Here is a 69,597-nt window from a genome sequence, read left to right as displayed (position 1 = left end):
GGGGAAAGGCCATACTTCGTGTCCACCTTCCGGTGGCCCGTAGTGGCCGTGTGCATTTTGAACTTCCGAATGTCTCAGGATGCCTCCCTGAAGCAAGATGCCACCAGAGGCAACTCTGGCTGGTTTGACAGTAGCAAGTGCCTCTTGCAAACTGTCATCAGGAATCTGGCCTGCTGAGTTTTGTTTCTCTGGGGAAAGGCCATAGTTCATGTCCAGGTTCCGGTGCCCAGTGTGGCCTGGTGCCTCTTAAAATTCCGAACATCTCAGGATGCCTCCCAGAAGCAAGGTGCAAGCAGAGGCAAATGTGGCTGGTGGAACAGTGCCAAGCACCTCCTGCAAACGGACATCAGGAACCTGGCCTGCTGAGTTTTGTTTCTCTGGGGAAAGGCCATAGTTCGTGTCCACCTTCCGGTGGCCCTTAGTGGCCGTGTGCATTTTCAACTTCCGAATGTCTCTGGATGCCTCCCTGAAGCAAGATGCCGCCACAGGCAACTGTGGCTGGTTTGACAGTAGCAAGTGCCCCCCACAAACTGACCTCAGGAATCTGGCCTGGTGAGTTTTGTTTCTCCAAGAAAAGGTATCCTTCCTGTCCAGGGTCTGGTGACTCGGAGAGGCCTGGTGCCTGCTGAAATTCCGAACCTCCCAATATAGCAGCCAGAAGCAAGGTGCCACCACTGGCAACCATGGCTGGTTGGACAGTGCCAAGTGCCTCCTGCAAACTGACAACAGGAACCTGGCCTGGTGTGTTTTGTTTCTCAGGGGAACGGCCATAGTTCCTGGCCAGCTTCCGGTGGACCATAGCTGCAGGGTGCTTCTTAAAATTCCGAACATCTCAGGATAGCTGTCAGAAGCAAGGCACCACCAGAGGTAAGTGTGGCTGGTTGGACAGGGCCAAGTGCCTCTTGCAAACTGACATCAGGAACCTGGCCTGGTGAGTTTTGTTTCTCTGGGGAAAGGCCAAGGTTCCTGGCCAGGATCCAGTCTCCCACAGTGGCCGGCTGTGTGCTGAAATTCCCAAAGCCTCCATATACCTCCTAGAAGCAAGGCACCACCAGAGGCAAGTGTGGCTGGTGGAACAGTGCCAAGCGCCTCCTGCAAACGGACATCAGGAACCTGGCCTGCTGAGTTTTGTTTCTCTGGGGAAAGGCCATACTTCGTGTCCACCTTCCGGTGGCCCGTAGTGGCCGTGTGCATTTTGAACTTCCGAATGTCTCAGGATGCCTCCCTGAAGCAAGATGCCACCAGAGGCAACTCTGGCTGGTTTGACAGTAGCAAGTGCCTCTTGCAAACTGTCATCAGGAATCTGGCCTGCTGAGTTTTGTTTCTCTGGGGAAAGGCCATAGTTCATGTCCAGGTTCCGGTGCCCAGTGTGGCCTGGTGCCTCTTAAAATTCCGAACATCTCAGGATGCCTCCCAGAAGCAAGGTGCAAGCAGAGGCAAATGTGGCTGGTGGAACAGTGCCAAGCACCTCCTGCAAACGGACATCAGGAACCTGGCCTGCTGAGTTTTGTTTCTCTGGGGAAAGGCCATAGTTCGTGTCCAGCTTCCGGTGGCCCTTAGTGGCCGTGTGCATTTTCAACTTCCGAATGTCTCTGGATGCCTCCCTGAAGCAAGATGCCGCCACAGGCAACTGTGGCTGGTTTGACAGTAGCAAGTGCCCCCCACAAACTGACCTCAGGAATCTGGCCTGGTGAGTTTTGTTTCTCCAAGAAAAGGTATCCTTCCTGTCCAGGGTCTGGTGACTCGGAGAGGCCTGGTGCCTGCTGAAATTCCGAACCTCCCAATATAGCAGCCAGAAGCAAGGTGCCACCACTGGCAACCATGGCTGGTTGGACAGTGCCAAGTGCCTCCTGCAAACTGACAACAGGAACCTGGCCTGGTGTGTTTTGTTTCTCAGGGGAACGGCCATAGTTCCTGGCCAGCTTCCGGTGGACCATAGCTGCAGGGTGCTTCTTAAAATTCCGAACATCTCAGGATAGCTGTCAGAAGCAAGGCACCACCAGAGGTAAGTGTGGCTGGTTGGACAGGGCCAAGTGCCTCTTGCAAACTGACATCAGGAACCTGGCCTGGTGAGTTTTGTTTCTCTGGGGAAAGGCCATACTTCATGTTCAGATTCCGGTGGCCCGTCGTAGCTGTGTGCATTTTGAACTTCCGAATGTCTCAGGATTCCTCCCTGAAGCAAGTTGCCACCAGCAGTAAATGTGGTTGGTTTGAGAGTGCTAGGTGCCTCCTGCAAACGGACATCAGGAACCTGGCCTGCTGAGTTTTGTTCCTCAGAGGGAACGCCATGGTTCATGTCCAGGTTCCGGCGGCCCACAGTGGCCGGCTGTGTGCTGAAATTCCCAAAGTCTCCAGATACCTCCCAGAAGCAAGGTGCAAGCAGAGGCAAATGTGGCTGGTGGAACAGCGCCAAGCGCCTCCTGCAAACGCACATCAGGAACCTGGCCTGCTGAGTTTTGTTTCTGAGAGGGAAGGCCATACTTCATGTCCAGGTCCCGGTGGCCCAGTGTGGCCGGGTGCCTCTTGAAATTCCGAACATCTCATGATGCCTCCCAGAAGCAAGGTGCTGCCAGAGGAAAATGTGGCTGGATTGAGAGTACCAGGTGCCTCCTGCAAACGGACATCAGGAACCTGGCCTGCTGACGTTTGTTTCTCAGGGGAAAGGCCATGGTTCCTGGCCAGTTTCCGGTCTCCCACAGTGGCCGGCTGTGTGCTGAAATTCCCAAAGCCTCCATATACCTCCCAGAAGCAAGGTGCCAACACAGTCAAGTGTGGCTTGTTTGACAATGCCAAGTGCCTCCTGCAAACGGACATCAGGAACTTGGCCTGGTGAGTTTTGTGTCTTATAAGAAATGCCATCGTTCGTGTCCAGGGCCTGCTGGCACGCAATGGCCGGCTGCATTCTGAAATTCCGAATGTCCCAGGATGCCTCCCTGAAGCAAGGTGCCATCAGAGGCAAGTGTGGCGTGTTTGACAGTGCGATATGCCACCCGCAAACTGACATCAGGAACCTGGCCTCGTGAGTTTTATTTCTCTGGGGAAAGGCCATGGTTCCTGGCCAGGTTCCGGTCTCCTACAGTGGCCGGCTGTGTGCTGAAATTCCCAAAGTCTCCAGATACCTCCCAGAAGCAAGGTGCAAGCAGAGGCAAATGTGGCTGGTGGAACAGTGCCAAGCACCTCCTGCAAACGGACATCAGGAACCTGGCCTGCTGAGTTTTGTTTCTGAGAGAAAAGGCCATACTTCATGTCCAGGTTCCGGTGGCCCAGTGTGGCCGGGTGCCTCTTGAAATTCCGAACATCTCAGGATGCCTCCCAGAAGCAAGGTGCCACCAGAGGCAACTATGGCTGGTTTGACAGTAGCAAGTGCCTCCCACAAACTGACCTCAGGAACCTGGCCTCGTGAGTTTTATTTCTCAGGGGAAAGGCCATGGTTCCTGGCCAGGTTCCGGTCTCATACAGTGGCCGGCTGTGTGCTGAAATTCCCAAAGTCTCCAGATACCTCCCAGAAGCAAGGTGCAAGCAGAGGCAAATGTGGCTGGTGGAACAGTGCCAAGCGCCTCCTGCAAACGGACATCAGGAACCTGGCCTGGTGAGTTTTGTTTCTCAGAGGAATGGCCGTAGTTCCTAGCCAGCTTCCGGTGGACCATAGCTGCAGGGTGCTTCTTAAAATTCCGAACATCTCAGGATAGCTGTCAGAAGCAAGGCACCACCAGAGGCAAGTGTGGCTGGTTGGACAGGGCCAAGTGCCTCTTGCAACCTGACATCAGGAACTTGGCCTGCTGAGTTTTGTTTCTCTGGGGAAAGGCCATGGTTCCTGGCCAGGTTCTGGCTTCCCACAGTGGCCGGCTGTGTGCTGAAATTCCCAAAGCCTCCAGATACCTCCCAGAAGCAAGGTGCAAGCAGAGGCAAATGTGGCTGGTGGAACAGTGCCAAGCACCTCCTGCAAACGGACATCAGGAACCTGGCATGCTGAGTTTTGTTTCTGAGAGAAAAGGCCATACTTCATGTCCAGGTTCCGGTGGCCCAGTGTGGCCGGGTGCCTCTTGAAATTCCGAACATCTCAGGATGCCTCCCAGAAGCAAGGTGCCACCAGAGGCAACTATGGCTGGTTTGACAGTAGCAAGTGCCTCCCACAAACTGACCTCAGGAACCTGGCCTCGTGAGTTTTATTTCTCAGGGGAAAGGCCATGGTTCCTGGCCAGGTTCCGGTCTCATACAGTGGCCGGCTGTGTGCTGAAATTCCCGAAGTCTCCAGATACCTCCCAGAAGCAAGGTGCAAGCAGAGGCAAGTGTGGCTGGTTGGACAGGGCCAAGTGCCTCTTGCAAACTGACATCAGGAACTTGGCCTTCTGAGTTTTGTTTCTCTGGGGAAAGGCCATACTTCATGTCAAGATTCCGGTGGCCCGTAGTAGCCGTGTGCATTTTGAACTTCCGAATGTCTCAGGATGCCTCCCTGAAGCAAGGTGCCACCAGAGGCAAGTGAGGCTGGTTTGAGAGTGCCAGGTGCCTCCCGCAAACTGACATCACGAACCAGGCCTCGTGAGTTTTATTTCTCTGGAGAAAGGCCATGGTTCCTGGGCAGGTTTTCGTCTCCCACAGTGGCCGGCTGTGTGCTGAAATTCCCAAAGCCTCCATATAGCTCCCAGAAGCAAGGTGCAAGAACAGGCAAGTGTGGCTGGTTGAACAGTGCCAAGCGCCTCCTGCCAACGGATATCAGGAACCTGGCCTGCTGAGTTTTGTTTCTCTGGGGAAAGGCCATACTTCGTGTCCACCTTCCGGTGGCCCGTAGTGTGCATTTTGAACTTTGGAATGTCTCAGGACACCTCCCTGAAGCAAGATGCCACCAGAGGCAACTATGGGTGGTTTGGCAATAGCAAGTGCCTCCTGCAAACCGACATCAGGAACCTGGCCTGCGGAGTTTTGTTTCTGAGATAAAAGGCCATGGTTCATGTCCAGGTTCCGGTGGCCCGCAGTGTGGCCGTGTGCCTCTTGAAATTCCGAACATCTGAGGATGCCTCCCTGAAGCAAGGTGCCACCAGGGGCAAATGTGGCTGGTTTGAGAGTACCAGGTGCCTCCTGCAAACTGACATCAGGAACCTGGCCTCGTGAGTTTTGTTTCTCTGGTGAAAGGCCATGGTTCCTGGAGAGGTTCCGGCCTCCCCCAGTGGCCAGCTGTGTGCTGAAATTCCCAAAGCCTCCATATACCTCCCAGAAGCAAGGTGCCATCAGAGGCAAGTGTGGCTTGTTTGACAGTGCCAAGTGCCTCCTGCAAACGGACATCAGGAACTTGGCCTGGTGAGTTTTGTGTCTTATAAGAAAGGCCATCGTTCGTGTCCAGGGCCTGCTGGCACGCAATGGCCGGCTGCATTCTGAAATTTCGAATGTCCCAGGATGCCTCCAAGACGCAAGGTGAAAGCACAGGCAACTGTGGCTTGTTTGATAGTGCCAAGTGCCTCCTGCAAATTGAATCAGGAACTTGGCCTGGTGAGTTTTGTGTCTCATAGGAAAGGCCATGGTTCGTGTCCTGGTTCCCGTGGTCCGGGGCGGCAAGCTGCCTGCCGAAATTCCGCACGTCTGAGGATGCCTTGAGGAAGCAAGATGCCACCAGAGGCAACTATGGGTGGTTTGAGAGTGTCATATGCCTCCTGCAAATGGACATCAGGAACCTGGCCTGCTGAGTTTTGTTTCTCTGGGGAAAGGCCATGGTCCCTGGCCAGGTTCCGGTGCCCAGTGTGGCCTGGTGCCTCTTAAAATTCCGAACATCTCAGGATGCCTCCCAGAAGCAAGGTGCCGCCAGAGGCAGGTGAGGCTGGTTTGAGAGTACCAGGTGCCTCCTGCAAACGGACTTCAGGAACATGGCCTGCTGAGTTTTGTTTCTCTGGGGAAAGGCCATAGTTCGTGTCCAGCTTCCGGTGGCCCTTAGTGGCCGTGTGTATTTTCAACTTCCGAATGTCTCTGGATGCCTCCCTGAAGCAAGATGCCGCCACAGGCAACTATGGCTGGTTTGACAGTAGCAAGTGCCTCCCACAAACTGACCTCAGGAATCTGGCCTGGTGAGTTTTGTTTCTCCAAGAAAAGGTATCCTTCCTGTCCAGGGTCTGGTGACTCGGAGAGGCCTGGTGCCTGCTGAAATTCCTCTCCTCCCAATATAGCAGCCAGAAGCAAGGTGCCACCACTGGCAACCATGGCTGGTTGGACAGTGCCAAGTGCCGCCTACAAACTGACAACAGGAACCTGGCCTGGTGTGTTTTGTTTCTCAGGGGAACGGCCATAGTTCCTGGCCAGCTTCCGGTGGACCATAGCTGCAGGGTGCTTCTTAAAATTCCGAACATCTCAGGATAGCTGTCAGAAGCAAGGCACCACCAGAGGCAAGTGTGGCTGGTTGGACAGGGCCAAGTGCCTCTTGCAAACTGACATCAGGAACCTGGCCTGGTGAGTTTTGTTTCTCTGGGGATAGGCCATACTTCATGTCCAGATTCCGGTGGCCCATAGTAGCCGTGCGCATTTTGAACTTCCGAATGTCTCCGGATTCCTCCCTGAAGCAAGGTGCCACCGGCAGTAAATGTGGCTGGTTTGAGAGTGCCAGGTGCCTCCTGCAAACGGACATCAGGAACCTGGCCTGCTGAGTTTTGTTTCTCTGGGGAAAGGCCATAGTTCATGTCCAGGTTCCGGTGCCCAGTGTGGCCTGGTGCCTCTTAAAATTCCGAACATCTCAGGATGCCTCCCAGAAGCAAGGTGCCGCCAGAGGCAAATGTGGCTGGTGGAACAGTGCCAAGCACCTCCTGCAAACGGACATCAGGAACCTGGCCTGCTGAGTTTTATTTCTCTGGGGAAAGACCATTGTTCCTGGCCAGGGTCCGGTCTCCCACAGTGGCCGGCTGTGTGCTGAAATTCCCAAAGCCTCCAGATACCTCCCAGAAGCAAGGTGCAAGCAGAGGCAGGTGTGGCTGGTTGAACAGTGCCAAGCGCCTCCTGCAAACGGACATCAGGAACCTGGCCTGCTGAGTTTTGTTTCTCTGGGGAAATGCCATACTTCGTGTCCACCTTCTGGTGGCCCGTAGTGGCCGTGTGCATTTTGAACTTCCGAATGTCTCAGGATGCCTCCCTGAAGCAAGATGCCACCAGAGGCAACTCTGGCTGGTTTGAGAGTAGCAAGTGCCTCTTGCAAACTGTCATCAGGAATCTGGCCTGCTGACTTTTTTTTCTCTGGGGAAAGGCCACAGTTCATGTCCAGGTTCCTGTGCCCAGTGTGGCCTGGTGCCTCTTAAAATTCTGAACATCTCAGGATGCCTCCCAGAAGCAAGGTGCCGCCAGAGGCAAGTGAGGCTGGTTTGAGAGTACCAGGTGCTTCCTGCAAACGGACATCAGGAACCTGGCCTGGTGAGTTTTGTTTCTCTGGGGAAAGGCCATGGTTCCTGGCCAGGTTCTGGCTTCCCACATTGGCCGGCTGTGTGCTGAAATTCCCAAAGTCTCCAGATACCTCCCAGAAGCAAGGTGCAAGCAGAGGCAAATGTGGCTGGTGGAACAGCGCCAAGCACCTCCTGCAAACGGACATCAGGAACCTGGCCTGCTGAGTTTTGTTTCTGAGAGGGAAGGCCATGGTTCATGTCCAGGTTCCGGTGGCCCAGTGTGGCCGGGTGCCTCTTGAAATTCCGAACATCTCAGGATGCCTCCCAGAAGCAAGGTGCCACCAGAGGAAAATGTGGCTGTTTTGAGAGTACCAGGTGCCTCCTGCAAAGTGACATCTGGAACCTGGCCTGCTGAGTTTTGTTTCTCTGGGGCAAGGCCATGGTTCCTGGCCAGGTTCCGGTCTCCCACAGTGGCCGGCTGTGTGCTGAAATTCCCAAAGCCTCCATATAAATCCCAGAAGCAAGGTGCCAGCAGAGGCAAGTGTGGCTAGTTGAACAGTGCCAATCGCCTCCTGCAAACGGACATCAGGAACCTGGCCTGCTGAGTTTTGTTTCTGAGAGAAAAGGCCATGGTTCATCTCCAGGTTCCGGTGGCCCACAGTGGCCGGCTGTGTGCTGAAATTCCCAATGTCTCCAGATACCTCCCAGAAGTAACGTGCAAGCAGAGGCAAATGTGGCTCGTGGAACAGTGCCAAGCACCTCCTGCAAACGGACATCAGGAACCTGGCCTGCTGAGTTTTGTTTCTGAGAGAAAAGGCCATGGTTCATGGCCAGGTTCCGGTGGCCCAGTGTGGCCGCGTGCCTCTTGAAATTCTGAACATCTCAGGATGCCTCCCAGAAGCAAGGTGCCGCCAGAGGCAAATGTGGCTGGTTTGAGAGTGCTAGGTGCCTCCTGCAAACGGACATCAGGAACCTGGCCTGCTGACGTTTGTTTCTCTGGGGAAAGGCCATGGTTCCTGGCCAGGTTCCGGTCTCCCACAGTGGCCGGCTCTGTGCTGAAATTCCCAAAGCCTCCATATACCTCCCAGAAGCAAGGTGCAAGCAGAGGCAACTGTGGCTGGTTTGAGAGTGCCAAGTGCCTCCTGCAAAATGACCTCAGGAAAATGGCCTGGTGAGTTTTGTGTCTTATAAGAAAGGCCATCGTTCATGTCCAGGGCCTGCTGGCACGCAATGGCCGGCTGCATTCTGAAATTCCGAATGTCCCAGGATGCCTCCGTGACGCAAGGTGCCAGCAGAGGCAACTGTGGCGTGTTTGACAGTGCCAAGTGCCTCCTGCAAATTGAATCAGGAACTTGGCCTGGTGAGTTTTGTGTCTCATAGGAAAGGCCATGGTTCGTGTCCTGGTTCCCGTGGTCCGGGGCGGCAAGCTGCCTGCAGAAATTCCGCACGTCTGAGGATGCCTTGAGCAAGCAAGATGCCACCAGCAGTAAATGTGGCTGATTTGAGAGTACAAGGTGCTTCCTGCAAACGGACATCAGGAACCTGGCCTGCTGAGTTTTGTTTCTCTGGGGAAAGGCCATGGTTCCTGGAGAGGTTCCGGTCTCCCACAGTGGCCGGCTGTGTGCTGAAATTCCCAAAGCCTCCAGATACCTCCCAGAAGCAAGGTGCAAGAACAGGCAAGTGTGGCTGGTTGAACAGTGCTAAGCGCCTCCTGCAAACGGACATCAGGAACCTGGCGTGCTGAGTTTTGTTTCTCTGGGGAAAGGCCATACTTCGTGTCCACCTTATGGTGGCCCGTAGTGGCCGTGTGCATTTTGAACTTCCGAATGTCTCAGGATGCCTCCCTGAAGCAAGATGCCACCAGAGGCAACTCTGGCTGGTTTGACAGTAGCAAGTGCCTCTTGCAAACTGTCATCAGGAATCTGGCCTGCTGACTTTTTTTTCTCTGGAGAAAGGCCATAGTTCATGTCCAGGTTCCGGTGCCCAGTGTGGCCTGGTGCCTCTTAAAATTCCGAACATCTCAGGATGCCTCCCAGAAGCAAGGTGCCGCCAGAGGCAAGTGAGGCTGGTTTGAGAGTACCAGGTGCCTCCTGCAAACGGACTTCAGGAACCTGGCCTGCTGAGTTTTGTTTCTCTCGGGAAAGGCCATAGTTCGTGTCCAGCTTCCGGTGGCCCTTAGTGGCCGTGTGTATTTTCAACTTCCGAATGTCTCAGGATGCCTCCCTGAAGCAAGATGCCGCCACAGGCAACTATGGCTGGTTTGACAGTAGCAAGTGCCCCCCACAAACTGACCTCAGGAATCTGGCCTGGTGAGTTTTGTTTCTCCAAGGAAAGGTATCCTTCCTGTCCAGGGTCTGGTGACTCGGAGAGGCCTGGTGCCTGCTGAAATTCCTAACCTCCCAATATAGCAGCCAGAAGCAAGGTGCCACCACTGGCAACCATGGCTGGTTGGACAGTGCCAAGTGCCGCCTACAAACTGACAACAGGAACCTGGCCTGGTGTGTTTTGTTTCTCAGGGGAACGGCCATAGTTCCTGGCCAGCTTCCGGTGGACCATAGCTGCAGGGTGCTTCTTAAAATTCCGAACATCTCAGGATAGCTGTCAGAAGCAAGGCACCACCAGAGGCAAGTGTGGCTGGTTGGACAGGGCCAAGTGCCTCTTGCAAACTGACATCAGGAACCTGGCCTGGTGAGTTTTGTTTCTCTGGGGATAGGCCATACTTCATGTCCAGATTCCGGTGGCCCGTAGTAGCCGTGCGCATTTTGAACTTCTGAATGTCTCCGGATTCCTCCCTGAAGCAAGGTGCCACCGGCAGTAAATGTGGCTGGTTTGAGAGTGCCAGGTGCCTCCTGCAAACGGACATCAGGAACCTGGCCTGCTGAGTTTTGTTTCTCTGGGGAAAGGCCATAGTTCATGTCCAGGTTCCGGTGCCCAGTGTGGCCTGGTGCCTCTTAAAATTCCGAACATCTCAGGATGCCTCCCAGAAGCAAGGTGCCGCCAGAGGCAAATGTGGCTGGTGGAACAGTGCCAAGCACCTCCTGCAAACGGACATCAGGAACCTGGCCTGCTGAGTTTTATTTCTCTGGGGAAAGGCCATTGTTCCTGGCCAGGTTCCGGTCTCCCACAGTGGCCGGCTGTGTGCTGAAATTCCCAAAGCCTCCAGATACCTCCCAGAAGCAAGGTGCAAGCAGAGGCAGGTGTGGCTGGTTGAACAGTGCCAAGCGCCTCCTGCAAACGGACATCAGGAACCTGGCCTGCTGAGTTTTGTTTCTCTGGGGAAAGGCCATACTTCGTGTCCACCTTCTGGTGGCCCGTAGTGGCCGTGTGCATTTTGAACTTCCGAATGTCTCAGGATGCCTCCCTGAAGCAAGATGCCACCAGAGGCAACTATGGCTGGTTTGAGAGTAGCAAGTGCCTCTTGCAAACTGTCATCAGGAATCTGGCCTGCTGACTTTTTTTTCTCTGGGGAAAGGCCACAGTTCATGTCCAGGTTCCGATGCCCAGTGTGGCCTGGTGCCTCTTAAAATTCTGAACATCTCAGGATGCCTCCCAGAAGCAAGGTGCCGCCAGAGGCAAGTGAGGCTGGTTTGAGAGTACCAGGTGCTTCCTGCAAACGGACATCAGGAACCTGGCCTGGTGAGTTTTGTTTCTCTGGGGAAAGGCCATGGTTCCTGGCCAGGTTCTGGCTTCCCACATTGGCCGGCTGTGTGCTGAAATTCCCAAAGTTTCCAGATACCTCCCAGAAGCAAGGTGCAAGCAGAGGCAAATGTGGCTGGTGGAACAGCGCCAAGGGCCTCCTGCAAACGGACATCAGGAACCTGGCCTGCTGAGTTTTGTTTCTGAGAGAAAAGGCCATGGTTCATGGCCAGGTTCCGGTGGCCCAGTGTGGCCGCGTGCCTCTTGAAATTCTGAACATCTCAGGATGCCTCCCAGAAGCAAGGTGCCGCCAGAGGCAAATGTGGCTGGTTTGAGAGTGCTAGGTGCCTCCTGCAAACGGACATCAGGAACCTGGCCTGCTGATGTTTGTTTCTCTGGGGAAAGGCCATGGTTCCTGGCCAGGTTCCGGTCTCCCACAGTGGCCGGCTCTGTGCTGAAATTCCCAAAGCCTCCATATACCTCCCAGAAGCAAGGTGCAAGCAGAGGCAACTGTGGCTGGTTTGAGAGTGCCAAGTGCCTCCTGCAAAATGACCTCAGGAAAATGGCCTGGTGAGTTTTGTGTCTTATAAGAAAGGCCATCGTTCATGTCCAGGGCCTGCTGGCACGCAATGGCCGGCTGCATTCTGAAATTCTGAATGTCCCAGGATGCCTCCGTGACGCAAGGTGCCAGCAGAGGCAAGTGTGGCTTGGTTGACAGTGCCAAGTGCCTCCTGCAAATTGAATCAGGAACTTGGCTGCCGGGGTCGGCTGTTGCTTGTCTCTGCCCCAGCACGGGAAAAAGTGGTTCTGGGTAGGCCGCGCTCTCGAAGAAGGAGTCTGGACTCTTGCTTTAGGTCTTCAGTCGAGTTTATTATTTCTTATCTACAAAGATTTTCTGTCTGTCCAGCCGAGGTCTGATCAGCAAGACAGCCAAAGGCACTCTCTCCCGCCCACGAGGCGGTTGTCTCTTTTATAATGAAAATTACGTATTAGATATTTACCTTTACTTCCCAATACTTTCTGCCCTTGTTGGCAAGTGTACTCTTTCTATGAACCAATCCACACATGCCAACATCATCCTGAACATGGATGCCAAGGAGAAGAAAGAAGAAGGACAGGGCACGCCCAAATTCCTCCATCTTGGGACTCCTGATCCATGTACAGAATTCTAGACCCCCCTGTACAATACATAAAACCCCCCTGTACAGTGCATTCTAACTTAAGTTCTAACAAGTGAATAACATCCCCTCACCATTCAGACATGAAATTCTCTCATCTCCTCACCCTCAGGTGTCATTTCTTTAAAAGGATCAAAGTCAAGCCACCAGGTACTTTTGGCAACATTCCAGGGCCTCCAAGCCCCCCAAGGGTTGTCTCGGTAGCTCTGGACATCCGGAGTGATGTACTGAGCTCCCACACTTGGCCTGGTGAGTTTTGTGTCTCATAGGAAAGGCCATGGTTCCTGTCCCGGTTCTCGTGGTCCGGGGCGGCAAGCTGCCTGCAGAAATACCGCACGTCTGAGGATGCCTTGAGGAAGCAAGATGCCACCACCGGCAAATGTGGCCGAATTGAGAGTGCCATATGCCTCCTGCAAACGGACATCAGGAACCTGGCCTGCTGATTTTTGTTTCTCTGGGGAAAGGCCAAGGTTCCTGGCCAGGATCCAGTCTCCCACAGTGGCCGGCTGTGTGCTGAAATTCCCAAAGCCTCCATATACCTCCTAGAAGCAAGGCACCACCAGAGGCAAGTGTGGCTGGTGGAACAGTGCCAAGCGCCTCCTGCAAACGGACATCAGGAACCTGGCCTGCTGAGTTTTGTTTCTGAGAGAAAAGGCCATATTTCGTGTCCACCTTCCGGTGGCCCGTAGTGGCCGTGTGCATTTTGAACTTCCGAATGTCTCAGGATGCCTCCCTGAAGCAAGATGCCACCAGAGGCAACTCTGGCTGGTTTGACAGTAGCAAGTGCCTCTTGCAAACTGTCATCAGGAATCTGGCCTGCTGAGTTTTGTTTCTCTGGGGAAAGGCCATAGTTCATGTCCAGGTTCCGGTGCCCAGTGTGGCCTGGTGCCTCTTAAAATTCCGAACATCTCAGGATGCCTCCCAGAAGCAAGGTGCAAGCAGAGGCAAATGTGGCTGGTGGAACAGTGCCAAGCACCTCCTGCAAACGGACATCAGGAACCTGGCCTGCTGAGTTTTGTTTCTCTGGGGAAAGGCCATAGTTCGTGTCCACCTTCCGGTGGCCCTTAGTGGCCGTGTGCATTTTCAACTTCCGAATGTCTCTGGATGCCTCCCTGAAGCAAGATGCCGCCACAGGCAACTGTGGCTGGTTTGACAGTAGCAAGTGCCCCCCACAAACTGACCTCAGGAATCTGGCCTGGTGAGTTTTGTTTCTCCAAGAAAAGGTATCCTTCCTGTCCAGGGTCTGGTGACTCGGAGAGGCCTGGTGCCTGCTGAAATTCCGAACCTCCCAATATAGCAGCCAGAAGCAAGGTGCCACCACTGGCAACCATGGCTGGTTGGACAGTGCCAAGTGCCTCCTGCAAACTGACAACAGGAACCTGGCCTGGTGTGTTTTGTTTCTCAGGGGAACGGCCATAGTTCCTGGCCAGCTTCCGGTGGACCATAGCTGCAGGGTGCTTCTTAAAATTCCGAACATCTCAGGATAGCTGTCAGAAGCAAGGCACCACCAGAGGTAAGTGTGGCTGGTTGGACAGGGCCAAGTGCCTCTTGCAAACTGACATCAGGAACCTGGCCTGGTGAGTTTTGTTTCTCTGGGGAAAGGCCAAGGTTCCTGGCCAGGATCCAGTCTCCCACAGTGGCCGGCTGTGTGCTGAAATTCCCAAAGCCTCCATATACCTCCTAGAAGCAAGGCACCACCAGAGGCAAGTGTGGCTGGTGGAACAGTGCCAAGCGCCTCCTGCAAACGGACATCAGGAACCTGGCCTGCTGAGTTTTGTTTCTCTGGGGAAAGGCCATACTTCGTGTCCACCTTCCGGTGGCCCGTAGTGGCCGTGTGCATTTTGAACTTCGGAATGTCTCAGGATGCCTCCCTGAAGCAAGATGCCACCAGAGGCAACTCTGGCTGTTTTGACAGTAGCAAGTGCCTCTTGCAAACTGTCATCAGGAATCTGGCCTGCTGAGTTTTGTTTCTCTGGGGAAAGGCCATAGTTCATGTCCAGGTTCCGGTGCCCAGTGTGGCCTGGTGCCTCTTAAAATTCTGAACATCTCAGGATGCCTCCCAGAAGCAAGGTGCAAGCAGAGGCAAATGTGGCTGGTGGAACAGTGCCAAGCACCTCCTGCAAACGGACATCAGGAACCTGGCCTGCTGAGTTTTGTTTCTCTGGGGAAAGGCCATAGTTCGTGTCCACCTTCCGGTGGCCCTTAGTGGCCGTGTGCATTTTCAACTTCCGAATGTCTCTGGATGCCTCCCTGAAGCAAGATGCCGCCACAGGCAACTGTGGCTGGTTTGACAGTAGCAAGTGCCCCCCACAAACTGACCTCCGGAATCTGGCCTGGTGAGTTTTGTTTCTCCAAGAAAAGGTATCCTTCCTGTCCAGGGTCTGGTGACTCGGAGAGGCCTGGTGCCTGCTGAAATTCCGAACCTCCCAATATAGCAGCCAGAAGCAAGGTGCCACCACTGGCAACCATGGCTGGTTGGACATTGCCAAGTGCCTCCTGCAAACTGACAACAGGAACCTGGCCTGGTGTGTTTTGTTTCTCAGGGGAACGGCCATAGTTCCTGGCCAGCTTCCGGTGGACCATAGCTGCAGGGTGCTTCTTAAAATTCCGAACATCTCAGGATAGCTGTCAGAAGCAAGGCACCACCAGAGGTAAGTGTGGCTGGTTGGACAGGGCCAAGTGCCTCTTGCAAACTGACATCAGGAACCTGGCCTGGTGAGTTTTGTTTCTCTGGGGAAAGGCCATACTTCATGTCCAGATTCCGGTGGCCCGTCGTAGCTGTGTGCATTTTGAACTTCCGAATGTCTCAGGATTCCTCCCTGAAGCAAGTTGCCACCAGCAGTAAATGTGGTTGGTTTGAGAGTGCTAGGTGCCTCCTGCAAACGGACATCAGGAACCTGGCCTGCTGAGTTTTGTTTCTCAGAGGGAACGCCATGGTTCATGTCCAGGTTCCGGCGGCCCACAGTGGCCGGCTGTGTGCTGAAATTCCCAAAGTCTCCAGATACCTCCCAGAAGCAAGGTGCAAGCAGAGGCAAATGTGGCTGGTGGAACAGCGCCAAGCGCCTCCTGCAAACGCACATCAGGAACCTGGCCTGCTGAGTTTTGTTTCTGAGAGGGAAGGCCATACTTCATGTCCAGGTCCCGGTGGCCCAGTGTGGCCGGGTGCCTCTTGAAATTCCGAACATCTCAGGATGCCTCCCAGAAGCAAGGTGCTGCCAGAGGAAAATGTGGCTGGATTGAGAGTACCAGGTGCCTCCTGCAAACGGACATCAGGAACCTGGCCTGCTGACGTTTGTTTCTCAGGGGAAAGGCCATGGTTCCTGGCCAGTTTCCGGTCTCCCACAGTGGCCGGCTGTGTGCTGAAATTCCCAAAGCCTCCATATACCTCCCAGAAGCAAGGTGCCAACACAGTCAAGTGTGGCTTGTTTGACAATGCCAAGTGCCTCCTGCAAACGGACATCAGGAACTTGGCCTGGTGAGTTTTGTGTCTTATAAGAAATGCCATCGTTCGTGTCCAGGGCCTGCTGGCACGCAATGGCCGGCTGCATTCTGAAATTCCGAATGTCCCAGGATGCCTCCCTGAAGCAAGGTGCCATCAGAGGCAAGTGTGGCGTGTTTGACAGTGCGATATGCCTCCCGCAAACTGACATCAGGAACCTGGCCTCGTGAGTTTTATTTCTCTGGGGAAAGGCCATGGTTCCTGGCCAGGTTCCGGTCTCCTACAGTGGCCGGCTGTGTGCTGAAATTCCCAAAGTCTCCAGATACCTCCCAGAAGCAAGGTGCAAGCAGAGGCAAATGTGGCTGGTGGAACAGTGCCAAGCACCTCCTGCAAACGGACATCAGGAACCTGGCCTGCTGAGTTTTGTTTCTGAGAGAAAAGGCCATACTTCATGTCCAGGTTCCGGTGGCCCAGTGTGGCCGGGTGCCTCTTGAAATTCCGAACATCTCAGGATGCCTCCCAGAAGCAAGGTGCCACCAGAGGCAACTATGGCTGGTTTGACAGTAGCAAGTGCCTCCCACAAACTGACCTCAGGAACCTGGCCTCGTGAGTTTTATTTCTCAGGGGAAAGGCCATGGTTCCTGGCCAGGTTCCGGTCTCATACAGTGGCCGGCTGTGTGCTGAAATTCCCAAAGTCTCCAGATACCTCCCAGAAGCAAGGTGCAAGCAGAGGCAAATGTGGCTGGTGGAACAGTGCCAAGCGCCTCCTGCAAACGGACATCAGGAACCTGGCCTGGTGAGTTTTGTTTCTCAGAGGAATGGCCGTAGTTCCTAGCCAGCTTCCGGTGGACCATAGCTGCAGGGTGCTTCTTAAAATTCCGAACATCTCAGGATAGCTGTCAGAAGCAAGGCACCACCAGAGGCAAGTGTGGCTGGTTGGACAGGGCCAAGTGCCTCTTGCAACCTGACATCAGGAACTTGGCCTGCTGAGTTTTGTTTCTCTGGGGAAAGGCCATGGTTCCTGGCCAGGTTCTGGCTTCCCACAGTGGCCGGCTGTGTGCTGAAATTCCCAAAGCCTCCAGATACCTCCCAGAAGCAAGGTGCAAGCAGAGGCAAATGTGGCTGGTGGAACAGTGCCAAGCACCTCCTGCAAACGGACATCAGGAACCTGGCATGCTGAGTTTTGTTTCTGAGAGAAAAGGCCATACTTCATGTCCAGGTTCCGGTGGCCCAGTGTGGCCGGGTGCCTCTTGAAATTCCGAACATCTCAGGATGCCTCCCAGAAGCAAGGTGCCACCAGAGGCAACTATGGCTGGTTTGACAGTAGCAAGTGCCTCCCACAAACTGACCTCAGGAACCTGGCCTCGTGAGTTTTATTTCTCAGGGGAAAGGCCATGGTTCCTGGCCAGGTTCCGGTCTCATACAGTGGCCGGCTGTGTGCTGAAATTCCCGAAGTCTCCAGATACCTCCCAGAAGCAAGGTGCAAGCAGAGGCAAGTGTGGCTGGTTGGACAGGGCCAAGTGCCTCTTGCAAACTGACATCAGGAACTTGGCCTTCTGAGTTTTGTTTCTCTGGGGAAAGGCCATACTTCATGTCAAGATTCCGGTGGCCCGTAGTAGCCGTGTGCATTTTGAACTTCCGAATGTCTCAGGATGCCTCCCTGAAGCAAGGTGCCACCAGAGGCAAGTGAGGCTGGTTTGAGAGTGCCAGGTGCCTCCCGCAAACTGACATCACGAACCAGGCCTCGTGAGTTTTATTTCTCTGGAGAAAGGCCATGGTTCCTGGGCAGGTTTTCGTCTCCCACAGTGGCCGGCTGTGTGCTGAAATTCCCAAAGCCTCCATATAGCTCCCAGAAGCAAGGTGCAAGAACAGGCAAGTGTGGCTGGTTGAACAGTGCCAAGCGCCTCCTGCCAACGGATATCAGGAACCTGGCCTGCTGAGTTTTGTTTCTCTGGGGAAAGGCCATAGTTCGTGTCCACCTTCCGGTGGCCCGTAGTGTGCATTTTGAACTTTGGAATGTCTCAGGACACCTCCCTGAAGCAAGATGCCACCAGAGGCAACTATGGGTGGTTTGGCAATAGCAAGTGCCTCCTGCAAACCGACATCAGGAACCTGGCCTGCGGAGTTTTGTTTCTGAGATAAAAGGCCATGGTTCATGTCCAGGTTCCGGTGGCCCGCAGTGTGGCCGTGTGCCTCTTGAAATTCCGAACATCTGAGGATGCCTCCCTGAAGCAAGGTGCCACCAGGGGCAAATGTGGCTGGTTTGAGAGTACCAGGTGCCTCCTGCAAACTGACATCAGGAACCTGGCCTCGTGAGTTTTGTTTCTCTGGTGAAAGGCCATGGTTCCTGGAGAGGTTCCGGCCTCCCCCAGTGGCCAGCTGTGTGCTGAAATTCCCAAAGCCTCCATATACCTCCCAGAAGCAAGGTGCCATCAGAGGCAAGTGTGGCTTGTTTGACAGTGCCAAGTGCCTCCTGCAAACGGACATCAGGAACTTGGCCTGGTGAGTTTTGTGTCTTATAAGAAAGGCCATCGTTCGTGTCCAGGGCCTGCTGGCACGCAATGGCCGGCTGCATTCTGAAATTTCGAATGTCCCAGGATGCCTCCAAGACGCAAGGTGAAAGCACAGGCAACTGTGGCTTGTTTGATAGTGCCAAGTGCCTCCTGCAAATTGAATCAGGAACTTGGCCTGGTGAGTTTTGTGTCTCATAGGAAAGGCCATGGTTCGTGTCCTGGTTCCCGTGGTCCGGGGCGGCAAGCTGCCTGCCGAAATTCCGCACGTCTGAGGATGCCTTGAGGAAGCAAGATGCCACCAGAGGCAACTATGGGTGGTTTGAGAGTGTCATATGCCTCCTGCAAATGGACATCAGGAACCTGGCCTGCTGAGTTTTGTTTCTCTGGGGAAAGGCCATGGTCCCTGGCCAGGTTCCGGTGCCCAGTGTGGCCTGGTGCCTCTTAAAATTCCGAACATCTCAGGATGCCTCCCAGAAGCAAGGTGCCGCCAGAGGCAGGTGAGGCTGGTTTGAGAGTACCAGGTGCCTCCTGCAAACGGACTTCAGGAACCTGGCCTGCTGAGTTTTGTTTCTCTGGGGAAAGGCCATAGTTCGTGTCCAGCTTCCGGTGGCCCTTAGTGGCCGTGTGTATTTTCAACTTCCGAATGTCTCTGGATGCCTCCCTGAAGCAAGATGCCGCCACAGGCAACTATGGCTGGTTTGACAGTAGCAAGTGCCTCCCACAAACTGACCTCAGGAATCTGGCCTGGTGAGTTTTGTTTCTCCAAGAAAAGGTATCCTTCCTGTCCAGGGTCTGGTGACTCGGAGAGGCCTGGTGCCTGCTGAAATTCCTCTCCTCCCAATATAGCAGCCAGAAGCAAGGTGCCACCACTGGCAACCATGGCTGGTTGGACAGTGCCAAGTGCCGCCTACAAACTGACAACAGGAACCTGGCCTGGTGTGTTTTGTTTCTCAGGGGAACGGCCATAGTTCCTGGCCAGCTTCCGGTGGACCATAGCTGCAGGGTGCTTCTTAAAATTCCGAACATCTCAGGATAGCTGTCAGAAGCAAGGCACCACCAGAGGCAAGTGTGGCTGGTTGGACAGGGCCAAGTGCCTCTTGCAAACTGACATCAGGAACCTGGCCTGGTGAGTTTTGTTTCTCTGGGGATAGGCCATACTTCATGTCCAGATTCCGGTGGCCCATAGTAGCCGTGCGCATTTTGAACTTCCGAATGTCTCCGGATTCCTCCCTGAAGCAAGGTGCCACCGGCAGTAAATGTGGCTGGTTTGAGAGTGCCAGGTGCCTCCTGCAAACGGACATCAGGAACCTGGCCTGCTGAGTTTTGTTTCTCTGGGGAAAGGCCATAGTTCATGTCCAGGTTCCGGTGCCCAGTGTGGCCTGGTGCCTCTTAAAATTCCGAACATCTCAGGATGCCTCCCAGAAGCAAGGTGCCGCCAGAGGCAAATGTGGCTGGTGGAACAGTGCCAAGCACCTCCTGCAAACGGACATCAGGAACCTGGCCTGCTGAGTTTTATTTCTCTGGGGAAAGACCATTGTTCCTGGCCAGGGTCCGGTCTCCCACAGTGGCCGGCTGTGTGCTGAAATTCCCAAAGCCTCCAGATACCTCCCAGAAGCAAGGTGCAAGCAGAGGCAGGTGTGGCTGGTTGAACAGTGCCAAGCGCCTCCTGCAAACGGACATCAGGAACCTGGCCTGCTGAGTTTTGTTTCTCTGGGGAAATGCCATACTTCGTGTCCACCTTCTGGTGGCCCGTAGTGGCCGTGTGCATTTTGAACTTCCGAATGTCTCAGGATGCCTCCCTGAAGCAAGATGCCACCAGAGGCAACTCTGGCTGGTTTGAGAGTAGCAAGTGCCTCTTGCAAACTGTCATCAGGAATCTGGCCTGCTGACTTTTTTTTCTCTGGGGAAAGGCCACAGTTCATGTCCAGGTTCCTGTGCCCAGTGTGGCCTGGTGCCTCTTAAAATTCTGAACATCTCAGGATGCCTCCCAGAAGCAAGGTGCCGCCAGAGGCAAGTGAGGCTGGTTTGAGAGTACCAGGTGCTTCCTGCAAACGGACATCAGGAACCTGGCCTGGTGAGTTTTGTTTCTCTGGGGAAAGGCCATGGTTCCTGGCCAGGTTCTGGCTTCCCACATTGGCCGGCTGTGTGCTGAAATTCCCAAAGTCTCCAGATACCTCCCAGAAGCAAGGTGCAAGCAGAGGCAAATGTGGCTGGTGGAACAGCGCCAAGCACCTCCTGCAAACGGACATCAGGAACCTGGCCTGCTGAGTTTTGTTTCTGAGAGGGAAGGCCATGGTTCATGTCCAGGTTCCGGTGGCCCAGTGTGGCCGGGTGCCTCTTGAAATTCCGAACATCTCAGGATGCCTCCCAGAAGCAAGGTGCCACCAGAGGAAAATGTGGCTGTTTTGAGAGTACCAGGTGCCTCCTGCAAAGTGACATCTGGAACCTGGCCTGCTGAGTTTTGTTTCTCTGGGGCAAGGCCATGGTTCCTGGCCAGGTTCCGGTCTCCCACAGTGGCCGGCTGTGTGCTGAAATTCCCAAAGCCTCCATATAAATCCCAGAAGCAAGGTGCCAGCAGAGGCAAGTGTGGCTAGTTGAACAGTGCCAATCGCCTCCTGCAAACGGACATCAGGAACCTGGCCTGCTGAGTTTTGTTTCTGAGAGAAAAGGCCATGGTTCATCTCCAGGTTCCGGTGGCCCACAGTGGCCGGCTGTGTGCTGAAATTCCCAATGTCTCCAGATACCTCCCAGAAGTAACGTGCAAGCAGAGGCAAATGTGGCTCGTGGAACAGTGCCAAGCACCTCCTGCAAACGGACATCAGGAACCTGGCCTGCTGAGTTTTGTTTCTGAGAGAAAAGGCCATGGTTCATGGCCAGGTTCCGGTGGCCCAGTGTGGCCGCGTGCCTCTTGAAATTCTGAACATCTCAGGATGCCTCCCAGAAGCAAGGTGCCGCCAGAGGCAAATGTGGCTGGTTTGAGAGTGCTAGGTGCCTCCTGCAAACGGACATCAGGAACCTGGCCTGCTGACGTTTGTTTCTCTGGGGAAAGGCCATGGTTCCTGGCCAGGTTCCGGTCTCCCACAGTGGCCGGCTCTGTGCTGAAATTCCCAAAGCCTCCATATACCTCCCAGAAGCAAGGTGCAAGCAGAGGCAACTGTGGCTGGTTTGAGAGTGCCAAGTGCCTCCTGCAAAATGACCTCAGGAAAATGGCCTGGTGAGTTTTGTGTCTTATAAGAAAGGCCATCGTTCATGTCCAGGGCCTGCTGGCACGCAATGGCCGGCTGCATTCTGAAATTCCGAATGTCCCAGGATGCCTCCGTGACGCAAGGTGCCAGCAGAGGCAACTGTGGCGTGTTTGACAGTGCCAAGTGCCTCCTGCAAATTGAATCAGGAACTTGGCCTGGTGAGTTTTGTGTCTCATAGGAAAGGCCATGGTTCGTGTCCTGGTTCCCGTGGTCCGGGGCGGCAAGCTGCCTGCAGAAATTCCGCACGTCTGAGGATGCCTTGAGCAAGCAAGATGCCACCAGCAGTAAATGTGGCTGATTTGAGAGTACAAGGTGCTTCCTGCAAACGGACATCAGGAACCTGGCCTGCTGAGTTTTGTTTCTCTGGGGAAAGGCCATGGTTCCTGGAGAGGTTCCGGTCTCCCACAGTGGCCGGCTGTGTGCTGAAATTCCCAAAGCCTCCAGATACCTCCCAGAAGCAAGGTGCAAGCAGAGGCAAGTGTGGCTGGTTGAACAGTGCTAAGCGCCTCCTGCAAACGGACATCAGGAACCTGGCGTGCTGAGTTTTGTTTCTCTGGGGAAAGGCCATACTTCGTGTCCACCTTATGGTGGCCCGTAGTGGCCGTGTGCATTTTGAACTTCCGAATGTCTCAGGATGCCTCCCTGAAGCAAGATGCCACCAGAGGCAACTCTGGCTGGTTTGACAGTAGCAAGTGCCTCTTGCAAACTGTCATCAGGAATCTGGCCTGCTGACTTTTTTTTCTCTGGAGAAAGGCCATAGTTCATGTCCAGGTTCCGGTGCCCAGTGTGGCCTGGTGCCTCTTAAAATTCCGAACATCTCAGGATGCCTCCCAGAAGCAAGGTGCCGCCAGAGGCAAGTGAGGCTGGTTTGAGAGTACCAGGTGCCTCCTGCAAACGGACTTCAGGAACCTGGCCTGCTGAGTTTTGTTTCTCTCGGGAAAGGCCATAGTTCGTGTCCAGCTTCCGGTGGCCCTTAGTGGCCGTGTGTATTTTCAACTTCCGAATGTCTCAGGATGCCTCCCTGAAGCAAGATGCCGCCACAGGCAACTATGGCTGGTTTGACAGTAGCAAGTGCCCCCCACAAACTGACCTCAGGAATCTGGCCTGGTGAGTTTTGTTTCTCCAAGGAAAGGTATCCTTCCTGTCCAGGGTCTGGTGACTCGGAGAGGCCTGGTGCCTGCTGAAATTCCTAACCTCCCAATATAGCAGCCAGAAGCAAGGTGCCACCACTGGCAACCATGGCTGGTTGGACAGTGCCAAGTGCCGCCTACAAACTGACAACAGGAACCTGGCCTGGTGTGTTTTGTTTCTCAGGGGAACGGCCATAGTTCCTGGCCAGCTTCCGGTGGACCATAGCTGCAGGGTGCTTCTTAAAATTCCGAACATCTCAGGATAGCTGTCAGAAGCAAGGCACCACCAGAGGCAAGTGTGGCTGGTTGGACAGGGCCAAGTGCCTCTTGCAAACTGACATCAGGAACCTGGCCTGGTGAGTTTTGTTTCTCTGGGGATAGGCCATACTTCATGTCCAGATTCCGGTGGCCCGTAGTAGCCGTGCGCATTTTGAACTTCTGAATGTCTCCGGATTCCTCCCTGAAGCAAGGTGCCACCGGCAGTAAATGTGGCTGGTTTGAGAGTGCCAGGTGCCTCCTGCAAACGGACATCAGGAACCTGGCCTGCTGAGTTTTGTTTCTCTGGGGAAAGGCCATAGTTCATGTCCAGGTTCCGGTGCCCAGTGTGGCCTGGTGCCTCTTAAAATTCCGAACATCTCAGGATGCCTCCCAGAAGCAAGGTGCCGCCAGAGGCAAATGTGGCTGGTGGAACAGTGCCAAGCACCTCCTGCAAACGGACATCAGGAACCTGGCCTGCTGAGTTTTATTTCTCTGGGGAAAGGCCATTGTTCCTGGCCAGGTTCCGGTCTCCCACAGTGGCCGGCTGTGTGCTGAAATTCCCAAAGCCTCCAGATACCTCCCAGAAGCAAGGTGCAAGCAGAGGCAGGTGTGGCTGGTTGAACAGTGCCAAGCGCCTCCTGCAAACGGACATCAGGAACCTGGCCTGCTGAGTTTTGTTTCTCTGGGGAAAGGCCATACTTCGTGTCCACCTTCTGGTGGCCCGTAGTGGCCGTGTGCATTTTGAACTTCCGAATGTCTCAGGATGCCTCCCTGAAGCAAGATGCCACCAGAGGCAACTATGGCTGGTTTGAGAGTAGCAAGTGCCTCTTGCAAACTGTCATCAGGAATCTGGCCTGCTGACTTTTTTTTCTCTGGGGAAAGGCCACAGTTCATGTCCAGGTTCCGATGCCCAGTGTGGCCTGGTGCCTCTTAAAATTCTGAACATCTCAGGATGCCTCCCAGAAGCAAGGTGCCGCCAGAGGCAAGTGAGGCTGGTTTGAGAGTACCAGGTGCTTCCTGCAAACGGACATCAGGAACCTGGCCTGGTGAGTTTTGTTTCTCTGGGGAAAGGCCATGGTTCCTGGCCAGGTTCTGGCTTCCCACATTGGCCGGCTGTGTGCTGAAATTCCCAAAGTTTCCAGATACCTCCCAGAAGCAAGGTGCAAGCAGAGGCAAATGTGGCTGGTGGAACAGCGCCAAGGGCCTCCTGCAAACGGACATCAGGAACCTGGCCTGCTGAGTTTTGTTTCTGAGAGAAAAGGCCATGGTTCATGGCCAGGTTCCGGTGGCCCAGTGTGGCCGCGTGCCTCTTGAAATTCTGAACATCTCAGGATGCCTCCCAGAAGCAAGGTGCCGCCAGAGGCAAATGTGGCTGGTTTGAGAGTGCTAGGTGCCTCCTGCAAACGGACATCAGGAACCTGGCCTGCTGATGTTTGTTTCTCTGGGGAAAGGCCATGGTTCCTGGCCAGGTTCCGGTCTCCCACAGTGGCCGGCTCTGTGCTGAAATTCCCAAAGCCTCCATATACCTCCCAGAAGCAAGGTGCAAGCAGAGGCAACTGTGGCTGGTTTGAGAGTGCCAAGTGCCTCCTGCAAAATGACCTCAGGAAAATGGCCTGGTGAGTTTTGTGTCTTATAAGAAAGGCCATCGTTCATGTCCAGGGCCTGCTGGCACGCAATGGCCGGCTGCATTCTGAAATTCTGAATGTCCCAGGATGCCTCCGTGACGCAAGGTGCCAGCAGAGGCAAGTGTGGCTTGGTTGACAGTGCCAAGTGCCTCCTGCAAATTGAATCAGGAACTTGGCTGCCGGGGTCGGCTGTTGCTTGTCTCTGCCCCAGCACGGGAAAAAGTGGTTCTGGGTAGGCCGCGCTCTCGAAGAAGGAGTCTGGACTCTTGCTTTAGGTCTTCAGTCGAGTTTATTATTTCTTATCTACAAAGATTTTCTGTCTGTCCAGCCGAGGTCTGATCAGCAAGACAGCCAAAGGCACTCTCTCCCGCCCACGAGGCGGTTGTCTCTTTTATAATGAAAATTACGTATTAGATATTTACCTTTACTTCCCAATACTTTCTGCCCTTGTTGGCAAGTGTACTCTTTCTATGAACCAATCCACACATGCCAACATCATCCTGAACATGGATGCCAAGGAGAAGAAAGAAGAAGGACAGGGCACGCCCAAATTCCTCCATCTTGGGACTCCTGATCCATGTACAGAATTCTAGACCCCCCTGTACAATACATAAAACCCCCCTGTACAGTGCATTCTAACTTAAGTTCTAACAAGTGAATAACATCCCCTCACCATTCAGACATGAAATTCTCTCATCTCCTCACCCTCAGGTGTCATTTCTTTAAAAGGATCAAAGTCAAGCCACCAGGTACTTTTGGCAACATTCCAGGGCCTCCAAGCCCCCCAAGGGTTGTCTCGGTAGCTCTGGACATCCGGAGTGATGTACTGAGCTCCCACACTTGGCCTGGTGAGTTTTGTGTCTCATAGGAAAGGCCATGGTTCCTGTCCCGGTTCTCGTGGTCCGGGGCGGCAAGCTGCCTGCAGAAATACCGCACGTCTGAGGATGCCTTGAGGAAGCAAGATGCCACCACCGGCAAATGTGGCTGGTTTGAGAGTGCCAAGTGCCTCCTGCAAACACACATCAGGAACCTGGCCTGCTGAGATTTGTTTCTCTGGGGCAAGGCCATACTTCATGTCCAGATTCCGGTGGCCCAGTGTGGCCTGGTGCCTTTTAAAATTCCGAACATCTGAGGATGGCTCCCTGAAGCAAGGTGCACCAGAGGCAAATGTGGCTACTTTGACAGTGCCATATGGCTCCTGCAAACTGACATCAGGAACTTGGCCTGGTGAGTTTTGTGTCTCATAGGAAGGGCCATGGTTCGTATCCTGGTTCCCGTGGTCCGGGGCGGCAAGCTGCCTGCCGAAATTCCGCACGTCTGAGGATGCCTTGAGGAAGCAAGATGCCACCACCGGCAAATGTGGCCGAATTGAGAGTGCCATATGCCTCCTGCAAACGGACATCAGGAACCTGGCCTGCTGAGTTTTGTTTCTCTGGGGAAAGGCCAAGGTTCCTGGCCAGGATCCAGTCTCCCACAGTGGCCGGCTGTGTGCTGAAATTCCCAAAGCCTCCATATACCTCCTAGAAGCAAGGCACCACCAGAGGCAAGTGTGGCTGGTGGAACAGTGCCAAGCGCCTCCTGCAAACGGACATCAGGAACCTGGCCTGCTGAGTTTTGTTTCTCTGGGGAAAGGCCATACTTCGTGTCCACCTTCCGGTGGCCCGTAGTGGCCGTGTGCATTTTGAACTTCCGAATGTCTCAGGATGCCTCCCTGAAGCAAGATGCCACCAGAGGCAACTCTGGCTGGTTTGACAGTAGCAAGTGCCTCTTGCAAACTGTCATCAGGAATCTGGCCTGCTGAGTTTTGTTTCTCTGGGGAAAGGCCATAGTTCATGTCCAGGTTCCGGTGCCCAGTGTGGCCTGGTGCCTCTTAAAATTCCGAACATCTCAGGATGCCTCCCAGAAGCAAGGTGCAAGCAGAGGCAAATGTGGCTGGTGGAACAGTGCCAAGCACCTCCTGCAAACGGACATCAGGAACCTGGCCTGCTGAGTTTTGTTTCTCTGGGGAAAGGCCATAGTTCGTGTCCACCTTCCGGTGGCCCTTAGTGGCCGTGTGCATTTTCAACTTCCGAATGTCTCTGGATGCCTCCCTGAAGCAAGATGCCGCCACAGGCAACTGTGGCTGGTTTGACAGTAGCAAGTGCCCCCCACAAACTGACCTCCGGAATCTGGCCTGGTGAGTTTTGTTTCTCCAAGAAAAGGTATCCTTCCTGTCCAGGGTCTGGTGACTCGGAGAGGCCTGGTGCCTGCTGAAATTCCGAACCTCCCAATATAGCAGCCAGAAGCAAGGTGCCACCACTGGCAACCATGGCTGGTTGGACATTGCCAAGTGCCTCCTGCAAACTGACAACAGGAACCTGGCCTGGTGTGTTTTGTTTCTCAGGGGAACGGCCATAGTTCCTGGCCAGCTTCCGGTGGACCATAGCTGCAGGGTGCTTCTTAAAATTCCGAACATCTCAGGATAGCTGTCAGAAGCAAGGCACCACCAGAGGTAAGTGTGGCTGGTTGGACAGGGCCAAGTGCCTCTTGCAAACTGACATCAGGAACCTGGCCTGGTGAGTTTTGTTTCTCTGGGGAAAGGCCATACTTCATGTCCAGATTCCGGTGGCCCGTCGTAGCTGTGTGCATTTTGAACTTCCGAATGTCTCAGGATTCCTCCCTGAAGCAAGTTGCCACCAGCAGTAAATGTGGTTGGTTTGAGAGTGCTAGGTGCCTCCTGCAAACGGACATCAGGAACCTGGCCTGCTGAGTTTTGTTTCTCAGAGGGAACGCCATGGTTCATGTCCAGGTTCCGGCGGCCCACAGTGGCCGGCTGTGTGCTGAAATTCCCAAAGTCTCCAGATACCTCCCAGAAGCAAGGTGCAAGCAGAGGCAAATGTGGCTGGTGGAACAGCGCCAAGCGCCTCCTGCAAACGCACATCAGGAACCTGGCCTGCTGAGTTTTGTTTCTGAGAGGGAAGGCCATACTTCATGTCCAGGTCCCGGTGGCCCAGTGTGGCCGGGTGCCTCTTGAAATTCCGAACATCTCAGGATGCCTCCCAGAAGCAAGGTGCTGCCAGAGGAAAATGTGGCTGGATTGAGAGTACCAGGTGCCTCCTGCAAACGGACATCAGGAACCTGGCCTGCTGACGTTTGTTTCTCAGGGGAAAGGCCATGGTTCCTGGCCAGTTTCCGGTCTCCCACAGTGGCCGGCTGTGTGCTGAAATTCCCAAAGCCTCCATATACCTCCCAGAAGCAAGGTGCCAACACAGTCAAGTGTGGCTTGTTTGACAATGCCAAGTGCCTCCTGCAAACGGACATCAGGAACTTGGCCTGGTGAGTTTTGTGTCTTATAAGAAATGCCATCGTTCGTGTCCAGGGCCTGCTGGCACGCAATGGCCGGCTGCATTCTGAAATTCCGAATGTCCCAGGATGCCTCCCTGAAGCAAGGTGCCATCAGAGGCAAGTGTGGCGTGTTTGACAGTGCGATATGCCTCCCGCAAACTGACATCAGGAACCTGGCCTCGTGAGTTTTATTTCTCTGGGGAAAGGCCATGGTTCCTGGCCAGGTTCCGGTCTCCTACAGTGGCCGGCTGTGTGCTGAAATTCCCAAAGTCTCCAGATACCTCCCAGAAGCAAGGTGCAAGCAGAGGCAAATGTGGCTGGTGGAACAGTGCCAAGCACCTCCTGCAAACGGACATCAGGAACCTGGCCTGCTGAGTTTTGTTTCTGAGAGAAAAGGCCATACTTCATGTCCAGGTTCCGGTGGCCCAGTGTGGCCGGGTGCCTCTTGAAATTCCGAACATCTCAGGATGCCTCCCAGAAGCAAGGTGCCACCAGAGGCAACTATGGCTGGTTTGACAGTAGCAAGTGCCTCCCACAAACTGACCTCAGGAACCTGGCCTCGTGAGTTTTATTTCTCAGGGGAAAGGCCATGGTTCCTGGCCAGGTTCCGGTCTCATACAGTGGCCGGCTGTGTGCTGAAATTCCCAAAGTCTCCAGATACCTCCCAGAAGCAAGGTGCAAGCAGAGGCAAATGTGGCTGGTGGAACAGTGCCAAGCGCCTCCTGCAAACGGACATCAGGAACCTGGCCTGGTGAGTTTTGTTTCTCAGAGGAATGGCCGTAGTTCCTAGCCAGCTTCCGGTGGACCATAGCTGCAGGGTGCTTCTTAAAATTCCGAACATCTCAGGATAGCTGTCAGAAGCAAGGCACCACCAGAGGCAAGTGTGGCTGGTTGGACAGGGCCAAGTGCCTCTTGCAACCTGACATCAGGAACTTGGCCTGCTGAGTTTTGTTTCTCTGGGGAAAGGCCATGGTTCCTGGCCAGGTTCTGGCTTCCCACAGTGGCCGGCTGTGTGCTGAAATTCCCAAAGCCTCCAGATACCTCCCAGAAGCAAGGTGCAAGCAGAGGCAAATGTGGCTGGTGGAACAGTGCCAAGCACCTCCTGCAAACGGACATCAGGAACCTGGCATGCTGAGTTTTGTTTCTGAGAGAAAAGGCCATACTTCATGTCCAGGTTCCGGTGGCCCAGTGTGGCCGGGTGCCTCTTGAAATTCCGAACATCTCAGGATGCCTCCCAGAAGCAAGGTGCCACCAGAGGCAACTATGGCTGGTTTGACAGTAGCAAGTGCCTCCCACAAACTGACCTCAGGAACCTGGCCTCGTGAGTTTTATTTCTCAGGGGAAAGGCCATGGTTCCTGGCCAGGTTCCGGTCTCATACAGTGGCCGGCTGTGTGCTGAAATTCCCGAAGTCTCCAGATACCTCCCAGAAGCAAGGTGCAAGCAGAGGCAAGTGTGGCTGGTTGGACAGGGCCAAGTGCCTCTTGCAAACTGACATCAGGAACTTGGCCTTCTGAGTTTTGTTTCTCTGGGGAAAGGCCATACTTCATGTCAAGATTCCGGTGGCCCGTAGTAGCCGTGTGCATTTTGAACTTCCGAATGTCTCAGGATGCCTCCCTGAAGCAAGGTGCCACCAGAGGCAAGTGAGGCTGGTTTGAGAGTGCCAGGTGCCTCCCGCAAACTGACATCACGAACCAGGCCTCGTGAGTTTTATTTCTCTGGAGAAAGGCCATGGTTCCTGGGCAGGTTTTCGTCTCCCACAGTGGCCGGCTGTGTGCTGAAATTCCCAAAGCCTCCATATAGCTCCCAGAAGCAAGGTGCAAGAACAGGCAAGTGTGGCTGGTTGAACAGTGCCAAGCGCCTCCTGCCAACGGATATCAGGAACCTGGCCTGCTGAGTTTTGTTTCTCTGGGGAAAGGCCATAGTTCGTGTCCACCTTCCGGTGGCCCGTAGTGTGCATTTTGAACTTTGGAATGTCTCAGGACACCTCCCTGAAGCAAGATGCCACCAGAGGCAACTATGGGTGGTTTGGCAATAGCAAGTGCCTCCTGCAAACCGACATCAGGAACCTGGCCTGCGGAGTTTTGTTTCTGAGATAAAAGGCCATGGTTCATGTCCAGGTTCCGGTGGCCCGCAGTGTGGCCGTGTGCCTCTTGAAATTCCGAACATCTGAGGATGCCTCCCTGAAGCAAGGTGCCACCAGGGGCAAATGTGGCTGGTTTGAGAGTACCAGGTGCCTCCTGCAAACTGACATCAGGAACCTGGCCTCGTGAGTTTTGTTTCTCTGGTGAAAGGCCATGGTTCCTGGAGAGGTTCCGGCCTCCCCCAGTGGCCAGCTGTGTGCTGAAATTCCCAAAGCCTCCATATACCTCCCAGAAGCAAGGTGCCATCAGAGGCAAGTGTGGCTTGTTTGACAGTGCCAAGTGCCTCCTGCAAACGGACATCAGGAACTTGGCCTGGTGAGTTTTGTGTCTTATAAGAAAGGCCATCGTTCGTGTCCAGGGCCTGCTGGCACGCAATGGCCGGCTGCATTCTGAAATTTCGAATGTCCCAGGATGCCTCCAAGACGCAAGGTGAAAGCACAGGCAACTGTGGCTTGTTTGATAGTGCCAAGTGCCTCCTGCAAATTGAATCAGGAACTTGGCCTGGTGAGTTTTGTGTCTCATAGGAAAGGCCATGGTTCGTGTCCTGGTTCCCGTGGTCCGGGGCGGCAAGCTGCCTGCCGAAATTCCGCACGTCTGAGGATGCCTTGAGGAAGCAAGATGCCACCAGAGGCAACTATGGGTGGTTTGAGAGTGTCATATGCCTCCTGCAAATGGACATCAGGAACCTGGCCTGCTGAGTTTTGTTTCTCTGGGGAAAGGCCATGGTCCCTGGCCAGGTTCCGGTGCCCAGTGTGGCCTGGTGCCTCTTAAAATTCCGAACATCTCAGGATGCCTCCCAGAAGCAAGGTGCCGCCAGAGGCAGGTGAGGCTGGTTTGAGAGTACCAGGTGCCTCCTGCAAACGGACTTCAGGAACCTGGCCTGCTGAGTTTTGTTTCTCTGGGGAAAGGCCATAGTTCGTGTCCAGCTTCCGGTGGCCCTTAGTGGCCGTGTGTATTTTCAACTTCCGAATGTCTCTGGATGCCTCCCTGAAGCAAGATGCCGCCACAGGCAACTATGGCTGGTTTGACAGTAGCAAGTGCCTCCCACAAACTGACCTCAGGAATCTGGCCTGGTGAGTTTTGTTTCTCCAAGAAAAGGTATCCTTCCTGTCCAGGGTCTGGTGACTCGGAGAGGCCTGGTGCCTGCTGAAATTCCTCTCCTCCCAATATAGCAGCCAGAAGCAAGGTGCCACCACTGGCAACCATGGCTGGTTGGACAGTGCCAAGTGCCGCCTACAAACTGACAACAGGAACCTGGCCTGGTGTGTTTTGTTTCTCAGGGGAACGGCCATAGTTCCTGGCCAGCTTCCGGTGGACCATAGCTGCAGGGTGCTTCTTAAAATTCCGAACATCTCAGGATAGCTGTCAGAAGCAAGGCACCACCAGAGGCAAGTGTGGCTGGTTGGACAGGGCCAAGTGCCTCTTGCAAACTGACATCAGGAACCTGGCCTGGTGAGTTTTGTTTCTCTGGGGATAGGCCATACTTCATGTCCAGATTCCGGTGGCCCATAGTAGCCGTGCGCATTTTGAACTTCCGAATGTCTCCGGATTCCTCCCTGAAGCAAGGTGCCACCGGCAGTAAATGTGGCTGGTTTGAGAGTGCCAGGTGCCTCCTGCAAACGGACATCAGGAACCTGGCCTGCTGAGTTTTGTTTCTCTGGGGAAAGGCCATAGTTCATGTCCAGGTTCCGGTGCCCAGTGTGGCCTGGTGCCTCTTAAAATTCCGAACATCTCAGGATGCCTCCCAGAAGCAAGGTGCCGCCAGAGGCAAATGTGGCTGGTGGAACAGTGCCAAGCACCTCCTGCAAACGGACATCAGGAACCTGGCCTGCTGAGTTTTATTTCTCTGGGGAAAGACCATTGTTCCTGGCCAGGGTCCGGTCTCCCACAGTGGCCGGCTGTGTGCTGAAATTCCCAAAGCCTCCAGATACCTCCCAGAAGCAAGGTGCAAGCAGAGGCAGGTGTGGCTGGTTGAACAGTGCCAAGCGCCTCCTGCAAACGGACATCAGGAACCTGGCCTGCTGAGTTTTGTTTCTCTGGGGAAATGCCATACTTCGTGTCCACCTTCTGGTGGCCCGTAGTGGCCGTGTGCATTTTGAACTTCCGAATGTCTCAGGATGCCTCCCTGAAGCAAGATGCCACCAGAGGCAACTCTGGCTGGTTTGAGAGTAGCAAGTGCCTCTTGCAAACTGTCATCAGGAATCTGGCCTGCTGACTTTTTTTTCTCTGGGGAAAGGCCACAGTTCATGTCCAGGTTCCTGTGCCCAGTGTGGCCTGGTGCCTCTTAAAATTCTGAACATCTCAGGATGCCTCCCAGAAGCAAGGTGCCGCCAGAGGCAAGTGAGGCTGGTTTGAGAGTACCAGGTGCTTCCTGCAAACGGACATCAGGAACCTGGCCTGGTGAGTTTTGTTTCTCTGGGGAAAGGCCATGGTTCCTGGCCAGGTTCTGGCTTCCCACATTGGCCGGCTGTGTGCTGAAATTCCCAAAGTCTCCAGATACCTCCCAGAAGCAAGGTGCAAGCAGAGGCAAATGTGGCTGGTGGAACAGCGCCAAGCACCTCCTGCAAACGGACATCAGGAACCTGGCCTGCTGAGTTTTGTTTCTGAGAGGGAAGGCCATGGTTCATGTCCAGGTTCCGGTGGCCCAGTGTGGCCGGGTGCCTCTTGAAATTCCGAACATCTCAGGATGCCTCCCAGAAGCAAGGTGCCACCAGAGGAAAATGTGGCTGTTTTGAGAGTACCAGGTGCCTCCTGCAAAGTGACATCTGGAACCTGGCCTGCTGAGTTTTGTTTCTCTGGGGCAAGGCCATGGTTCCTGGCCAGGTTCCGGTCTCCCACAGTGGCCGGCTGTGTGCTGAAATTCCCAAAGCCTCCATATAAATCCCAGAAGCAAGGTGCCAGCAGAGGCAAGTGTGGCTAGTTGAACAGTGCCAATCGCCTCCTGCAAACGGACATCAGGAACCTGGCCTGCTGAGTTTTGTTTCTGAGAGAAAAGGCCATGGTTCATCTCCAGGTTCCGGTGGCCCACAGTGGCCGGCTGTGTGCTGAAATTCCCAATGTCTCCAGATACCTCCCAGAAGTAACGTGCAAGCAGAGGCAAATGTGGCTCGTGGAACAGTGCCAAGCACCTCCTGCAAACGGACATCAGGAACCTGGCCTGCTGAGTTTTGTTTCTGAGAGAAAAGGCCATGGTTCATGGCCAGGTTCCGGTGGCCCAGTGTGGCCGCGTGCCTCTTGAAATTCTGAACATCTCAGGATGCCTCCCAGAAGCAAGGTGCCGCCAGAGGCAAATGTGGCTGGTTTGAGAGTGCTAGGTGCCTCCTGCAAACGGACATCAGGAACCTGGCCTGCTGACGTTTGTTTCTCTGGGGAAAGGCCATGGTTCCTGGCCAGGTTCCGGTCTCCCACAGTGGCCGGCTCTGTGCTGAAATTCCCAAAGCCTCCATATACCTCCCAGAAGCAAGGTGCAAGCAGAGGCAACTGTGGCTGGTTTGAGAGTGCCAAGTGCCTCCTGCAAAATGACCTCAGGAAAATGGCCTGGTGAGTTTTGTGTCTTATAAGAAAGGCCATCGTTCATGTCCAGGGCCTGCTGGCACGCAATGGCCGGCTGCATTCTGAAATTCCGAATGTCCCAGGATGCCTCCGTGACGCAAGGTGCCAGCAGAGGCAACTGTGGCGTGTTTGACAGTGCCAAGTGCCTCCTGCAAATTGAATCAGGAACTTGGCCTGGTGAGTTTTGTGTCTCATAGGAAAGGCCATGGTTCGTGTCCTGGTTCCCGTGGTCCGGGGCGGCAAGCTGCCTGCAGAAATTCCGCACGTCTGAGGATGCCTTGAGCAAGCAAGATGCCACCAGCAGTAAATGTGGCTGATTTGAGAGTACAAGGTGCTTCCTGCAAACGGACATCAGGAACCTGGCCTGCTGAGTTTTGTTTCTCTGGGGAAAGGCCATGGTTCCTGGAGAGGTTCCGGTCTCCCACAGTGGCCGGCTGTGTGCTGAAATTCCCAAAGCCTCCAGATACCTCCCAGAAGCAAGGTGCAAGCAGAGGCAAGTGTGGCTGGTTGAACAGTGCTAAGCGCCTCCTGCAAACGGACATCAGGAACCTGGCGTGCTGAGTTTTGTTTCTCTGGGGAAAGGCCATACTTCGTGTCCACCTTATGGTGGCCCGTAGTGGCCGTGTGCATTTTGAACTTCCGAATGTCTCAGGATGCCTCCCTGAAGCAAGATGCCACCAGAGGCAACTCTGGCTGGTTTGACAGTAGCAAGTGCCTCTTGCAAACTGTCATCAGGAATCTGGCCTGCTGACTTTTTTTTCTCTGGAGAAAGGCCATAGTTCATGTCCAGGTTCCGGTGCCCAGTGTGGCCTGGTGCCTCTTAAAATTCCGAACATCTCAGGATGCCTCCCAGAAGCAAGGTGCCGCCAGAGGCAAGTGAGGCTGGTTTGAGAGTACCAGGTGCCTCCTGCAAACGGACTTCAGGAACCTGGCCTGCTGAGTTTTGTTTCTCTCGGGAAAGGCCATAGTTCGTGTCCAGCTTCCGGTGGCCCTTAGTGGCCGTGTGTATTTTCAACTTCCGAATGTCTCAGGATGCCTCCCTGAAGCAAGATGCCGCCACAGGCAACTATGGCTGGTTTGACAGTAGCAAGTGCCCCCCACAAACTGACCTCAGGAATCTGGCCTGGTGAGTTTTGTTTCTCCAAGGAAAGGTATCCTTCCTGTCCAGGGTCTGGTGACTCGGAGAGGCCTGGTGCCTGCTGAAATTCCTAACCTCCCAATATAGCAGCCAGAAGCAAGGTGCCACCACTGGCAACCATGGCTGGTTGGACAGTGCCAAGTGCCGCCTACAAACTGACAACAGGAACCTGGCCTGGTGTGTTTTGTTTCTCAGGGGAACGGCCATAGTTCCTGGCCAGCTTCCGGTGGACCATAGCTGCAGGGTGCTTCTTAAAATTCCGAACATCTCAGGATAGCTGTCAGAAGCAAGGCACCACCAGAGGCAAGTGTGGCTGGTTGGACAGGGCCAAGTGCCTCTTGCAAACTGACATCAGGAACCTGGCCTGGTGAGTTTTGTTTCTCTGGGGATAGGCCATACTTCATGTCCAGATTCCGGTGGCCCGTAGTAGCCGTGCGCATTTTGAACTTCTGAATGTCTCCGGATTCCTCCCTGAAGCAAGGTGCCACCGGCAGTAAATGTGGCTGGTTTGAGAGTGCCAGGTGCCTCCTGCAAACGGACATCAGGAACCTGGCCTGCTGAGTTTTGTTTCTCTGGGGAAAGGCCATAGTTCATGTCCAGGTTCCGGTGCCCAGTGTGGCCTGGTGCCTCTTAAAATTCCGAACATCTCAGGATGCCTCCCAGAAGCAAGGTGCCGCCAGAGGCAAATGTGGCTGGTGGAACAGTGCCAAGCACCTCCTGCAAACGGACATCAGGAACCTGGCCTGCTGAGTTTTATTTCTCTGGGGAAAGGCCATTGTTCCTGGCCAGGTTCCGGTCTCCCACAGTGGCCGGCTGTGTGCTGAAATTCCCAAAGCCTCCAGATACCTCCCAGAAGCAAGGTGCAAGCAGAGGCAGGTGTGGCTGGTTGAACAGTGCCAAGCGCCTCCTGCAAACGGACATCAGGAACCTGGCCTGCTGAGTTTTGTTTCTCTGGGGAAAGGCCATACTTCGTGTCCACCTTCTGGTGGCCCGTAGTGGCCGTGTGCATTTTGAACTTCCGAATGTCTCAGGATGCCTCCCTGAAGCAAGATGCCACCAGAGGCAACTATGGCTGGTTTGAGAGTAGCAAGTGCCTCTTGCAAACTGTCATCAGGAATCTGGCCTGCTGACTTTTTTTTCTCTGGGGAAAGGCCACAGTTCATGTCCAGGTTCCGATGCCCAGTGTGGCCTGGTGCCTCTTAAAATTCTGAACATCTCAGGATGCCTCCCAGAAGCAAGGTGCCGCCAGAGGCAAGTGAGGCTGGTTTGAGAGTACCAGGTGCTTCCTGCAAACGGACATCAGGAACCTGGCCTGGTGAGTTTTGTTTCTCTGGGGAAAGGCCATGGTTCCTGGCCAGGTTCTGGCTTCCCACATTGGCCGGCTGTGTGCTGAAATTCCCAAAGTTTCCAGATACCTCCCAGAAGCAAGGTGCAAGCAGAGGCAAATGTGGCTGGTGGAACAGCGCCAAGGGCCTCCTGCAAACGGACATCAGGAACCTGGCCTGCTGAGTTTTGTTTCTGAGAGAAAAGGCCATGGTTCATGGCCAGGTTCCGGTGGCCCAGTGTGGCCGCGTGCCTCTTGAAATTCTGAACATCTCAGGATGCCTCCCAGAAGCAAGGTGCCGCCAGAGGCAAATGTGGCTGGTTTGAGAGTGCTAGGTGCCTCCTGCAAACGGACATCAGGAACCTGGCCTGCTGATGTTTGTTTCTCTGGGGAAAGGCCATGGTTCCTGGCCAGGTTCCGGTCTCCCACAGTGGCCGGCTCTGTGCTGAAATTCCCAAAGCCTCCATATACCTCCCAGAAGCAAGGTGCAAGCAGAGGCAACTGTGGCTGGTTTGAGAGTGCCAAGTGCCTCCTGCAAAATGACCTCAGGAAAATGGCCTGGTGAGTTTTGTGTCTTATAAGAAAGGCCATCGTTCATGTCCAGGGCCTGCTGGCACGCAATGGCCGGCTGCATTCTGAAATTCTGAATGTCCCAGGATGCCTCCGTGACGCAAGGTGCCAGCAGAGGCAAGTGTGGCTTGGTTGACAGTGCCAAGTGCCTCCTGCAAATTGAATCAGGAACTTGGCTGCCGGGGTCGGCTGTTGCTTGTCTCTGCCCCAGCACGGGAAAAAGTGGTTCTGGGTAGGCCGCGCTCTCGAAGAAGGAGTCTGGACTCTTGCTTTAGGTCTTCAGTCGAGTTTATTATTTCTTATCTACAAAGATTTTCTGTCTGTCCAGCCGAGGTCTGATCAGCAAGACAGCCAAAGGCACTCTCTCCCGCCCACGAGGCGGTTGTCTCTTTTATAATGAAAATTACGTATTAGATATTTACCTTTACTTCCCAATACTTTCTGCCCTTGTTGGCAAGTGTACTCTTTCTATGAACCAATCCACACATGCCAACATCATCCTGAACATGGATGCCAAGGAGAAGAAAGAAGAAGGACAGGGCACGCCCAAATTCCTCCATCTTGGGACTCCTGATCCATGTACAGAATTCTAGACCCCCCTGTACAATACATAAAACCCCCCTGTACAGTGCATTCTAACTTAAGTTCTAACAAGTGAATAACATCCCCTCACCATTCAGACATGAAATTCTCTCATCTCCTCACCCTCAGGTGTCATTTCTTTAAAAGGATCAAAGTCAAGCCACCAGGTACTTTTGGCAACATTCCAGGGCCTCCAAGCCCCCCAAGGGTTGTCTCGGTAGCTCTGGACATCCGGAGTGATGTACTGAGCTCCCACACTTGGCCTGGTGAGTTTTGTGTCTCATAGGAAAGGCCATGGTTCCTGTCCCGGTTCTCGTGGTCCGGGGCGGCAAGCTGCCTGCAGAAATACCGCACGTCTGAGGATGCCTTGAGGAAGCAAGATGCCACCACCGGCAAATGTGGCCGAATTGAGAGTGCCATATGCCTCCTGCAAACGGACATCAGGAACCTGGCCTGCTGAGTTTTGTTTCTCTGGGGAAAGGCCAAGGTTCCTGGCCAGGATCCAGTCTCCCACAGTGGCCGGCTGTGTGCTGAAATTCCCAAAGCCTCCATATACCTCCTAGAAGCAAGGCACCACCAGAGGCAAGTGTGGCTGGTGGAACAGTGCCAAGCGCCTCCTGCAAACGGACATCAGGAACCTGGCCTGCTGAGTTTTGTTTCTCTGGGGAAAGGCCATATTTCGTGTCCACCTTCCGGTGGCCCGTAGTGGCCGTGTGCATTTTGAACTTCCGAATGTCTCAGGATGCCTCCCTGAAGCAAGATGCCACCAGAGGCAACTCTGGCTGGTTTGACAGTAGCAAGTGCCTCTTGCAAACTGTCATCAGGAATCTGGCCTGCTGAGTTTTGTTTCTCTGGGGAAAGGCCATAGTTCATGTCCAGGTTCCGGTGCCCAGTGTGGCCTGGTGCCTCTTAAAATTCCGAACATCTCAGGATGCCTCCCAGAAGCAAGGTGCAAGCAGAGGCAAATGTGGCTGGTGGAACAGTGCCAAGCACCTCCTGCAAACGGACATCAGGAACCTGGCCTGCTGAGTTTTGTTTCTCTGGGGAAAGGCCATAGTTCGTGTCCACCTTCCGGTGGCCCTTAGTGGCCGTGTGCATTTTCAACTTCCAAATGTCTCTGGATGCCTCCCTGAAGCAAGATGCCGCCACAGGCAACTGTGGCTGGTTTGACAGTAGCAAGTGCCCCCCACAAACTGACCTCAGGAATCTGGCCTGGTGAGTTTTGTTTCTCCAAGAAAAGGTATCCTTCCTGTCCAGGGTCTGGTGACTCGGAGAGGCCTGGTGCCTGCTGAAATTCCGAACCTCCCAATATAGCAGCCAGAAGCAAGGTGCCACCACTGGCAACCATGGCTGGTTGGACAGTGCCAAGTGCCTCCTGCAAACTGACAACAGGAACCTGGCCTGGTGTGTTTTGTTTCTCAGGGGAACGGCCATAGTTCCTGGCCAGCTTCCGGTGGACCATAGCTGCAGGGTGCTTCTTAAAATTCCGAACATCTCAGGATAGCTGTCAGAAGCAAGGCACCACCAGAGGTAAGTGTGGCTGGTTGGACAGGGCCAAGTGCCTCTTGCAAACTGACATCAGGAACCTGGCCTGGTGAGTTTTGTTTCTCTGGGGAAAGGCCAAGGTTCCTGGCCAGGATCCAGTCTCCCACAGTGGCCGGCTGTGTGCTGAAATTCCCAAAGCCTCCATATACCTCCTAGAAGCAAGGCACCACCAGAGGCAAGTGTGGCTGGTGGAACAGTGCCAAGCGCCTCCTGCAAACGGACATCAGGAACCTGGCCTGCTGAGTTTTGTTTCTCTGGGGAAAGGCCATACTTCGTGTCCACCTTCCGGTGGCCCGTAGTGGCCGTGTGCATTTTGAACTTCGGAATGTCTCAGGATGCCTCCCTGAAGCAAGATGCCACCAGAGGCAACTCTGGCTGTTTTGACAGTAGCAAGTGCCTCTTGCAAACTGTCATCAGGAATCTGGCCTGCTGAGTTTTGTTTCTCTGGGGAAAGGCCATAGTTCATGTCCAGGTTCCGGTGCCCAGTGTGGCCTGGTGCCTCTTAAAATTCTGAACATCTCAGGATGCCTCCCAGAAGCAAGGTGCAAGCAGAGGCAAATGTGGCTGGTGGAACAGTGCCAAGCACCTCCTGCAAACGGACATCAGGAACCTGGCCTGCTGAGTTTTGTTTCTCTGGGGAAAGGCCATAGTTCGTGTCCACCTTCCGGTGGCCCTTAGTGGCCGTGTGCATTTTCAACTTCCGAATGTCTCTGGATGCCTCCCTGAAGCAAGATGCCGCCACAGGCAACTGTGGCTGGTTTGACAGTAGCAAGTGCCCCCCACAAACTGACCTCCGGAATCTGGCCTGGTGAGTTTTGTTTCTCCAAGAAAAGGTATCCTTCCTGTCCAGGGTCTGGTGACTCGGAGAGGCCTGGTGCCTGCTGAAATTCCGAACCTCCCAATATAGCAGCCAGAAGCAAGGTGCCACCACTGGCAACCATGGCTGGTTGGACATTGCCAAGTGCCTCCTGCAAACTGACAACAGGAACCTGGCCTGGTGTGTTTTGTTTCTCAGGGGAACGGCCATAGTTCCTGGCCAGCTTCCGGTGGACCATAGCTGCAGGGTGCTTCTTAAAATTCCGAACATCTCAGGATAGCTGTCAGAAGCAAGGCACCACCAGAGGTAAGTGTGGCTGGTTGGACAGGGCCAAGTGCCTCTTGCAAACTGACATCAGGAACCTGGCCTGGTGAGTTTTGTTTCTCTGGGGAAAGGCCATACTTCATGTCCAGATTCCGGTGGCCCGTCGTAGCTGTGTGCATTTTGAACTTCCGAATGTCTCAGGATTCCTCCCTGAAGCAAGTTGCCACCAGCAGTAAATGTGGTTGGTTTGAGAGTGCTAGGTGCCTCCTGCAAACGGACATCAGGAACCTGGCCTGCTGAGTTTTGTTTCTCAGAGGGAACGCCATGGTTCATGTCCAGGTTCCGGCGGCCCACAGTGGCCGGCTGTGTGCTGAAATTCCCAAAGTCTCCAGATACCTCCCAGAAGCAAGGTGCAAGCAGAGGCAAATGTGGCTGGTGGAACAGCGCCAAGCGCCTCCTGCAAACGCACATCAGGAACCTGGCCTGCTGAGTTTTGTTTCTGAGAGGGAAGGCCATACTTCATGTCCAGGTCCCGGTGGCCCAGTGTGGCCGGGTGCCTCTTGAAATTCCGAACATCTCAGGATGCCTCCCAGAAGCAAGGTGCTGCCAGAGGAAAATGTGGCTGGATTGAGAGTACCAGGTGCCTCCTGCAAACGGACATCAGGAACCTGGCCTGCTGACGTTTGTTTCTCAGGGGAAAGGCCATGGTTCCTGGCCAGTTTCCGGTCTCCCACAGTGGCCGGCTGTGTGCTGAAATTCCCAAAGCCTCCATATACCTCCCAGAAGCAAGGTGCCAACACAGTCAAGTGTGGCTTGTTTGACAATGCCAAGTGCCTCCTGCAAACGGACATCAGGAACTTGGCCTGGTGAGTTTTGTGTCTTATAAGAAATGCCATCGTTCGTGTCCAGGGCCTGCTGGCACGCAATGGCCGGCTGCATTCTGAAATTCCGAATGTCCCAGGATGCCTCCCTGAAGCAAGGTGCCATCAGAGGCAAGTGTGGCGTGTTTGACAGTGCGATATGCCTCCCGCAAACTGACATCAGGAACCTGGCCTCGTGAGTTTTATTTCTCTGGGGAAAGGCCATGGTTCCTGGCCAGGTTCCGGTCTCCTACAGTGGCCGGCTGTGTGCTGAAATTCCCAAAGTCTCCAGATACCTCCCAGAAGCAAGGTGCAAGCAGAGGCAAATGTGGCTGGTGGAACAGTGCCAAGCACCTCCTGCAAACGGACATCAGGAACCTGGCCTGCTGAGTTTTGTTTCTGAGAGAAAAGGCCATACTTCATGTCCAGGTTCCGGTGGCCCAGTGTGGCCGGGTGCCTCTTGAAATTCCGAACATCTCAGGATGCCTCCCAGAAGCAAGGTGCCACCAGAGGCAACTATGGCTGGTTTGACAGTAGCAAGTGCCTCCCACAAACTGACCTCAGGAACCTGGCCTCGTGAGTTTTATTTCTCAGGGGAAAGGCCATGGTTCCTGGCCAGGTTCCGGTCTCATACAGTGGCCGGCTGTGTGCTGAAATTCCCAAAGTCTCCAGATACCTCCCAGAAGCAAGGTGCAAGCAGAGGCAAATGTGGCTGGTGGAACAGTGCCAAGCGCCTCCTGCAAACGGACATCAGGAACCTGGCCTGGTGAGTTTTGTTTCTCAGAGGAATGGCCGTAGTTCCTAGCCAGCTTCCGGTGGACCATAGCTGCAGGGTGCTTCTTAAAATTCCGAACATCTCAGGATAGCTGTCAGAAGCAAGGCACCACCAGAGGCAAGTGTGGCTGGTTGGACAGGGCCAAGTGCCTCTTGCAACCTGACATCAGGAACTTGGCCTGCTGAGTTTTGTTTCTCTGGGGAAAGGCCATGGTTCCTGGCCAGGTTCTGGCTTCCCACAGTGGCCGGCTGTGTGCTGAAATTCCCAAAGCCTCCAGATACCTCCCAGAAGCAAGGTGCAAGCAGAGGCAAATGTGGCTGGTGGAACAGTGCCAAGCACCTCCTGCAAACGGACATCAGGAACCTGGCATGCTGAGTTTTGTTTCTGAGAGAAAAGGCCATACTTCATGTCCAGGTTCCGGTGGCCCAGTGTGGCCGGGTGCCTCTTGAAATTCCGAACATCTCAGGATGCCTCCCAGAAGCAAGGTGCCACCAGAGGCAACTATGGCTGGTTTGACAGTAGCAAGTGCCTCCCACAAACTGACCTCAGGAACCTGGCCTCGTGAGTTTTATTTCTCAGGGGAAAGGCCATGGTTCCTGGCCAGGTTCCGGTCTCATACAGTGGCCGGCTGTGTGCTGAAATTCCCGAAGTCTCCAGATACCTCCCAGAAGCAAGGTGCAAGCAGAGGCAAGTGTGGCTGGTTGGACAGGGCCAAGTGCCTCTTGCAAACTGACATCAGGAACTTGGCCTTCTGAGTTTTGTTTCTCTGGGGAAAGGCCATACTTCATGTCAAGATTCCGGTGGCCCGTAGTAGCCGTGTGCATTTTGAACTTCCGAATGTCTCAGGATGCCTCCCTGAAGCAAGGTGCCACCAGAGGCAAGTGAGGCTGGTTTGAGAGTGCCAGGTGCCTCCCGCAAACTGACATCACGAACCAGGCCTCGTGAGTTTTATTTCTCTGGAGAAAGGCCATGGTTCCTGGGCAGGTTTTCGTCTCCCACAGTGGCCGGCTGTGTGCTGAAATTCCCAAAGCCTCCATATAGCTCCCAGAAGCAAGGTGCAAGAACAGGCAAGTGTGGCTGGTTGAACAGTGCCAAGCGCCTCCTGCCAACGGATATCAGGAACCTGGCCTGCTGAGTTTTGTTTCTCTGGGGAAAGGCCATAGTTCGTGTCCACCTTCCGGTGGCCCGTAGTGTGCATTTTGAACTTTGGAATGTCTCAGGACACCTCCCTGAAGCAAGATGCCACCAGAGGCAACTATGGGTGGTTTGGCAATAGCAAGTGCCTCCTGCAAACCGACATCAGGAACCTGGCCTGCGGAGTTTTGTTTCTGAGATAAAAGGCCATGGTTCATGTCCAGGTTCCGGTGGCCCGCAGTGTGGCCGTGTGCCTCTTGAAATTCCGAACATCTGAGGATGCCTCCCTGAAGCAAGGTGCCACCAGGGGCAAATGTGGCTGGTTTGAGAGTACCAGGTGCCTCCTGCAAACTGACATCAGGAACCTGGCCTCGTGAGTTTTGTTTCTCTGGTGAAAGGCCATGGTTCCTGGAGAGGTTCCGGCCTCCCCCAGTGGCCAGCTGTGTGCTGAAATTCCCAAAGCCTCCATATACCTCCCAGAAGCAAGGTGCCATCAGAGGCAAGTGTGGCTTGTTTGACAGTGCCAAGTGCCTCCTGCAAACGGACATCAGGAACTTGGCCTGGTGAGTTTTGTGTCTTATAAGAAAGGCCATCGTTCGTGTCCAGGGCCTGCTGGCACGCAATGGCCGGCTGCATTCTGAAATTTCGAATGTCCCAGGATGCCTCCAAGACGCAAGGTGAAAGCACAGGCAACTGTGGCTTGTTTGATAGTGCCAAGTGCCTCCTGCAAATTGAATCAGGAACTTGGCCTGGTGAGTTTTGTGTCTCATAGGAAAGGCCATGGTTCGTGTCCTGGTTCCCGTGGTCCGGGGCGGCAAGCTGCCTGCCGAAATTCCGCACGTCTGAGGATGCCTTGAGGAAGCAAGATGCCACCAGAGGCAACTATGGGTGGTTTGAGAGTGTCATATGCCTCCTGCAAATGGACATCAGGAACCTGGCCTGCTGAGTTTTGTTTCTCTGGGGAAAGGCCATGGTCCCTGGCCAGGTTCCGGTGCCCAGTGTGGCCTGGTGCCTCTTAAAATTCCGAACATCTCAGGATGCCTCCCAGAAGCAAGGTGCCGCCAGAGGCAGGTGAGGCTGGTTTGAGAGTACCAGGTGCCTCCTGCAAACGGACTTCAGGAACCTGGCCTGCTGAGTTTTGTTTCTCTGGGGAAAGGCCATAGTTCGTGTCCAGCTTCCGGTGGCCCTTAGTGGCCGTGTGTATTTTCAACTTCCGAATGTCTCTGGATGCCTCCCTGAAGCAAGATGCCGCCACAGGCAACTATGGCTGGTTTGACAGTAGCAAGTGCCTCCCACAAACTGACCTCAGGAATCTGGCCTGGTGAGTTTTGTTTCTCCAAGAAAAGGTATCCTTCCTGTCCAGGGTCTGGTGACTCGGAGAGGCCTGGTGCCTGCTGAAATTCCTCTCCTCCCAATATAGCAGCCAGAAGCAAGGTGCCACCACTGGCAACCATGGCTGGTTGGACAGTGCCAAGTGCCGCCTACAAACTGACAACAGGAACCTGGCCTGGTGTGTTTTGTTTCTCAGGGGAACGGCCATAGTTCCTGGCCAGCTTCCGGTGGACCATAGCTGCAGGGTGCTTCTTAAAATTCCGAACATCTCAGGATAGCTGTCAGAAGCAAGGCACCACCAGAGGCAAGTGTGGCTGGTTGGACAGGGCCAAGTGCCTCTTGCAAACTGACATCAGGAACCTGGCCTGGTGAGTTTTGTTTCTCTGGGGATAGGCCATACTTCATGTCCAGATTCCGGTGGCCCATAGTAGCCGTGCGCATTTTGAACTTCCGAATGTCTCCGGATTCCTCCCTGAAGCAAGGTGCCACCGGCAGTAAATGTGGCTGGTTTGAGAGTGCCAGGTGCCTCCTGCAAACGGACATCAGGAACCTGGCCTGCTGAGTTTTGTTTCTCTGGGGAAAGGCCATAGTTCATGTCCAGGTTCCGGTGCCCAGTGTGGCCTGGTGCCTCTTAAAATTCCGAACATCTCAGGATGCCTCCCAGAAGCAAGGTGCCGCCAGAGGCAAATGTGGCTGGTGGAACAGTGCCAAGCACCTCCTGCAAACGGACATCAGGAACCTGGCCTGCTGAGTTTTATTTCTCTGGGGAAAGACCATTGTTCCTGGCCAGGGTCCGGTCTCCCACAGTGGCCGGCTGTGTGCTGAAATTCCCAAAGCCTCCAGATACCTCCCAGAAGCAAGGTGCAAGCAGAGGCAGGTGTGGCTGGTTGAACAGTGCCAAGCGCCTCCTGCAAACGGACATCAGGAACCTGGCCTGCTGAGTTTTGTTTCTCTGGGGAAATGCCATACTTCGTGTCCACCTTCTGGTGGCCCGTAGTGGCCGTGTGCATTTTGAACTTCCGAATGTCTCAGGATGCCTCCCTGAAGCAAGATGCCACCAGAGGCAACTCTGGCTGGTTTGAGAGTAGCAAGTGCCTCTTGCAAACTGTCATCAGGAATCTGGCCTGCTGACTTTTTTTTCTCTGGGGAAAGGCCACAGTTCATGTCCAGGTTCCTGTGCCCAGTGTGGCCTGGTGCCTCTTAAAATTCTGAACATCTCAGGATGCCTCCCAGAAGCAAGGTGCCGCCAGAGGCAAGTGAGGCTGGTTTGAGAGTACCAGGTGCTTCCTGCAAACGGACATCAGGAACCTGGCCTGGTGAGTTTTGTTTCTCTGGGGAAAGGCCATGGTTCCTGGCCAGGTTCTGGCTTCCCACATTGGCCGGCTGTGTGCTGAAATTCCCAAAGTCTCCAGATACCTCCCAGAAGCAAGGTGCAAGCAGAGGCAAATGTGGCTGGTGGAACAGCGCCAAGCACCTCCTGCAAACGGACATCAGGAACCTGGCCTGCTGAGTTTTGTTTCTGAGAGGGAAGGCCATGGTTCATGTCCAGGTTCCGGTGGCCCAGTGTGGCCGGGTGCCTCTTGAAATTCCGAACATCTCAGGATGCCTCCCAGAAGCAAGGTGCCACCAGAGGAAAATGTGGCTGTTTTGAGAGTACCAGGTGCCTCCTGCAAAGTGACATCTGGAACCTGGCCTGCTGAGTTTTGTTTCTCTGGGGCAAGGCCATGGTTCCTGGCCAGGTTCCGGTCTCCCACAGTGGCCGGCTGTGTGCTGAAATTCCCAAAGCCTCCATATAAATCCCAGAAGCAAGGTGCCAGCAGAGGCAAGTGTGGCTAGTTGAACAGTGCCAATCGCCTCCTGCAAACGGACATCAGGAACCTGGCCTGCTGAGTTTTGTTTCTGAGAGAAAAGGCCATGGTTCATCTCCAGGTTCCGGTGGCCCACAGTGGCCGGCTGTGTGCTGAAATTCCCAATGTCTCCAGATACCTCCCAGAAGTAACGTGCAAGCAGAGGCAAATGTGGCTCGTGGAACAGTGCCAAGCACCTCCTGCAAACGGACATCAGGAACCTGGCCTGCTGAGTTTTGTTTCTGAGAGAAAAGGCCATGGTTCATGGCCAGGTTCCGGTGGCCCAGTGTGGCCGCGTGCCTCTTGAAATTCTGAACATCTCAGGATGCCTCCCAGAAGCAAGGTGCCGCCAGAGGCAAATGTGGCTGGTTTGAGAGTGCTAGGTGCCTCCTGCAAACGGACATCAGGAACCTGGCCTGCTGACGTTTGTTTCTCTGGGGAAAGGCCATGGTTCCTGGCCAGGTTCCGGTCTCCCACAGTGGCCGGCTCTGTGCTGAAATTCCCAAAGCCTCCATATACCTCCCAGAAGCAAGGTGCAAGCAGAGGCAACTGTGGCTGGTTTGAGAGTGCCAAGTGCCTCCTGCAAAATGACCTCAGGAAAATGGCCTGGTGAGTTTTGTGTCTTATAAGAAAGGCCATCGTTCATGTCCAGGGCCTGCTGGCACGCAATGGCCGGCTGCATTCTGAAATTCCGAATGTCCCAGGATGCCTCCGTGACGCAAGGTGCCAGCAGAGGCAACTGTGGCGTGTTTGACAGTGCCAAGTGCCTCCTGCAAATTGAATCAGGAACTTGGCCTGGTGAGTTTTGTGTCTCATAGGAAAGGCCATGGTTCGTGTCCTGGTTCCCGTGGTCCGGGGCGGCAAGCTGCCTGCAGAAATTCCGCACGTCTGAGGATGCCTTGAGCAAGCAAGATGCCACCAGCAGTAAATGTGGCTGATTTGAGAGTACAAGGTGCTTCCTGCAAACGGACATCAGGAACCTGGCCTGCTGAGTTTTGTTTCTCTGGGGAAAGGCCATGGTTCCTGGAGAGGTTCCGGTCTCCCACAGTGGCCGGCTGTGTGCTGAAATTCCCAAAGCCTCCAGATACCTCCCAGAAGCAAGGTGCAAGCAGAGGCAAGTGTGGCTGGTTGAACAGTGCTAAGCGCCTCCTGCAAACGGACATCAGGAACCTGGCGTGCTGAGTTTTGTTTCTCTGGGGAAAGGCCATACTTCGTGTCCACCTTATGGTGGCCCGTAGTGGCCGTGTGCATTTTGAACTTCCGAATGTCTCAGGATGCCTCCCTGAAGCAAGATGCCACCAGAGGCAACTCTGGCTGGTTTGACAGTAGCAAGTGCCTCTTGCAAACTGTCATCAGGAATCTGGCCTGCTGACTTTTTTTTCTCTGGAGAAAGGCCATAGTTCATGTCCAGGTTCCGGTGCCCAGTGTGGCCTGGTGCCTCTTAAAATTCCGAACATCTCAGGATGCCTCCCAGAAGCAAGGTGCAAGCAGAGGCAAGTGAGGCTGGTTTGAGAGTACCAGGTGCCTCCTGCAAACGGACTTCAGGAACCTGGCCTGCTGAGTTTTGTTTCTCTCGGGAAAGGCCATAGTTCGTGTCCAGCTTCCGGTGGCCCTTAGTGGCCGTGTGTATTTTCAACTTCCGAATGTCTCAGGATGCCTCCCTGAAGCAAGATGCCGCCACAGGCAACTATGGCTGGTTTGACAGTAGCAAGTGCCCCCCACAAACTGACCTCAGGAATCTGGCCTGGTGAGTTTTGTTTCTCCAAGGAAAGGTATCCTTCCTGTCCAGGGTCTGGTGACTCGGAGAGGCCTGGTGCCTGCTGAAATTCCTAACCTCCCAATATAGCAGCCAGAAGCAAGGTGCCACCACTGGCAACCATGGCTGGTTGGACAGTGCCAAGTGCCGCCTACAAACTGACAACAGGAACCTGGCCTGGTGTGTTTTGTTTCTCAGGGGAACGGCCATAGTTCCTGGCCAGCTTCCGGTGGACCATAGCTGCAGGGTGCTTCTTAAAATTCCGAACATCTCAGGATAGCTGTCAGAAGCAAGGCACCACCAGAGGCAAGTGTGGCTGGTTGGACAGGGCCAAGTGCCTCTTGCAAACTGACATCAGGAACCTGGCCTGGTGAGTTTTGTTTCTCTGGGGATAGGCCATACTTCATGTCCAGATTCCGGTGGCCCGTAGTAGCCGTGCGCATTTTGAACTTCTGAATGTCTCCGGATTCCTCCCTGAAGCAAGGTGCCACCGGCAGTAAATGTGGCTGGTTTGAGAGTGCCAGGTGCCTCCTGCAAACGGACATCAGGAACCTGGCCTGCTGAGTTTTGTTTCTCTGGGGAAAGGCCATAGTTCATGTCCAGGTTCCGGTGCCCAGTGTGGCCTGGTGCCTCTTAAAATTCCGAACATCTCAGGATGCCTCCCAGAAGCAAGGTGCCGCCAGAGGCAAATGTGGCTGGTGGAACAGTGCCAAGCACCTCCTGCAAACGGACATCAGGAACCTGGCCTGCTGAGTTTTATTTCTCTGGGGAAAGGCCATTGTTCCTGGCCAGGTTCCGGTCTCCCACAGTGGCCGGCTGTGTGCTGAAATTCCCAAAGCCTCCAGATACCTCCCAGAAGCAAGGTGCAAGCAGAGGCAGGTGTGGCTGGTTGAACAGTGCCAAGCGCCTCCTGCAAACGGACATCAGGAACCTGGCCTGCTGAGTTTTGTTTCTCTGGGGAAAGGCCATACTTCGTGTCCACCTTCTGGTGGCCCGTAGTGGCCGTGTGCATTTTGAACTTCCGAATGTCTCAGGATGCCTCCCTGAAGCAAGATGCCACCAGAGGCAACTATGGCTGGTTTGAGAGTAGCAAGTGCCTCTTGCAAACTGTCATCAGGAATCTGGCCTGCTGACTTTTTTTTCTCTGGGGAAAGGCCACAGTTCATGTCCAGGTTCCGATGCCCAGTGTGGCCTGGTGCCTCTTAAAATTCTGAACATCTCAGGATGCCTCCCAGAAGCAAGGTGCCGCCAGAGGCAAGTGAGGCTGGTTTGAGAGTACCAGGTGCTTCCTGCAAACGGACATCAGGAACCTGGCCTGGTGAGTTTTGTTTCTCTGGGGAAAGGCCATGGTTCCTGGCCAGGTTCTGGCTTCCCACATTGGCCGGCTGTGTGCTGAAATTCCCAAAGTTTCCAGATACCTCCCAGAAGCAAGGTGCAAGCAGAGGCAAATGTGGCTGGTGGAACAGCGCCAAGGGCCTCCTGCAAACGGACATCAGGAACCTGGCCTGCTGAGTTTTGTTTCTGAGAGAAAAGGCCATGGTTCATGGCCAGGTTCCGGTGGCCCAGTGTGGCCGCGTGCCTCTTGAAATTCTGAACATCTCAGGATGCCTCCCAGAAGCAAGGTGCCGCCAGAGGCAAATGTGGCTGGTTTGAGAGTGCTAGGTGCCTCCTGCAAACGGACATCAGGAACCTGGCCTGCTGATGTTTGTTTCTCTGGGGAAAGGCCATGGTTCCTGGCCAGGTTCCGGTCTCCCACAGTGGCCGGCTCTGTGCTGAAATTCCCAAAGCCTCCATATACCTCCCAGAAGCAAGGTGCAAGCAGAGGCAACTGTGGCTGGTTTGAGAGTGCCAAGTGCCTCCTGCAAAATGACCTCAGGAAAATGGCCTGGTGAGTTTTGTGTCTTATAAGAAAGGCCATCGTTCATGTCCAGGGCCTGCTGGCACGCAATGGCCGGCTGCATTCTGAAATTCTGAATGTCCCAGGATGCCTCCGTGACGCAAGGTGCCAGCAGAGGCAAGTGTGGCTTGGTTGACAGTGCCAAGTGCCTCCTGCAAATTGAATCAGGAACTTGGCTGCCGGGGTCGGCTGTTGCTTGTCTCTGCCCCAGCACGGGAAAAAGTGGTTCTGGGTAGGCCGCGCTCTCGAAGAAGGAGTCTGGACTCTTGCTTTAGGTCTTCAGTCGAGTTTATTATTTCTTATCTACAAAGATTTTCTGTCTGTCCAGCCGAGGTCTGATCAGCAAGACAGCCAAAGGCACTCTCTCCCGCCCACGAGGCGGTTGTCTCTTTTATAATGAAAATTACGTATTAGATATTTACCTTTACTTCCCAATACTTTCTGCCCTTGTTGGCAAGTGTACTCTTTCTATGAACCAATCCACACATGCCAACATCATCCTGAACATGGATGCCAAGGAGAAGAAAGAAGAAGGACAGGGCACGCCCAAATTCCTCCATCTTGGGACTCCTGATCCATGTACAGAATTCTAGACCCCCCTGTACAATACATAAAACCCCCCTGTACAGTGCATTCTAACTTAAGTTCTAACAAGTGAATAACATCCCCTCACCATTCAGACATGAAATTCTCTCATCTCCTCACCCTCAGGTGTCATTTCTTTAAAAGGATCAAAGTCAAGCCACCAGGTACTTTTGGCAACATTCCAGGGCCTCCAAGCCCCCCAAGGGTTGTCTCGGTAGCTCTGGACATCCGGAGTGATGTACTGAGCTCCCACACTTGGCCTGGTGAGTTTTGTGTCTCATAGGAAAGGCCATGGTTCCTGTCCCGGTTCTCGTGGTCCGGGGCGGCAAGCTGCCTGCAGAAATACCGCACGTCTGAGGATGCCTTGAGGAAGCAAGATGCCACCACCGGCAAATGTGGCCGAATTGAGAGTGCCATATGCCTCCTGCAAACGGACATCAGGAACCTGGCCTGCTGAGTTTTGTTTCTCTGGGGAAAGGCCAAGGTTCCTGGCCAGGATCCAGTCTCCCACAGTGGCCGGCTGTGTGCTGAAATTCCCAAAGCCTCCATATACCTCCTAGAAGCAAGGCACCACCAGAGGCAAGTGTGGCTGGTGGAACAGTGCCAAGCGCCTCCTGCAAACGGACATCAGGAACCTGGCCTGCTGAGTTTTGTTTCTCTGGGGAAAGGCCATATTTCGTGTCCACCTTCCGGTGGCCCGTAGTGGCCGTGTGCATTTTGAACTTCCGAATGTCTCAGGATGCCTCCCTGAAGCAAGATGCCACCAGAGGCAACTCTGGCTGGTTTGACAGTAGCAAGTGCCTCTTGCAAACTGTCATCAGGAATCTGGCCTGCTGAGTTTTGTTTCTCTGGGGAAAGGCCATAGTTCATGTCCAGGTTCCGGTGCCCAGTGTGGCCTGGTGCCTCTTAAAATTCCGAACATCTCAGGATGCCTCCCAGAAGCAAGGTGCAAGCAGAGGCAAATGTGGCTGGTGGAACAGTGCCAAGCACCTCCTGCAAACGGACATCAGGAACCTGGCCTGCTGAGTTTTGTTTCTCTGGGGAAAGGCCATAGTTCGTGTCCACCTTCCGGTGGCCCTTAGTGGCCGTGTGCATTTTCAACTTCCGAATGTCTCTGGATGCCTCCCTGAAGCAAGATGCCGCCACAGGCAACTGTGGCTGGTTTGACAGTAGCAAGTGCCCCCCACAAACTGACCTCAGGAATCTGGCCTGGTGAGTTTTGTTTCTCCAAGAAAAGGTATCCTTCCTGTCCAGGGTCTGGTGACTCGGAGAGGCCTGGTGCCTGCTGAAATTCCGAACCTCCCAATATAGCAGCCAGAAGCAAGGTGCCACCACTGGCAACCATGGCTGGTTGGACAGTGCCAAGTGCCTCCTGCAAACTGACAACAGGAACCTGGCCTGGTGTGTTTTGTTTCTCAGGGGAACGGCCATAGTTCCTGGCCAGCTTCCGGTGGACCATAGCTGCAGGGTGCTTCTTAAAATTCCGAACATCTCAGGATAGCTGTCAGAAGCAAGGCACCACCAGAGGTAAGTGTGGCTGGTTGGACAGGGCCAAGTGCCTCTTGCAAACTGACATCAGGAACCTGGCCTGGTGAGTTTTGTTTCTCTGGGGAAAGGCCAAGGTTCCTGGCCAGGATCCAGTCTCCCACAGTGGCCGGCTGTGTGCTGAAATTCCCAAAGCCTCCATATACCTCCTAGAAGCAAGGCACCACCAGAGGCAAGTGTGGCTGGTGGAACAGTGCCAAGCGCCTCCTGCAAACGGACATCAGGAACCTGGCCTGCTGAGTTTTGTTTCTCTGGGGAAAGGCCATACTTCGTGTCCACCTTCCGGTGGCCCGTAGTGGCCGTGTGCATTTTGAACTTCGGAATGTCTCAGGATGCCTCCCTGAAGCAAGATGCCACCAGAGGCAACTCTGGCTGTTTTGACAGTAGCAAGTGCCTCTTGCAAACTGTCATCAGGAATCTGGCCTGCTGAGTTTTGTTTCTCTGGGGAAAGGCCATAGTTCATGTCCAGGTTCCGGTGCCCAGTGTGGCCTGGTGCCTCTTAAAATTCTGAACATCTCAGGATGCCTCCCAGAAGCAAGGTGCAAGCAGAGGCAAATGTGGCTGGTGGAACAGTGCCAAGCACCTCCTGCAAACGGACATCAGGAACCTGGCCTGCTGAGTTTTGTTTCTCTGGGGAAAGGCCATAGTTCGTGTCCACCTTCCGGTGGCCCTTAGTGGCCGTGTGCATTTTCAACTTCCGAATGTCTCTGGATGCCTCCCTGAAGCAAGATGCCGCCACAGGCAACTGTGGCTGGTTTGACAGTAGCAAGTGCCCCCCACAAACTGACCTCAGGAATCTGGCCTGGTGAGTTTTGTTTCTCCAAGAAAAGGTATCCTTCCTGTCCAGGGTCTGGTGACTCGGAGAGGCCTGGTGCCTGCTGAAATTCCGAACCTCCCAATATAGCAGCCAGAAGCAAGGTGCCACCACTGGCAACCATGGCTGGTTGGACATTGCCAAGTGCCTCCTGCAAACTGACAACAGGAACCTGGCCTGGTGTGTTTTGTTTCTCAGGGGAACGGCCATAGTTCCTGGCCAGCTTCCGGTGGACCATAGCTGCAGGGTGCTTCTTAAAATTCCGAACATCTCAGGATAGCTGTCAGAAGCAAGGCACCACCAGAGGTAAGTGTGGCTGGTTGGACAGGGCCAAGTGCCTCTTGCAAACTGACATCAGGAACCTGGCCTGGTGAGTTTTGTTTCTCTGGGGAAAGGCCATACTTCATGTCCAGATTCCGGTGGCCCGTCGTAGCTGTGTGCATTTTGAACTTCCGAATGTCTCAGGATTCCTCCCTGAAGCAAGTTGCCACCAGCAGTAAATGTGGTTGGTTTGAGAGTGCTAGGTGCCTCCTGCAAACGGACATCAGGAACCTGGCCTGCTGAGTTTTGTTTCTCAGAGGGAACGCCATGGTTCATGTCCAGGTTCCGGCGGCCCACAGTGGCCGGCTGTGTGCTGAAATTCCCAAAGTCTCCAGATACCTCCCAGAAGCAAGGTGCAAGCAGAGGCAAATGTGGCTGGTGGAACAGCGCCAAGCGCCTCCTGCAAACGCACATCAGGAACCTGGCCTGCTGAGTTTTGTTTCTGAGAGGGAAGGCCATACTTCATGTCCAGGTCCCGGTGGCCCAGTGTGGCCGGGTGCCTCTTGAAATTCCGAACATCTCAGGATGCCTCCCAGAAGCAAGGTGCTGCCAGAGGAAAATGTGGCTGGATTGAGAGTACCAGGTGCCTCCTGCAAACGGACATCAGGAACCTGGCCTGCTGACGTTTGTTTCTCAGGGGAAAGGCCATGGTTCCTGGCCAGTTTCCGGTCTCCCACAGTGGCCGGCTGTGTGCTGAAATTCCCAAAGCCTCCATATACCTCCCAGAAGCAAGGTGCCAACACAGTCAAGTGTGGCTTGTTTGACAATGCCAAGTGCCTCCTGCAAACGGACATCAGGAACTTGGCCTGGTGAGTTTTGTGTCTTATAAGAAATGCCATCGTTCGTGTCCAGGGCCTGCTGGCACGCAATGGCCGGCTGCATTCTGAAATTCCGAATGTCCCAGGATGCCTCCCTGAAGCAAGGTGCCATCAGAGGCAAGTGTGGCGTGTTTGACAGTGCGATATGCCTCCCGCAAACTGACATCAGGAACCTGGCCTCGTGAGTTTTATTTCTCTGGGGAAAGGCCATGGTTCCTGGCCAGGTTCCGGTCTCCTACAGTGGCCGGCTGTGTGCTGAAATTCCCAAAGTCTCCAGATACCTCCCAGAAGCAAGGTGCAAGCAGAGGCAAATGTGGCTGGTGGAACAGTGCCAAGCACCTCCTGCAAACGGACATCAGGAACCTGGCCTGCTGAGTTTTGTTTCTGAGAGAAAAGGCCATACTTCATGTCCAGGTTCCGGTGGCCCAGTGTGGCCGGGTGCCTCTTGAAATTCCGAACATCTCAGGATGCCTCCCAGAAGCAAGGTGCCACCAGAGGCAACTATGGCTGGTTTGACAGTAGCAAGTGCCTCCCACAAACTGACCTCAGGAACCTGGCCTCGTGAGTTTTATTTCTCAGGGGAAAGGCCATGGTTCCTGGCCAGGTTCCGGTCTCATACAGTGGCCGGCTGTGTGCTGAAATTCCCAAAGTCTCCAGATACCTCCCAGAAGCAAGGTGCAAGCAGAGGCAAATGTGGCTGGTGGAACAGTGCCAAGCGCCTCCTGCAAACGGACATCAGGAACCTGGCCTGGTGAGTTTTGTTTCTCAGAGGAATGGCCGTAGTTCCTAGCCAGCTTCCGGTGGACCATAGCTGCAGGGTGCTTCTTAAAATTCCGAACATCTCAGGATAGCTGTCAGAAGCAAGGCACCACCAGAGGCAAGTGTGGCTGGTTGGACAGGGCCAAGTGCCTCTTGCAACCTGACATCAGGAACTTGGCCTGCTGAGTTTTGTTTCTCTGGGGAAAGGCCATGGTTCCTGGCCAGGTTCTGGCTTCCCACAGTGGCCGGCTGTGTGCTGAAATTCCCAAAGCCTCCAGATACCTCCCAGAAGCAAGGTGCAAGCAGAGGCAAGTGTGGCTGGTTGAACAGTGCCAAGCGCCCCCTGCAAACGGATATCAGGAACCTGGCCTGCTGAGTTTTGTTTCTCTGGGGCAAGGCCAAGGTTCCTGGCCAGGATCCAGTCTCCCACAGTGGCCGGCTGTGTGCTGAAATTCCCAAAGCCTCCATATACCTCCTAGAAGCAAGGCACCACCAGAGGCAAGTGTGGCTGGTGGAACAGTGCCAAGCGCCTCCTGCAAACGGACATCAGGAACCTGGCCTGCTGAGTTTTGTTTCTCTGGGGAAAGGCCATACTTCGTGTCCACCTTCCGGTGGCCCGTAGTGGCCGTGTGCATTTTGAACTTCCGAATGTCTCAGGATGCCTCCCTGAAGCAAGATGCCACCAGAGGCAACTCTGGCTGGTTTGACAGTAGCAAGTGCCTCTTGCAAACTGTCATCAGGAATCTGGCCTGCTGAGTTTTGTTTCTCTGGGGAAAGGCCATAGTTCATGTCCAGGTTCCGGTGCCCAGTGTGGCCTGGTGCCTCTTAAAATTCCGAACATCTCAGGATGCCTCCCAGAAGCAAGGTGCAAGCAGAGGCAAATGTGGCTGGTGGAACAGTGCCAAGCACCTCCTGCAAACGGACATCAGGAACCTGGCCTGCTGAGTTTTGTTTCTCTGGGGAAAGGCCATAGTTCGTGTCCACCTTCCGGTGGCCCTTAGTGGCCGTGTGCATTTTCAACTTCCGAATGTCTCTGGATGCCTCCCTGAAGCAAGATGCCGCCACAGGCAACTGTGGCTGGTTTGACAGTAGCAAGTGCCCCCCACAAACTGACCTCAGGAATCTGGCCTGGTGAGTTTTGTTTCTCCAAGAAAAGGTATCCTTCCTGTCCAGGGTCTGGTGACTCGGAGAGGCCTGGTGCCTGCTGAAATTCCGAACCTCCCAATATAGCAGCCAGAAGCAAGGTGCCACCACTGGCAACCATGGCTGGTTGGACAGGGCCAAGTGCCTCCTGCAAACTGACAACAGGAACCTGGCCTGGTGAGTTTTGTTTCTCTGGGGAAAGGCCATACTTCATGTCCAGATTCCGGTGGCCCGTCGTAGCTGTGTGCATTTTGAACTTCCGAATGTCCCAGGATTCCTCCCTGAAGCAAGTTGCCACCAGCAGTAAATGTGGTTGGTTTGAGAGTGCTAGGTGCCTCCTGCAAACGGACATCAGGAACCTGGCCTGCTGAGTTTTGTTTCTCAGAGGGAACGCCATGGTTCATGTCCAGGTTCCGGCGGCCCACAGTGGCCGGCTGTGTGCTGAAATTCCCAAAGTCTCCAGATACCTCCCAGAAGCAAGGTGCAAGCAGAGGCAAATGTGGCTGGTGGAACAGCGCCAAGCGCCTCCTGCAAACGCACATCAGGAACCTGGCCTGCTGAGTTTTGTTTCTGAGTGTGAAGGCCATACTTCATGTCCAGGTCCCGGTGGCCCAGTGTGGCCGGGTGCCTCTTGAAATTCCGAACATCTCAGGATGCCTCCCAGAAGCAAGGTGCTGCCAGAGGAAAATGTGGCTGGATTGAGAGTACCAGGTGCCTCCTGCAAACGGACATCAGGAACCTGGTCTGCTGACGTTTGTTTCTCAGGGGAAAGGCCATGGTTCCTGGCCAGTTTCCGGTCTCCCACAGTGGCCGGCTGTGTGCTGAAATTCCCAAAGCCTCCATATACCTCCCAGAAGCAAGGTGCCAACACAGTCAAGTGTGGCTTGTTTGACAATGCCAAGTGCCTCCTCCAAACGGACATCAGGAACTTGGCCTGGTGAGTTTTGTGTCTTATAAGAAATGCCATCGTTCGTGTCCAGGGCCTGCTGGCACGCAATGGCCGGCTGCATTCTGAAATTCCGAATGTCCCAGGATGCCTCCCTGAAGCAAGGTGCCATCAGAGGCAAGTGTGGTGTGTTTGACAGTGCGATATGCCACCCGCAAACTGACATCAGGAACCTGGCATGCTGAGTTTTATTTCTCTGGGGAAAGGCCATGGTTCCTGGCCAGGTTCCGGTCTCCTACAGTGGCCGGCTGTGTGCTGAAATTCCCAAAGTCTCCAGATACCTCCCAGAAGCAAGGTGCAAGCAGAGGCAAATGTGGCTGGTGGAACAGTGCCAAGCACCTCCTGCAAACGGACATCAGGAACCTGGCCTGCTGAGTTTTGTTTCTGAGAGAAAAGGCCATACTTCATGTCCAGGTTCCGGTGGCCCAGTGTGGCCGGGTGCCTCTTGAAATTCCGAACATCTCAGGATGCCTCCCAGAAGCAAGGTGCCACCAGAGGCAACTATGGCTGGTTTGACAGTAGCAAGTGCCTCCCACAAACTGACCTCAGGAACCTGGCCTCGTGAGTTTTATTTCTCAGGGGAAAGGCCATGGTTCCTGGCCAGGTTCCGGTCTCATACAGTGGCCGGCTGTGTGCTGAAATTCCCAAAGTCTCCAGATACCTCCCAGAAGCAAAGTGCAAGCAGAGGCAAATGTGGCTGGTGGAACAGTGCCAAGCGCCTCCTGCAAACGGACATCAGGAACCTGGCCTGGTGAGTTTTGTTTCTCAGAGGAATGGCCGTAGTTCCTAGCCAGCTTCCGGTGGACCATAGCTGCAGGGTGCTTCTTAAAATTCCGAACATCTCAGGATAGCTGTCAGAAGCAAGGCACCACCAGAGGCAAGTGTGGCTGGTTGGACAGGGCCAAGTGCCTCTTGCAACCTGACATCAGGAACTTGGCCTGCTGAGTTTTGTTTCTCTGGGGAAAGGCCATGGTTCCTGGCCAGGTTCTGGCTTCCCACAGTGGCCGGCTGTGTGCTGAAATTCCCAAAGCCTCCAGATACCTCCCAGAAGCAAGGTGCAAGCAGAGGCAAGTGTGGCTGGTTGAACAGTGCCAAGCGCCTCCTGCAAACGGATATCAGGAACCTGGCCTGCTGAGTTTTGTTTCTCTGGGGCAAGGCCATAGTTCGTGTCCACCTTCCGGTGGCCCGTAGTGTGCATTTTGAACTTCGGAATGTCTCAGGATGCCTCCCTGAAGCAAGATGCCACCAGAGGCAACTATGGCTGGTTTGACAGTAGCAAGTGCCTCCTGCAAACGGACATCAGGAACCTGGCCTGCTGAGTTTTGTTTCTGAGATAAAAGGCCATGGTTCATCTCCAGGTTCCGGTGGCCCAGTGTGGCCGGGTGCCTCTTAAAATTCCGAACATCTCAGGATGGCTCCCAGAAGCAAGGTGCCACCAGGGGCAAATGTGGCTGGTTTGAGAGTACCAGGTGCCTCCTGCAAACGGACATCAGGAACCTGGCCTGGTGAGTTTTTTTTCTGAGAGGGAAAGCCATGGTTCATGTCCAGGTTCCGGTGGCCCAGTGTGGCCGGTTGCCTCTTAAAATTCCGAACATCTCAGGATGCCTCCCAGAAGCAAGGTGCAGCCAGAGGCAAGTGAGGCTGGTTTGACAGTGCCATGTGCCTCCCCCAAACTGACATCAGGAACCTGGCCTCGTGAGTTTTATTTCTCTGGGGAAAGGCCATAGTTCCTGGCCAGGTTCCGGTGGCCCACAGTGGCCGGCTGTGTGCTGAAATTCCCAAAGTCTCCAGATACCTCCCAGAAGCAAGGTGCAAGCAGAGGCAAGTGTGGCTGGTGGAACAGTGCCAAGCGCCTCCTGCAAACGGACATCAGGAACCTGGCCTGGTGAGTTTTGTTTCTCAGAGGAATGGCCGTAGTTCCTAGCCAGCTTCCGGTGGACCATAGCTGCAGGGTGCTTCTTAAAATTCCGAACATCTCAGGATAGCTGTCAGAAGCAAGGCACCACCAGAGGCAAGTGTGGCTGGTTGGACAGGGCCAAGTGCCTCTTGCAACCTGACATCAGGAACTTGGCCTGCTGAGTTTTGTTTCTCTGGGGAAAGGCCATATTTCGTGTCCACCTTCCGGTGGCCCGTAGTGGCCGTGTGCATTTTGAACTTCCGAATGTCTCAGGATGCCTCCCTGAAGCAAGATGCCACCAGAGGCAACTATGGCTGGTTTGAGAGTAGCAAGTGCCTCTTGCAAACTGTCATCAGGAATCTGGCCTGCTGACTTTTTTTTCTCTGGGGAAAGGCCACAGTTCATGTCCAGGTTCCGATGCCCAGTGTGGCCTGGTGCCTCTTAAAATTCTGAACATCTCAGGATGCCTCCCAGAAGCAAGGTGCCGCCAGAGGCAAGTGAGGCTGGTTTGAGAGTACCAGGTGCTTCCTGCAAACGGACATCAGGAACCTGGCCTGGTGAGTTTTGTTTCTCTGGGGAAAGGCCATGGTTCCTGGCCAGGTTCTGGCTTCCCACATTGGCCGGCTGTGTGCTGAAATTCCCAAAGTTTCCAGATACCTCCCAGAAGCAAGGTGCAAGCAGAGGCAAATGTGGCTGGTGGAACAGCGCCAAGGGCCTCCTGCAAACGGACATCAGGAACCTGGCCTGCTGAGTTTTGTTTCTGAGAGAAAAGGCCATGGTTCATGGCCAGGTTCCGGTGGCCCAGTGTGGCCGCGTGCCTCTTGAAATTCTGAACATCTCAGGATGCCTCCCAGAAGCAAGGTGCCGCCAGAGGCAAATGTGGCTGGTTTGAGAGTGCTAGGTGCCTCCTGCAAACGGACATCAGGAACCTGGCCTGCTGATGTTTGTTTCTCTGGGGAAAGGCCATGGTTCCTGGCCAGGTTCCGGTCTCCCACAGTGGCCGGCTCTGTGCTGAAATTCCCAAAGCCTCCATATACCTCCCAGAAGCAAGGTGCAAGCAGAGGCAACTGTGGCTGGTTTGAGAGTGCCAAGTGCCTCCTGCAAAATGACCTCAGGAAAATGGCCTGGTGAGTTTTGTGTCTTATAAGAAAGGCCATCGTTCATGTCCAGGGCCTGCTGGCACGCAATGGCCGGCTGCATTCTGAAATTCTGAATGTCCCAGGATGCCTCCGTGACGCAAGGTGCCAGCAGAGGCAAGTGTGGCTTGGTTGACAGTGCCAAGTGCCTCCTGCAAATTGAATCAGGAACTTGGCTGCCGGGGTCGGCTGTTGCTTGTCTCTGCCCCAGCACGGGAAAAAGTGGTTCTGGGTAGGCCGCGCTCTCGAAGAAGGAGTCTGGACTCTTGCTTTAGGTCTTCAGTCGAGTTTATTATTTCTTATCTACAAAGATTTTCTGTCTGTCCAGCCGAGGTCTGATCAGCAAGACAGCCAAAGGCACTCTCTCCCGCCCACGAGGCGGTTGTCTCTTTTATAATGAAAATTACGTATTAGATATTTACCTTTACTTCCCAATACTTTCTGCCCTTGTTGGCAAGTGTACTCTTTCTATGAACCAATCCACACATGCCAACATCATCCTGAACATGGATGCCAAGGAGAAGAAAGAAGAAGGACAGGGCACGCCCAAATTCCTCCATCTTGGGACTCCTGATCCATGTACAGAATTCTAGACCCCCCTGTACAATACATAAAACCCCCCTGTACAGTGCATTCTAACTTAAGTTCTAACAAGTGAATAACATCCCCTCACCATTCAGACATGAAATTCTCTCATCTCCTCACCCTCAGGTGTCATTTCTTTAAAAGGATCAAAGTCAAGCCACCAGGTACTTTTGGCAACATTCCAGGGCCTCCAAGCCCCCCAAGGGTTGTCTCGGTAGCTCTGGACATCCGGAGTGATGTACTGAGCTCCCACACTTGGCCTGGTGAGTTTTGTGTCTCATAGGAAAGGCCATGGTTCCTGTCCCGGTTCTCGTGGTCCGGGGCGGCAAGCTGCCTGCAGAAATACCGCACGTCTGAGGATGCCTTGAGGAAGCAAGATGCCACCACCGGCAAATGTGGCCGAATTGAGAGTGCCATATGCCTCCTGCAAACGGACATCAGGAACCTGGCCTGCTGAGTTTTGTTTCTCTGGGGAAAGGCCAAGGTTCCTGGCCAGGATCCAGTCTCCCACAGTGGCCGGCTGTGTGCTGAAATTCCCAAAGCCTCCATATACCTCCTAGAAGCAAGGCACCACCAGAGGCAAGTGTGGCTGGTGGAACAGTGCCAAGCGCCTCCTGCAAACGGACATCAGGAACCTGGCCTGCTGAGTTTTGTTTCTCTGGGGAAAGGCCATATTTCGTGTCCACCTTCCGGTGGCCCGTAGTGGCCGTGTGCATTTTGAACTTCCGAATGTCTCAGGATGCCTCCCTGAAGCAAGATGCCACCAGAGGCAACTCTGGCTGGTTTGACAGTAGCAAGTGCCTCTTGCAAACTGTCATCAGGAATCTGGCCTGCTGAGTTTTGTTTCTCTGGGGAAAGGCCATAGTTCATGTCCAGGTTCCGGTGCCCAGTGTGGCCTGGTGCCTCTTAAAATTCCGAACATCTCAGGATGCCTCCCAGAAGCAAGGTGCAAGCAGAGGCAAATGTGGCTGGTGGAACAGTGCCAAGCACCTCCTGCAAACGGACATCAGGAACCTGGCCTGCTGAGTTTTGTTTCTCTGGGGAAAGGCCATAGTTCGTGTCCACCTTCCGGTGGCCCTTAGTGGCCGTGTGCATTTTCAACTTCCGAATGTCTCTGGATGCCTCCCTGAAGCAAGATGCCGCCACAGGCAACTGTGGCTGGTTTGACAGTAGCAAGTGCCCCCCACAAACTGACCTCAGGAATCTGGCCTGGTGAGTTTTGTTTCTCCAAGAAAAGGTATCCTTCCTGTCCAGGGTCTGGTGACTCGGAGAGGCCTGGTGCCTGCTGAAATTCCGAACCTCCCAATATAGCAGCCAGAAGCAAGGTGCCACCACTGGCAACCATGGCTGGTTGGACAGTGCCAAGTGCCTCCTGCAAACTGACAACAGGAACCTGGCCTGGTGTGTTTTGTTTCTCAGGGGAACGGCCATAGTTCCTGGCCAGCTTCCGGTGGACCATAGCTGCAGGGTGCTTCTTAAAATTCCGAACATCTCAGGATAGCTGTCAGAAGCAAGGCACCACCAGAGGTAAGTGTGGCTGGTTGGACAGGGCCAAGTGCCTCTTGCAAACTGACATCAGGAACCTGGCCTGGTGAGTTTTGTTTCTCTGGGGAAAGGCCAAGGTTCCTGGCCAGGATCCAGTCTCCCACAGTGGCCGGCTGTGTGCTGAAATTCCCAAAGCCTCCATATACCTCCTAGAAGCAAGGCACCACCAGAGGCAAGTGTGGCTGGTGGAACAGTGCCAAGCGCCTCCTGCAAACGGACATCAGGAACCTGGCCTGCTGAGTTTTGTTTCTCTGGGGAAAGGCCATACTTCGTGTCCACCTTCCGGTGGCCCGTAGTGGCCGTGTGCATTTTGAACTTCGGAATGTCTCAGGATGCCTCCCTGAAGCAAGATGCCACCAGAGGCAACTCTGGCTGTTTTGACAGTAGCAAGTGCCTCTTGCAAACTGTCATCAGGAATCTGGCCTGCTGAGTTTTGTTTCTCTGGGGAAAGGCCATAGTTCATGTCCAGGTTCCGGTGCCCAGTGTGGCCTGGTGCCTCTTAAAATTCTGAACATCTCAGGATGCCTCCCAGAAGCAAGGTGCAAGCAGAGGCAAATGTGGCTGGTGGAACAGTGCCAAGCACCTCCTGCAAACGGACATCAGGAACCTGGCCTGCTGAGTTTTGTTTCTCTGGGGAAAGGCCATAGTTCGTGTCCACCTTCCGGTGGCCCTTAGTGGCCGTGTGCATTTTCAACTTCCGAATGTCTCTGGATGCCTCCCTGAAGCAAGATGCCGCCACAGGCAACTGTGGCTGGTTTGACAGTAGCAAGTGCCCCCCACAAACTGACCTCAGGAATCTGGCCTGGTGAGTTTTGTTTCTCCAAGAAAAGGTATCCTTCCTGTCCAGGGTCTGGTGACTCGGAGAGGCCTGGTGCCTGCTGAAATTCCGAACCTCCCAATATAGCAGCCAGAAGCAAGGTGCCACCACTGGCAACCATGGCTGGTTGGACATTGCCAAGTGCCTCCTGCAAACTGACAACAGGAACCTGGCCTGGTGTGTTTTGTTTCTCAGGGGAACGGCCATAGTTCCTGGCCAGCTTCCGGTGGACCATAGCTGCAGGGTGCTTCTTAAAATTCCGAACATCTCAGGATAGCTGTCAGAAGCAAGGCACCACCAGAGGTAAGTGTGGCTGGTTGGACAGGGCCAAGTGCCTCTTGCAAACTGACATCAGGAACCTGGCCTGGTGAGTTTTGTTTCTCTGGGGAAAGGCCATACTTCATGTCCAGATTCCGGTGGCCCGTCGTAGCTGTGTGCATTTTGAACTTCCGAATGTCTCAGGATTCCTCCCTGAAGCAAGTTGCCACCAGCAGTAAATGTGGTTGGTTTGAGAGTGCTAGGTGCCTCCTGCAAACGGACATCAGGAACCTGGCCTGCTGAGTTTTGTTTCTCAGAGGGAACGCCATGGTTCATGTCCAGGTTCCGGCGGCCCACAGTGGCCGGCTGTGTGCTGAAATTCCCAAAGTCTCCAGATACCTCCCAGAAGCAAGGTGCAAGCAGAGGCAAATGTGGCTGGTGGAACAGCGCCAAGCGCCTCCTGCAAACGCACATCAGGAACCTGGCCTGCTGAGTTTTGTTTCTGAGAGGGAAGGCCATACTTCATGTCCAGGTCCCGGTGGCCCAGTGTGGCCGGGTGCCTCTTGAAATTCCGAACATCTCAGGATGCCTCCCAGAAGCAAGGTGCTGCCAGAGGAAAATGTGGCTGGATTGAGAGTACCAGGTGCCTCCTGCAAACGGACATCAGGAACCTGGCCTGCTGACGTTTGTTTCTCAGGGGAAAGGCCATGGTTCCTGGCCAGTTTCCGGTCTCCCACAGTGGCCGGCTGTGTGCTGAAATTCCCAAAGCCTCCATATACCTCCCAGAAGCAAGGTGCCAACACAGTCAAGTGTGGCTTGTTTGACAATGCCAAGTGCCTCCTGCAAACGGACATCAGGAACTTGGCCTGGTGAGTTTTGTGTCTTATAAGAAATGCCATCGTTCGTGTCCAGGGCCTGCTGGCACGCAATGGCCGGCTGCATTCTGAAATTCCGAATGTCCCAGGATGCCTCCCTGAAGCAAGGTGCCATCAGAGGCAAGTGTGGCGTGTTTGACAGTGCGATATGCCTCCCGCAAACTGACATCAGGAACCTGGCCTCGTGAGTTTTATTTCTCTGGGGAAAGGCCATGGTTCCTGGCCAGGTTCCGGTCTCCTACAGTGGCCGGCTGTGTGCTGAAATTCCCAAAGTCTCCAGATACCTCCCAGAAGCAAGGTGCAAGCAGAGGCAAATGTGGCTGGTGGAACAGTGCCAAGCACCTCCTGCAAACGGACATCAGGAACCTGGCCTGCTGAGTTTTGTTTCTGAGAGAAAAGGCCATACTTCATGTCCAGGTTCCGGTGGCCCAGTGTGGCCGGGTGCCTCTTGAAATTCCGAACATCTCAGGATGCCTCCCAGAAGCAAGGTGCCACCAGAGGCAACTATGGCTGGTTTGACAGTAGCAAGTGCCTCCCACAAACTGACCTCAGGAACCTGGCCTCGTGAGTTTTATTTCTCAGGGGAAAGGCCATGGTTCCTGGCCAGGTTCCGGTCTCATACAGTGGCCGGCTGTGTGCTGAAATTCCCAAAGTCTCCAGATACCTCCCAGAAGCAAGGTGCAAGCAGAGGCAAATGTGGCTGGTGGAACAGTGCCAAGCGCCTCCTGCAAACGGACATCAGGAACCTGGCCTGGTGAGTTTTGTTTCTCAGAGGAATGGCCGTAGTTCCTAGCCAGCTTCCGGTGGACCATAGCTGCAGGGTGCTTCTTAAAATTCCGAACATCTCAGGATAGCTGTCAGAAGCAAGGCACCACCAGAGGCAAGTGTGGCTGGTTGGACAGGGCCAAGTGCCTCTTGCAACCTGACATCAGGAACTTGGCCTGCTGAGTTTTGTTTCTCTGGGGAAAGGCCATGGTTCCTGGCCAGGTTCTGGCTTCCCACAGTGGCCGGCTGTGTGCTGAAATTCCCAAAGCCTCCAGATACCTCCCAGAAGCAAGGTGCAAGCAGAGGCAAGTGTGGCTGGTTGAACAGTGCCAAGCGCCTCCTGCAAACGGATATCAGGAACCTGGCCTGCTGAGTTTTGTTTCTCTGGGGCAAGGCCATAGTTCGTGTCCACCTTCCGGTGGCCCGTAGTGTGCATTTTGAACTTCGGAATGTCTCAGGATGCCTCCCTGAAGCAAGATGCCACCAGAGGCAACTATGGCTGGTTTGACAGTAGCAAGTGCCTCCTGCAAACGGACATCAGGAACCTGGCCTGCTGAGTTTTGTTTCTGAGATAAAAGGCCATGGTTCATCTCCAGGTTCCGGTGGCCCAGTGTGGCCGGGTGCCTCTTAAAATTCCGAACATCTCAGGATGGCTCCCAGAAGCAAGGTGCCACCAGGGGCAAATGTGGCTGGTTTGAGAGTACCAGGTGCCTCCTGCAAACGGACATCAGGAACCTGGCCTGGTGAGTTTTTTTTCTGAGAGGGAAAGCCATGGTTCATGTCCAGGTTCCGGTGGCCCAGTGTGGCCGGTTGCCTCTTAAAATTCCGAACATCTCAGGATGCCTCCCAGAAGCAAGGTGCAGCCAGAGGCAAGTGAGGCTGGTTTGACAGTGCCATGTGCCTCCCCCAAACTGACATCAGGAACCTGGCCTCGTGAGTTTTATTTCTCTGGGGAAAGGCCATAGTTCCTGGCCAGGTTCCGGTGGCCCACAGTGGCCGGCTGTGTGCTGAAATTCCCAAAGTCTCCAGATACCTCCCAGAAGCAAGGTGCAAGCAGAGGCAAGTGTGGCTGGTGGAACAGTGCCAAGCGCCTCCTGCAAACGGACATCAGGAACCTGGCCTGCTGAGTTTTATTTCTCTGGGGAAAGGCCAAGGTTCCTGGCCAGGATCCAGTCTCCCACAGTGGCCGGCTGTGTGCTGAAATTCCCAAAGCCTCCATATACCTCCTAGAAGCAAGGCACCACCAGAGGCAAGTGTGGCTGGTGGAACAGTGCCAAGCGCCTCCTGCAATCGGACATCAGGAACCTGGCCTGCTGAGTTTTGTTTCTCTGGGGAAAGGCCATACTTCGTGTCCACCTTCCGGTGGCCCGTAGTGGCCGTGTGCATTTTGAACTTCCCAATGTCTCAGGATGCCTCCCTGAAGCAAGATGCCACCAGAGGCAACTCTGGCTGGTTTGACAGTAGCAAGTGCCTTTGCAAACTGTCATCAGGAATCTGGCCTGCTGAGTTTTGTTTCTCTGGGGAAAGGCCATAGTTCATGTCCAGGTTCCGATGCCCAGTGTGGCCTGGTGCCTCTTAAAATTCCGAACATCTCAGGATGCCTCCCAGAAGCAAGGTGCAAGCAGAGGCAAATGTGGCTGGTGGAACAGTGCCAAGCACCTCCTGCAAACGGACATCAGGAACCTGGCCTGCTGAGTTTTGTTTCTCTGGGGAAAGGCCATAGTTCGTGTCCACCTTCCGGTGGCCCTTAGTGGCCGTGTGCATTTTCAACTTCCGAATGTCTCTGGATGCCTCCCTGAAGCAAGATGCCGCCACAGGCAACTCTGGCTGGTTTGACAGTAGCAAGTGCCTCCCACAAACTGACCTCAGGAATCTGGCCTGGTGAGTTTTGTTTCTCCAAGAAAAGGTATCCTTCCTGTCCAGGGTCTGGTGACTCGGAGAGGCCTGGTGCCTGCTGAAATTCCTCTCCTCCCAATATAGCAGCCAGAAGCAAGGTGCCACCACTGGCAACCATGGCTGGTTGGACAGTGCCAAGTGCCTCCTGCAAACTGACAACAGGAACATGGCCTGGTGAGTTTTGTTTCTCAGGGGAACGGCCATAGTTCCTGGCCAGCTTCCGGTGGACCATAGCTGCAGGGTGCTTCTTAAAATTCCGAACATCTCAGGATAGCTGTCAGAAGCAAGGCACCACCAGAGGTAAGTGTGGCTGGTTGGACAGGGCCAAGTGCCTCTTGCAAACTGACATCAGGAACCTGGCCTGGTGAGTTTTGTTTCTCTGGGGAAAGGCCATACTTCATGTCCAGATTCCGGTGGCCCGTCGTAGCTGTGTGCATTTTGAACTTCCGAATGTCTCAGGATTCCTCCCTGAAGCAAGTTGCCACCAGCAGTAAATGTGGTTGGTTTGAGAGTGCTAGGTGCCTCCTGCAAACGGACATCAGGAACCTGGCCTGCTGAGTTTTGTTTCTCAGAGGGAACGCCATGGTTCATGTCCAGGTTCCGGCGGCCCACAGTGGCCGGCTGTGTGCTGAAATTCCCAAAGTCTCCAGATACCTCCCAGAAGCAAGGTGCAAGCAGAGGCAAATGTGGCTGGTGGAACAGCGCCAAGCGCCTCCTGCAAACGCACATCAGGAACCTGGCCTGCTGAGTTTTGTTTCTGAGAGGGAAGGCCATACTTCATGTCCAGGTCCCGGTGGCCCAGTGTGGCCGGGTGCCTCTTGAAATTCCGAACATCTCAGGATGCCTCCCAGAAGCAAGGTGCTGCCAGAGGAAAATGTGGCTGGATTGAGAGTACCAGGTGCCTCCTGCAAACGGACATCAGGAACCTGGCCTGCTGACGTTTGTTTCTCAGGGGAAAGGCCATGGTTCCTGGCCAGTTTCCGGTCTCCCACAGTGGCCGGCTGTGTGCTGAAATTCCCAAAGCCTCCATATACCTCCCAGAAGCAAGGTGCCAACACAGTCAAGTGTGGCTTGTTTGACAATGCCAAGTGCCTCCTGCAAACGGACATCAGGAACTTGGCCTGGTGAGTTTTGTGTCTTATAAGAAATGCCATCGTTCGTGTCCAGGGCCTGCTGGCACGCAATGGCCGGCTGCATTCTGAAATTCCGAATGTCCCAGGATGCCTCCCTGAAGCAAGGTGCCATCAGAGGCAAGTGTGGCGTGTTTGACAGTGCGATATGCCTCCCGCAAACTGACATCAGGAACCTGGCCTCGTGAGTTTTATTTCTCTGGGGAAAGGCCATGGTTCCTGGCCAGGTTCCGGTCTCCTACAGTGGCCGGCTGTGTGCTGAAATTCCCAAAGTCTCCAGATACCTCCCAGAAGCAAGGTGCAAGCAGAGGCAAATGTGGCTGGTGGAACAGTGCCAAGCACCTCCTGCAAACGGACATCAGGAACCTGGCCTGCTGAGTTTTGTTTCTGAGAGAAAAGGCCATACTTCATGTCCAGGTTCCGGTGGCCCAGTGTGGCCGGGTGCCTCTTGAAATTCCGAACATCTCAGGATGCCTCCCAGAAGCAAGGTGCCACCAGAGGCAACTATGTCTGGTTTGACAGTAGCAAGTGCCTCCCACAAACTGACCTCAGGAACCTGGCCTCGTGAGTTTTATTTCTCAGGGGAAAGGCCATGGTTCCTGGCCAGGTTCCGGTCTCATACAGTGGCCGGCTGTGTGCTGAAATTCCCAAAGTCTCCAGATACCTCCCAGAAGCAAGGTGCAAGCAGAGGCAAATGTGGCTGGTGGAACAGTGCCAAGCGCCTCCTGCAAACGGACATCAGGAACCTGGCCTGGTGAGTTTTGTTTCTCAGAGGAATGGCCGTAGTTCCTAGCCAGCTTCCGGTGGACCATAGCTGCAGGGTGCTTCTTAAAATTCCGAACATCTCAGGATAGCTGTCAGAAGCAAGGCACCACCAGAGGCAAGTGTGGCTGGTTGGACAGGGCCAAGTGCCTCTTGCAACCTGACATCAGGAACTTGGCCTGCTGAGTTTTGTTTCTCTGGGGAAAGGCCATGGTTCCTGGCCAGGTTCTGGCTTCCCACAGTGGCCGGCTGTGTGCTGAAATTCCCAAAGCCTCCAGATACCTCCCAGAAGCAAGGTGCAAGCAGAGGCAAGTGTGGCTGGTTGAACAGTGCCAAGCGCCTCCTGCAAACGGATATCAGGAACCTGGCCTGCTGAGTTTTGTTTCTCTGGGGCAAGGCCATAGTTCGTGTCCACCTTCCGGTGGCCCGTAGTGTGCATTTTGAACTTCGGAATGTCTCAGGATGCCTCCCTGAAGCAAGATGCCACCAGAGGCAACTATGGCTGGTTTGACAGTAGCAAGTGCCTCCTGCAAACGGACATCAGGAACCTGGCCTGCTGAGTTTTGTTTCTGAGATAAAAGGCCATGGTTCATCTCCAGGTTCCGGTGGCCCAGTGTGGCCGGGTGCCTCTTAAAATTCCGAACATCTCAGGATGGCTCCCAGAAGCAAGGTGCCACCAGGGGCAAATGTGGCTGGTTTGAGAGTACCAGGTGCCTCCTGCAAACGGACATCAGGAACCTGGCCTGGTGAGTTTTTTTTCTGAGAGGGAAGGCCATGGTTCATGTCCAGGTTCCGGTGGCCCAGTGTGGCCGGTTGCCTCTTAAAATTCCGAACATCTCAGGATGCCTCCCAGAAGCAAGGTGCAGCCAGAGGCAAGTGAGGCTGGTTTGACAGTGCCATGTGCCTCCCCCAAACTGACATCAGGAACCTGGCCTCGTGAGTTTTATTTCTCTGGGGAAAGGCCATAGTTCCTGGCCAGGTTCCGGTGGCCCACAGTGGCCGGCTGTGTGCTGAAATTCCCAAAGTCTCCATATACCTCCCAGAAGCAAGGTGCAAGCAGAGGCAAGTGTGGCTGGTGGAACAGTGCCAAGCGCCTCCTGCAAACGGACATCAGGAACCTGGCCTGCTGAGTTTTATTTCTCTGGGGAAAGGCCAAGGTTCCTGGCCAGGATCCAGTCTCCCACAGTGGCCGGCTGTGTGCTGAAATTCCCAAAGCCTCCATATACCTCCTAGAAGCAAGGCACCACCAGAGGCAAGTGTGGCTGGTGGAACAGTGCCAAGCGCCTCCTGCAATCGGACATCAGGAACCTGGCCTGCTGAGTTTTGTTTCTCTGGGGAAAGGCCATACTTCGTGTCCACCTTCCGGTGGCCCGTAGTGGCCGTGTGCATTTTGAACTTCCCAATGTCTCAGGATGCCTCCCTGAAGCAAGATGCCACCAGAGGCAACTCTGGCTGGTTTGACAGTAGCAAGTGCCTTTGCAAACTGTCATCAGGAATCTGGCCTGCTGAGTTTTGTTTCTCTGGGGAAAGGCCATAGTTCATGTCCAGGTTCCGATGCCCAGTGTGGCCTGGTGCCTCTTAAAATTCCGAACATCTCAGGATGCCTCCCAGAAGCAAGGTGCAAGCAGAGGCAAATGTGGCTGGTGGAACAGTGCCAAGCACCTCCTGCAAACGGACATCAGGAACCTGGCCTGCTGAGTTTTGTTTCTCTGGGGAAAGGCCATAGTTCGTGTCCACCTTCCGGTGGCCCTTAGTGGCCGTGTGCATT

Source organism: Passer domesticus, chromosome 11 (assembly GCF_036417665.1).
Source record: "Passer domesticus isolate bPasDom1 chromosome 11, bPasDom1.hap1, whole genome shotgun sequence".
Classification (NCBI taxonomy): domain Eukaryota; kingdom Metazoa; phylum Chordata; class Aves; order Passeriformes; family Passeridae; genus Passer; species Passer domesticus.
This window is presented reverse-complemented; position numbering follows the sequence as displayed.